The sequence below is a fragment of the Hetaerina americana genome, unplaced genomic scaffold (assembly GCF_022747635.1).
Source record: "Hetaerina americana unplaced genomic scaffold, ioHetAmer1.1.p SCAF_19, whole genome shotgun sequence".
NCBI classification, from domain to species: domain Eukaryota; kingdom Metazoa; phylum Arthropoda; class Insecta; order Odonata; family Calopterygidae; genus Hetaerina; species Hetaerina americana.
The window spans coordinates 8630645-8699290 of record NW_027286752.1 but is presented as its reverse complement, the minus strand read 5'-3'; the positions used below and the strand labels follow the sequence as shown (position 1 = coordinate 8699290).

Below are 68646 nucleotides of genomic sequence, written 5' to 3'. Positions count from 1 at the left end.
ATTTCAGAGTGTAAAAATCATTCGCCTTGACTGGGATTCGAACCCAGATCCCTCAATATCCGGTCGAGTGCTTTAACCACTTAAGCTACCGAGGCGTCCTCTTAAACTCTGAAATTTTGGGGCTTTTAAAGGAACAAGATGTTGTGACGAAATATATGGAATACAATCTGGACATATTTGCCTGTTTCATAGATTTTGAAAAAGCATTTGATAGAGTGAATTGGGAAAAACTCTTGAGTGTATCGCAGAAATAGGAAAATATAGGAGGGACCAGAGGCTAATCCGCAGTGTGTACATATCTCAGGTGTGAGGGAGTAGCAGAGAGTCCGGATGGGTAGTATTAGGAAGAAGTGTAAGGTAGGGTTGCCCATTATCACCGGTGCTGTTCAATGTATATGTAGAGGAAATGATTGAAGAGGCATGGGAAGAACTTTTTAATATAGCTTTTAATTAATTGCTATTTATGTATAATTTAAATTGTAGTATAATCTTCATCATATATGGTACACCAAGAATTAAAGGCAATCAATACAAACATACAATTACAGACAATCTTTATCATATACCATAGTGATATCATAATGTACAATAGTTGTATAAATTAAAAATTAATACATGGAATACTCTAAGCCAGTCAGTTCTGGCCTGACAGTAGGTGCCACATAAACAAAGTGAGAGCTTAGTGCTGCGATTATAAATCTACAAAAATTGTGTCAAGTTTTGTTCCAAACCCTAATCCATTCTGTATAACAGCCAGTCTTTTATTCTCACCTTCATAACATTTACTGATTGTAGTATTCTTAAATCTATAGGTATTTCATTAAAAATTGGAGGTACAGTAACCTCCAATTTTCTTGTTCCTTGATTCTTATGAAATATTTTTGTTATTTTCTTTATATTGTCCCTTAATGGTAATTCCTTTTTATTTCAATCAGCTATTTTATATTTGTCATAAAAATAGTTTCCTATTATGATGGCGTATCTATACAGCCTGTGTACAGGCAGAATTCCTAACTTTTGAAAGATATTTCTTCTTTATTGTTCACAGCTAGTTCAATGGCTTGTGTGGCTCCTTCATTCCTTTGGAAACCTAATTGAAATTTTGATATTTCATTCTTATCCAGGAATGAAGGATCTCAGTTTTTCCCGGCGTATTGTATTCAGGAAGTTCTCTCGGGTTTCCCACCGGGTCAGCGTGGTGTGCACCGACGTTTCGACGGCTAACTCTGCCATCGTCTTCAGGGTGAAGTGCAGAGCAATGAATTCGCCATGTATTTATACCCTGTCGTAGGGTCAGGTGTCCTCCGATTGGTCCGATGTGTTCCCAAGTGCCGAGCCGCCCCGGTGACGTCTCGTACTTTCAATTTTTCTCAGCACAGGTCTCCACGTGCTGCTGATCTGGAAGCCAGTGTCCCTGTTGAAGGTATTCTGTCCTTCCAGTCGGATTTCCACGGCTTCCTTCGCCACTCGGTCCCAGTAGCCGTTCGTGTGACAAAGTCTTTTGGTGCTCCCCCAGTCAATCCGATGACCATGCGTGATGCTGTGTTCGGCGACTGCAGACTTCTCAGGGTAATGGAGTCTGATGCATCGCTCATGCTCCGTTAGTCGCTTTTCAATTGTGCGGCCAGTCTCCCCGATGTATACCTGGCCGCACTCACACGGGATCCGGTATACCCCCGGCGCCTTCAAACCCCGTTCGTCTTTTGCCGTGCCAAGGAAGTTCTTCAATTTTCCTTGTGGCTTGTGGATGGTTTCCACTTTATGTTTCCTTAGTATCCTGGAGATCTTATGGGATACCGTGGAAACAAAGGGGATGCTGACCCTGGCAACGGGTTTTTCTCTTTCCTCTCTCTGACGGTCGTTTCTGGTGAAGGCCCTTTTAAGGGCCAAATTGACCTCCCGGCTTGTGTATCCATTCTGAAGGAAAGTATTTTTCAGGTGATGAACTTCTGCCTCCAAACCTTCCTGGTCTGACACGCATTTTGCCCGGTGGATGAGCGTTGACATAACCCCTCGTTTTTGGGCAGGGTGATGGTGGCTTTTCCCGTTCAAATAGAGATTGGTGTGGGTAGGCTTCCTATACACCTTGTGGCCTAAGCTCCCAATGCCTTGCCAATTTCTGCATGGAGGAGTTCGAGGAGAGGGCACTTAGAACGGCCCCACTAAAACCGAGGCATTTCTTCAGGTATGTGGACGATACCTTCATCATATGGCCGCACGGACCGGACACCATCACCAACTTCCTTGGCCACATGAATAGCATTCATCCCAGCATCCAGTTCACCATGGAGATTGAGAGCAACGGTCGGCTGCCCTTCCTGGATATCCTAATTGAAAGGAAAGCGGACGGGAGCTTAGGCCACAAGGTGTATAGGAAGCCTACCCACACCAATCTCTATTTGAACGGGAAAAGCCACCATCACCCTGCCCAAAAACGAGGGGTTATGTCAACGCTCATCCACCGGGCAAAATGCGTGTCAGACCAGGAAGGTTTGGAGGCAGAAGTTCATCACCTGAAAAATACTTTCCTTCAGAATGGATACACAAGCCGGGAGGTCAATTTGGCCCTTAAAAGGGCCTTCACCAGAAACGACCGTCAGAGAGAGGAAAGAGAAAAACCCGTTGCCAGGGTCAGCATCCCCTTTGTTTCCACGGTATCCCATAAGATCTCCAGGATACTAAGGAAACATAAAGTGGAAACCATCCACAAGCCACAAGGAAAATTGAAGAACTTCCTTGGCACGGCAAAAGACGAACGGGGTTTGAAGGCGCCGGGGGTATACCGGATCCCGTGTGAGTGCGGCCAGGTATACATCGGGGAGACTGGCCGCACAATTGAAAAGCGACTAACGGAGCATGAGCGATGCATCAGACTCCATTACCCTGAGAAGTCTGCAGTCGCCGAACACAGCATCACGCATGGTCATCGGATTGACTGGGGGAGCACCAAAAGACTTTGTCACACGAACGGCTACTGGGACCGAGTGGCGAAGGAAGCCGTGGAAATCCGACTGGAAGGACAGAATACCTTCAACAGGGACACTGGCTTCCAGATCAGCAGCACGTGGAGACCTGTGCTGAGAAAAATTGAAAGTACGAGACGTCACCGGGGCGGCTCGGCACTTGGGAACACATCGGACCAATCGGAGGACACCTGACCCTACGACAGGGTATAAATACATGGCGAATTCATTGCTCTGCACTTCACCCTGAAGACGATGGCAGAGTTAGCCGTCGAAACGTCGGTGCACACCACGCTGACCCGGTGGGAAACCCGAGAGAACTTCCTTATCCAGGAAATTCAGCAATTTGTCCGCCATAAACCTTTCCAAGAGTTTTGAAATGGCAGGTAGTATTGATATTGGGTGATAATTATTCAAGTCTTTATGAGATCCTCCTTTGTAAATAGGTCTTATAACACCTTTTTTTAAACCATTATATTAGGGTACCTTATCAGGTGCACTCTAATACCATCATGACCCATTGGTTTCATATCCATTTTGTTTATAATCTTATGTATGCCATGCTCGGTCACTAAATTTATTACTATGCTATTTACTTGGTTCTTTGTACCCACCCAACTCAAGGAAATCTTGCTGACTGGACTAGGAATGAAAGTCATATGGGAATTCGTAAAATCAGGTTTGCTGATGACCAAGCTCTAATTTGTCAGTCAGTCAAAGGGTTGCAATCATTGCTGAGTGAATTGGAAATTCAGTTCAATAAATATGAAATGAAAATCAATATTAATTAAAATAAACGCTCTAGAAAGAAAAAGGCTAAGCTTAACATTAAAAAAGGAGGGCAAAAACTAGAGCAGGTAGAACAGTTTACGTATCTCGGAAGTGTTCTGAACCAACATGGTCAAATTAGTAGGGACGTAAAGAGAAGAATTGCGCTAGGCAAAGATGAGGGAGTTGATGACAGGAACGTTGAGTAAGGATGTTAAGAACAGACTCCTTACAACTTTGATATGGAGCGTAGTAATGTACGGCGCAGAAACGTGGTCATTGAAGCAGGATGATAGAAGTAGGTTGGAGGTTTTTGAAATGTGGGTGTGGCGAAGGTGAAATGGACCGGAAGGAAAACAAATGAGGAAGTACTTGGTATGGTGGGCAAAGAGAGGGGTTTGTTGGGAGAAATCCGGTGAGGCAGGAAAAATGGATGAAGGGCATATTGATCAGCAGTGGTATGTTGAAGACTGTTATAGAGGGGAGAATGTTAGGCAAACGAGAAAAGGACAGGAACAGGATAGGGATGTTGGACTGGATGAAGGGAAGAAGTACAGAGATGAAGAGGGACTTGATGTTGATTAGGTTGCTGGATTGTGTTTTGTTAGGAGTCACAAAATCTTTATTTGGTAGTGTCCATCATTGCCCTGGGTAAACTCGAGCAAACCGACCTTCGGGGATTGACTACGGTGTTTATGGTTTTCTGAAAAGGGTTTCATTACGTTTATGAGATGAAGAGCTCGATATCTGTTACAAAATTTGATGGGTATTAGAAAACCTACATTTCCAAGTGTTTCCAGTAGGTAATATGAATCCTAACGCAACAATTTGAGGTTTTTTTGAAAACTTCACGCTGCATCGGGTACCAGCGTGCAATAACTGTCGGTCTTAGTAGCTTTGCTCCCATTGCCTGCTCCTTGACGTAACGAAAAATATCTTCTTGGTTACAGGCATTGCTGCCCCAATGTATTCCATCGAAAAAGGTTGAGAAAGTCGTACCATTGGGACATGAATTTTTAAAGGTTCGGGGAAAAAAGATTCTCAATATTTCCGTATCGTGGCTTTAATGGTAGCATTGTTTAAGCACAAAAATGTGCTTAGAAATTAAAAAGCTGCGTACATTTTATTCAATGCATTAATATCGGGGAAGTAGTAGTCAAGGCATGGAGCTACTGACCTGTGAGCCCGGGTTCGACTTTGGGGCAGGCCTCTATGGACTTCCCCCGAGGTGTGTGATTTTTTGGCTACCACAACTTCCTGGGAAGCCATGGGCGACACGGGGAAAGGATCTGGCCCCCATACCCTAATGCGAATAACACGCCGTTGCGCTTAGTATTGGGTGAGCTCTACCGACATACTAACTGACCGAGGTTCATTACTGTGTTTATGATTTTTATGTTAATATCAGCAACAGCACACCGACAAGTCATCCCAGCAGACGATTGCCGGTAAAGCAGAAGCATCTCGGTTCCTTGACTCGTGTGCGAGGCTGTCATACGAGACTCGTACAAGTTGTACCAACCGAGAGAGAGTACGCTGAGCGATGTTAGTTAGGGTTCTAGCTAGTCACAGGTGCTGTTAATCGATAGAGGAATGAGCAATTTCCCTATCTTACTACATCTACGGAAAATTGAAACTGCTATTGAAGTTAACGAAACTAGTCAAAGTCAATATCTCTATGGAACGAGTCAAATCTTCATATTGGGCAAAACCTTTTTCAATTTACCAAAAATAAAAAAGAATTAATACTTCGTACCTTAAATTTTCCGGCCTTGAGATTTTTGGTCCAACCTAATTGACTTCCAACCAATTTTCAATGGGTAGAGCACCCTCGTTGTAACTTGAGCGGTTTTTCTCCACGCGGGATATTACTGAAAAAACTTCGAAAAGGATTGCCATTGCAGATTGATTTGTAATTGCAAGGCCCGCAACTCCACGTTCAAATCTGCCAAGAATGTATGCTGAAAAAAGTCACATCCATATGAAGTGGGCAATGAGGGTATAAGGAAATGAGTGGTTGAGGCAATTTTATTTATATTTTCGCTATCTTCTTGAAATAAAACGCCCAGGTCAATTATAGCGGCAGAGCAATAAGTTTTTTGAAAATATATTCTTCATTAATATTGCTAAAACCAGAATTTTGCTGAGAACTTTGAGGATTACTTAATTATTCCTCGCCGAAGAATCAACGAAACTAATAATTTGAAACCGTAAAAATTCACCTGGTTGCGGAAACAACCACGCTGTTAGTAAAGCTATGAAAATATAATCCACTTAGTCATATTATTCTAGTTCTTATTGTTCTAGTTATAATCCATCTAGTTGTATCACTATCTAGTCCTATTTATAGCGAAGGTTGTAGCTAACACCCTTACATTTTTAATTCCTTTCTTTCGATTGATAGAAGTGAAAAAACTATTCCGCATCTTGTCGCGCCAAGCGACTCCCTTATCAGCGGGCCAACTTCTAAGTCAAAGGGCAATTTTAGTTAGGACATGAGAAGACCGGATTGGCCGCCAATTAAAAATATTGGTTTCATAGTTTACCAAAACTTAAATGTGGAACGGATAGACACAAGTTCTCGCTCATTCACTCAATCACTCGGTTTTGTTCAGTAGCAGGGACCTTTGCGAATAACACGTACTCACACTTGCGGGGTTTACAAGGATTTCTCCTATGCCATTGAAATCCAACCGCCGTCAAACAGAAATAACAAAACGAAACAGAAAAGAAGTAAACGCGTAATCAGTCGAGTGTATTAGACCTTTGTGAATCGCACACTCTCACTCGTTCAGGGTTTGCAAGGATTCCTCCTATGCCAGGAACCCTTCCATCACACAGGAATACAAAACGAAACAGAAAGGACGTTGGCATTAGCCTACTCTTAACGAAAGGCGCCAAGGGGTCCACAATTTAGCGTCCCATCCGACGGACAACCTACTCACTTTTAGTTCTCTCAACTTAGCAATCGAAGTGTGTGTCGGGATACTACAGAGAAATCCGATCACTTCCGGGATTTTAATTTTAATCAAGACTCTATATTCCCACTCAGGGTGGGAATGGAGAGTCTTGATGGGCAGTGTTAAGAAGAGTGAGATAGGCGTGTGAGATTGTCAACTGTGCTGTTCAGCATGTATGTGGAGGAAATGATAAAAGAGGCATGGGAAGAACTGGAGATAGGAATGAAAGGCGGCGGGGAATCCATAACATCAGCTAGGTTTGCTGATGATCAAGCTTACGTTTTTCATTCAACCAAGGTGTTGCAATCATTGGAAAGTCAGTGCGATAGGCATGGAATGAGAACGAATATAAATACAACAAAGATTATGCGATATTCCAGAAAGAGAAAGGCTAATTCCAAAGAAACTGCGGGAGATGCGGCAACAGCAACTTTTAACGGAGTCATCCGCTAGTGAGCATTTCAATGCAACAATTTCAGAGTGTAAAAATCATTCGCCTTGACTGGGATTCGAACCCAGTCAAGGTGAATGATTTTAACACTCTGAAAATGTTGCATTGAAGAGAAAGGCTAAGTAAACTATTAAAATAGGAGTTCATAAACTGGAGCAGAGAGAACAGTTCCCCTAACTTGGAAGTTTTCTGGGCCAAAATTGTTCCCTCATAAGAAGAAGAAGTACTATAAGGCAAAGAAGCTATCTCAGGGATGAGGGAATAAATGACAAGGACGTGGAGGAAAGTTGTTAAGAAAAGGCTCGTTAAAACTTAAAAATGGAGCGTAGTTTCCTACGACTTGAAAATATGCTCATTGAGGTAAGACTATAGGCGTACATTGGAGGCTTTTGAAATATGTGTGTGGATAAGGATAGAAAAGATGATATGCGCAGAAAGGAAAACAAGCGAGAAAGTTCTAAGGTTGATGGAGGAGGTGAAGGAATTATTGGGATAAATCCGAAGGAGGCAGGGAAGATGGACGCAGCGCATTTTGATTGGCAATGAGATGTTGAAGACTGTGGTATAGGCATGTTGGAAAGGAGGAAGGAAGCATGCGGAATTGAAGAGCGGCTTATTGTATTGTCGGGTTGCGTTTTGTTAGGAGAGGCGAAGGAATTAATGTGTAGCTTGTGCCCATCCAAAACCTGCCTGAACCGGTAGAATACCAAATAATAATCACTTTTCCGTTTAAGGCGCACTGTTTTTCCGTTTCTGCCTGCCTTATCCCCTAAAAATGCCCTCGAGGTAAATGACATTCGTTTCTTCGCTGGACCTTAGCCGAATATTTATTTGCGGCTATAATAATGCGATGAATAGTCAATCCGCCAAAAAGTATCGGAGAAAACCCCACAGTGAATCCCTTCGGAAGAAAGAAAGGAAGCAAGAGCGGATTCGTCGATGGTTAGGCCCTAAAAACTTATTCTCAATTGCAAAACCTCATTCCTAAAAAATCCGTCATTCGGGATTGATGGTTTTCTCGTCCCACTTAGATATTCAGCGATATGGAATGTACACCATTTTGATAAATTGATATAGGTATGTACGTACTTTCGTTCATGAACCAAATGCAAAAACATACTTTACCCAGAAACTCAAAAAACTTTGATCAGAAATCATTTAGGTGGTTATGAGAGTACACGCAAACAAGACATTTTTGTACTCGTGCCAAATTGAAACCAGTGATTAACATTATTCCTAACGTTGCTGCGATGTTCTATTCGGCTATGATGCACGAGTACGCATATTTTCGGGGTTCATCGGGCGTATTTTTGAAACAAACTTGAAAACACCTCCACCTTTCTCTCTTCCATGAGTCACATACCACTCCGATGTTAGTTTACAACAGTCGCAATAGCGTGGAAATGAACGCTCTCTCCTGAATTTTGACTTGGAGAAATGCCTGAGGTGAGGTGACTGAAGGAAAATCAGGTCTCACTATAAATTTATAGAGTACATAAATTATATGCAGCTACTTGTGCTTGGATTCTGCGCCTCTTCTCGCCCCGTCCGACCTCTATCGCTGCCCCCCTCCTTCTCCCATAATTCCCACCACATTTAGAGAAGAATCTTTTATCTCTTCGCGCCCATCAAGGCCGATTGCGTCGATCGTTGGGGTTTAAGTCCAACGAGCATCTTCTCGCGGTTGGCGCTGCTCTTTCCACTTCAACCTGGAGTATCGCCTCGCTTTCTATCTCCCCATTGCCTTTCGAGAAGAATGTCACGAGAAGAGGGTCTGGCCACACCGGTGTGCGTCAGGGACGTGGAGCGCCTGGGCACGCAGCTCTTACCCCGGGCGTCCTTGGATTACTACAGGAGCGGCGCCGGAGAGGAACAGACTTTGAGAAATAACAGGGAGGCTTTCAGAAGGTAGTTGTTTTTAGTGGATAATGGCCAAGCCAGACTGATGGGGTCAGGTAAGAATAAGGGAAAAAGTATTACTTCCCTCAACTCCTTCAAAAGTTGAATTTTTCAACTCTCACATTTAATTCACAATATCAATTCATGCTTTTGTATCATTTTAAGGTAGTCAAATTCTTTTTTTTATACTTGATCCTGGCGGCCAACTTTGGAGTTTTTTGCCCCACACACCTATGTTTATACACTTTGAGTTCAGCTTAACTTTTACCAATCATATAAAGCTGCCCTGCGGGTAGATAACTGTGTTTATGGTTTTCTATGGACATTTAAAACCTCCAGAAGAGAATATTGAGAGGAAACTTTTTCATGCTGGCATACATTTTAATGGGAAGCTGGTATTATCTAAGCTTAATAATAAATGATCTTTTCAAAGTAAATAATGTGAGATGTATCCTAGGTTTCCTGAAGTTGTAATTTCCAACACAACATTAAAAAGTCAGATGCACACTAAAGAGTTAATGAGAAAAACTTATGCAGTCCTTTATGGACACCGAATTTGACCTGATATTTTTTCAGTAGCTTAAAAATACTGTTGGGCAGTTTCCCTGACTTTTTCTGATATGGTTCTGGTCAAAGTTGCTGTGAGAGTTTCTTCGATGAAGGACATTGAGAATATAAAATTAAGGAAATATTTGCTGAGCCCAAGATGAATTCCAATATAGCATACATTTATTCCAATGTGATATGACAGGTGAACTGGAATAAAACTGCCAGCTTTATGCCACATATGCTAAACATAATTCAGGCTGTTTTTGTGTTCACTTTATAAACAAATTGAGGACACTCAATTGCAATGAAATGGACGTAGGACTCAATGAGTTACAAAATAAGCATTCACCAGTAATTCAGCAAGGGCCAGGAAAAAACATACATTTTTCTTCACCTTTTGATGACAAATCACATTAAAGCATAGGTTTAATTAGTTTACCATGCATAATATTTCGAATTTATGTGTTTTTTGTTAGTGATTAATTTCAGAATAATAACTTTAACAAATATATATGTAAGGTTACCAATCAAATCTTATCTCATTCCTTTTGACATTTAAGTCAATGTATTCTAATACCAATGGCATACATTCATCACTGCTAAGAGGAAATGTAAAACACACACACTGAATTATAACTGCAGCAATGACTTTTACTTCTCTCCAAGTTGCATTTATTGACTTTCCAAAACTTTTCTTGAGTTGAATTTTGCAAAATACTATAAGTTTCTTATTCATTCTGAGTATTGGATGACTACTCGTATAACCAGATGTGAAGAAAAATATCCAAGTCATATTTGAAGAGATCCTAGAGAGATAGAGCCTTATGGTTGCTGTTCCTAAAGTAACACCTTTTTCTAGCACTGCACCTAATCAATTATTCAGTATACTTCACTTCTTACCCATGTCTAAGATTTTGATCAATACCTGTACAACCAGGCTCCGAATTCGTCCAAGAGTTCTTCGCGATGTGAGCATCAGAGATCTCACCACCACAGCACTAAGAAAGAAAGTGGCAGTTCCATTTGGGATTGCTCCAACAGCAATGCATCGCTTGGCCCACCCAGATGGGGAAGTGGCAGTTGCTAGAGGCAAGTATGTGGCAAATATTTCCCACTCACATGGTACGCTAAAGATGATAATATGGCTATCTCCTTTCACATTATATGAACATTTAGCACCCATCTCACTTCACACTATGATGGCATTAATTGAAGTGATGGAAGATTTTTATTTAACTTTAAACTACATAGATAATTCTTTCTTTCCCCAATTTATTGGTAAATGCATAAAAGCATTTTTCAAAGGTGGATTTTCTATTAGGAGTAACACAAAATTTGGATTTTCTGCAATAAAAAAACATTGAGTTGAAATATTTTTAAGTTTCTGGTTATATCCTTTTGTAATTTGCAATCCTCAAAAATGCCATCTTTTAGTTTCAGATATATAAATGCTATATCATTGGCAAAGTGATATCATCCATAGCCTATCTGAATCACTAGAATAATCAATAAGTTCAGAAAAAATATCGGTAGAAAATAGTAAAAATAATAAACATATGAGCTAATTAAAGATACTTTGAATTAAATCAAATGCCTTTAAAGTGGTGATGATGTATTTCATCATAAACTGTTACCTTGCAAATTGATAGCTATGTTAGTATTTGATTAATCAAATTCATAGTAGGATTCTCTATTTTTTTTCCTAATGAAAAAGGCAACTCTCAGAATTTATTGACTGAAACCCATTTCTCTTTGGTGAATTGGTTAAAATTTATCTGATTGTTGCATTGCACTCTTCAATAACCCCAAAATGTTACTTACCCAATATTCTCCCCCTCTTTCACAGCACCCGCATTACTTTTCAATATTTCCTGCATCCATTCTTTCTGCCATCTTCAAACTTTTGCCAAACTTCTCTCTTCTCCTGACATGATCTGCATATCTATGCTTGTTTCCCTTCCCGTCAGATGCAAGTCATCCATTTAGACTGTAATAATCAGCCCACCGAAAATTTGCAACATTCTAAAAAAAAGTTTAATTTTCAATAATTTTGTCTTTACCCCTCTAAGAGCATGTGTGGACAATATTAATGTTTCTTAAAAATACCTGTCACTCGATTATTATATAGCAAAGGGCTTGCTCTGGTGCAATGGATAGTGTTCTGGGTTCCCACCCCAACAGTCCAGGTTCAAATCTGGTGGTGGAAGAATATGTCAGTAATATTCTGCTCCATATTTGGGTGCACATTAAGCGCCTTTTAAGTGGAACACACTGTCCATCAGATGGGAAGTTAAATTTTGGGCTCCTTGGCACTGTTAAGAGTAGGCCAAGCTTCTCTCCACCCTTTCTCAATTCCCTGAAAATCCTTCCTTTACCAAATTACACACATTTCACAAATGGCATGGCAATTTCACATGGCACAAATTACCTCCAAACTTGGTTGTCTCTCCTAATAAGTACTACTATTTAATAACCAAGTGCATTCTCTGGTTATGGGCAAACCACCCTCACCAGTATTCTCCACCCCCATGTCTCAATTGCTTCCAATCTGGGCTTAATCTCCCCCTCAGTAATCAAGTTTTGAAACCATACCACATTGTGTTCCAAATCCAATTTTTCAGTAATCATTTCTTAATGTCCATGGGTGGCATTTTATTTACAAATAATTATAAATCAAGTAAAAATGCTCCTGTATAAAATTTAAACTCTGTCTGCTAAATGAATATTTCCAAAATTTTACTTAAACGCTTTCCAGTGGGAAAATGAGACAATGTATTTCTGTCTCCATTGGTAACTTAATAACATAGATTGATGAAAGGAAAATGTGTAGGAACATTTCCATTGAAGAGTCCTTTGTTCATGTGATGCAGCAAAAACATCCCATGTTTATTTAGATTTCATACCTGTCTGTTTTTCTATGCGTGTCGTCTGCAAATAGCTGCTGAAAGAATGGGTGCAGTGTTTATCCTAAGCACACTATCCACAAGCAGTCTTGAAGAAATTGCCGAAGGTGCCCCAAGGGCAACCAAGTGGTTTCAGCTGTACATTTATAAAAACAGGTATCTATGTAACATCAATTTTTTCATGCTATTTCAAAGATTCTAAATAAATGTATACCATCCATTCTTAATTTTGGATTAATGTCATTCTTAAGTGCAAAAAATTATAAAAGTGAGAGAGAACTTGACCCAAGTCATACCTTTAAATTACTGGAAGTTGAAATTGCTTTCTACTCTTTGTGTCTTCTAATTGAAATCTGAAAATTTCTTGCTGATATATTTATCTGGAAGTGTAAAAAAATCGTAAATTATTTCATTCATAAAATGTTTTACCTCACCCATATATCATAAAAACAAAACATTTTTAGGAGAACATAAGTACATCGCTAATATGATCAAATTTAAAAGAAGTATTTCTTTTGAAGTGTCTACACAAATATCAGAGATGCACTCTCTATTTTAAACAGGTTTTATGCTAAAACTTTTTAACTATTTGGTGCGTTGATCAGTGCTATATTCCTACATATATTCCAAAAAAGGTAAAGGGTACATCATGTGAGGACTACAGGACAATAAGTTTGATATCCCACGCAGCTAAAGTTGTTCTCAGGATCATAAACAAAAGAATAGAGAGTAGGTCAAATGATTACTTAGGGGATGATCAGTTTGGATTTAGGAAGGGGAGTGATACACGTGATGCCATTGCAGTAATGAGATTATTAATCGAGAGGAATATAGAACACAACCAGGAGGTATTTGCCTGTTTCGTAGATTTTGAAAAAGCGTTTGATAGAGTGAATTGGGAAACACTAATGAGTATATTGCAGAAAATAGGAATAGATTGAAGGGAAAGGAGGCTAATCCGCAACCTGTACATGTCTCAGACTGCTCAGGTGTGGGTGGGAAACGGGGAGTCCGGATGGGCAGCGTTAGGAAGAGGTGTAAGGCAGGGTTGCCCATTATCACCGTTGCTGTTCAACCTGTATGCAGAGGAAATGATCAAAGAGGCATGGGAAGAACTGGAGGTAGGAATGAAAGTGGGTGGAGAATTCGTAAAATCAGTTAGGTTTGCTGACGACCAAGCTTTAGTTTGTCAGTCAGCCAAGGGGTTGCAAGCATTGCTGAGTGAATTGGAAATTCACTCAGCAATAGATATGGGATGAAAATAAATGTAAATAACTCAAAGGTTAAGTGGTTTTCCTGGGGGCAAAAACTAGAGCAGGTAGAACAGTTTATGTATCTTGGAAGTGTTTTGGGTCAAAATGTTCAAAGTAGGTAGTAGGGACTGAAGGAGAAGAATTGCATTAAGTAAAGAAGTTTTAACAAGGAGAAGAGAATTATTGACAGGGATGTTGAGTGAGGATTTTAAGAAAAGACTCGTCAAAACTTATGGAGCATAGTTACGTACGGCGCAGAAACATGGTCACATGATGAAAATTGATGCAGGATGATAGGCATAGATTGGAGGCTTTTGAAATGTGGGTGTGGAGAAGGATGGATAAAGTGAAGTGGGCAGAAAGGAAAACAAATGAGGAAGTGCTAGGTATGGTGGGAGAGGAGAGGGGATTGTTAGGAGAAATCATAAGGAGGCAGGAAAAAATGGATGAAGGGTATTAGTGCGGGATGTTGAAGACTATAATAGAGGGCATATAATAATTGTTAGGCAAACAAGGAAAGGGCAGGAATAGGAGAAGGATGTTGGATGGCATGAAGGGATGAAGGAAATGCATAGAGAATAAGAGGGGCTCATTGTAGAGTAGGACATTGAGTTGTATCCTGTTAGCAGAGACAAGATATTTATTTGGTAGTTGCATCCATCCAAAACCTACCTCAACTGGTAGATTACCTAAAATAATAACTGGGTTTGTTAAAAATCATAATTTCATAGTTAGTAGCAATTTCCACTTAGATTTAGAATGAATTGGCATGATGTAGCAGCTGTAAGATAATTGTATGCAAGTTTCATGAAAATGCTACGTCTAAGTTACATGAAAGGCTGAATATTACATCTCTTATGAATCAGATACATTGAAAGCTTATGCCAAAAGGATAAAGCCTATGTAAAAGGAACTTTTAAAATAAAGATTTACTGTTTAAATATCATTATGCTTTTAACATGCATTTAACAAAACATGATTCATGAAGTCAGAAAACTGTGTGTGGCCTCTTAAAACAAAGTAACATTCATGCAAAACAACATAGTCCCACTAAAATTTACAGGCATAAATGTATCGCTATTGTTTGACAAACAATAGTGGTGCCTAGGAAATGGCAGCTTTCTTCCGTATTTATTGTTACGTACTTCTTTTATTACTGATTACTTGTGCTACTTATGGAAAAAGTGAAACCAGCAAAAGTATAAAAAGAATGGAAATGTTATGGTGGATAGGTATTATGAGTGTGGAATAATTAGAGCCAGCAATTAATGAACAAGTTATCTGATGAGTGAACATGAAAATGTCCAATAATTATTGGATACATTCCAAAGTAATACAGTTAGCTGAAGATCATATTGAGCAGAACTGTGCTAAGGAAAGATTAAAAAAAGATATCAATATAACTTAGAAATTAAAATATAAAAAACAGCAGCCTATGCAGATATTAGCTGATAGCAGGATATATTATGGGTAGAGAGCTGCAAAGATTACTTAAAACAATGCTGTAGATAAAAATAAGGATGTTTACCACTGCTCTATGCAAAGACTCTCTCGCCACACATCCTTGCACAGTTTCATCAAATCAATCATATTTATATTTCATATTTCTTTCAGTTTTTTATTGCTTTTCATTATGACTGCTCCCTTCATGTGGGTAGTTGGCACCCATCAAATACCATCAAACACCTTCCATAACTTAATATTCTACTACTTAATTAAGTTAAAGTTGTCATTTTACAAATGTCCTATCATCACAACCTCTGCATTTCTCCCTCCTCCATTAGATTAAATATTCGACAAAAAAATGTAGAGAGGTGAACCAAAAAAAAACATCTCCACTCTCACCTTTTTCAAAATCACAAAGATATAGAAGTGCATGTATTCATTTGTACCTCATTAATGTAATCAATTCAATTCCTTAGGAGTGTCACCCAAAATCTTGTCATGAGAGCTGAGCGTTTGGGCTATGAGGCATTAGTACTCACAGTAGATGCACCTTTGTTTGGTATACGCTGGGCTGATGCACGGAACAAGTTCCACCTCCCACCTCATTTGAAGTAAGTACTTGCAAATTATTGCGATTCATATCCCATTAAAATTAATGGTTCTTAATATATTAATCATGATTGAAACCAAAAAACATAGAGTTTGACACCAGGAAGTATTATTTCACAACTGAGCATTAAAACCATTATGAATCTGTGAAAAAATCACGAAAGAGATTTTAAAGAGCAAGATAACAATTGTAGGCATTCTAGTGCATGTTGATAGTCAATTAATTCATTGAGATTTGATTATTTAAATTAGAATATATGGTGACTGGTACCGTTGATTAACATTTTTTAATGTAAAGAAAAAACATCCAGGATAAATGTCTTAATTCGTATAAAAACAAAGCTCAGTATCTGTAACTATCAATGAAAATACCCACCATTGCCTATAAGGCTAACTCAATCTCTTTTTTAAGACTCTATATGTTTATTTGAATATCAATCTTCAAAAAGCAATAAGAAAAATTAATTACAGTTAAACTTGGTCCTCAGAAATATTAACTTAATTACCTAAATCACATTATATTTGTCACAGGCTCATCAAACTTAAATAATAATGCTTAACTAGAATGACTTAATGAATGACTGAATGGACTTAATAATAAGATTAATTTGATGTGCTAATGTTTGTTTCACTTTCTTTCACATGCAAGTGTAGAAATGTGTCATAATTATTACTAATTCAATGCAATGTAATGAAAGGTGAATTCTTTGAATGTAGATTTTTTTCTCACTGGAATATGTATCACCTTCATTGGAAATCTGCTTCTTATGAAGATCCAGTGGTCATTTGCTGCTTTCTTCTCCACTGATACCTTTCCTCTGTCATTTCCTTCATTTCACTGTAGTAAATTCCCATGCTCAGGTGATCCAGCATCTCGATTCTTCTCCCCCCCCCCCTCCCTGCATCCATGCCATCCAGAATATTCTTTAATAAATCATCTCCTCTTAGCTCATGGCCTATCCGGTTCACTTTTCTCTTCCTTATGGTCCCTAAAAGTATTCCCTCTAAATTAATCTTTTCCAAAACTTGTTCATTTCTTACCCTATCTTTCCAACTTATCTTCAAAATCTGTCTCCACAACAACATCTTCCTCAGTTTTCTTCAAGTGTCTTTGTCTATGCACCATACAGAAATACACTTGCACTAAATATTTTCCTATTTCTTATATCCAAGTCTAATGGTCTGAATATCTCATTTTCATTCTCAAAAATGTCTCTTTCGCCATCCCTATTCCAATTTTAATCTCTTTCTCAATTTTGTGAACATCTGCTGACTGATATTTTTTTTTAATGTTCAATGATTTGCCAAATTCAACAACCAGATTTTTGCCTTCGGATAAAAATTATTTTAGTACATTGCAGTTTGAAAATCATTTTTTTTTTAAATTGTATTTACTAATGATCACCAGACAGTTAAAAAATGGAATTATATACTTTGATAGCTGCTAAATCAACTTAATTGATCAACTGAAGTTTCAAAAGAGGACTAACAAATAAGTGTCTAACCGAAACATGGGATGCACATATATTTTTTATATCCTAGTAGGCCCAAGCTCACACATATTTCCATAATTTTTCTCAGTTATTTTATACTATTATGTCTTTTTCCAGATGAAAAGTCTTTATATCTACTATCAAGTATTGAAACTATGAGAGGTGCATGGATGTATGGAATCAGTCAAAGTTGCATTTTGCATTACGTTTCTGCATTTTTTTGTACATGTGTTCTAGGTTGGCGAATTTTACAGAACCTGAAGAATCTGATGGAGTTAGAGACAGAAGTGATAAAGGGTCACAGCTGCAAGCTTATGTCACAGATTTATTTGATCAAAGTCTAACATGGGATGGAATTAGCTGGCTCAAGAGGTACATAATGCCAATTTAAATAATTTATGCTGTGCTTATGTCTAACCAAAATGCTGATGGCCAAAAACATTAATTTATTAGTATCACCAAATTGCCAATTATACTGAAGGGGATTCTTACAAAAGAAGATGTGGAAGAAGCTCTTAAGTATGACATATCTGGAATAATAGTTTCTAACCATGGTGCAAGGCAAGTTGATGGATTTCCAGCAACTGTAAGTATTTTTGTGGTATTACTTTTTAATGGAGAATAAATGAAATTAAGAAACAAAAGTGTTTCATTAACTATTGGCAAGGACTGACTATTGAAGTTTTAGGTAAATAAGAAGCCAATTTTGGTAGGGAGGTGCATTATGAGGGATTCTATTTTTAGAATGAAACATATTTTGTAATTGCGAACAGGCTGACAGGAATATGAAGATATAGAAAATGGCTCTTATGTAATCACCTAAATGCAATAGATGTGATCAATAATAAACTAGAAAGACAAATTTTTAAATTCCTTACTGAAACCCAAGCCATTAATGAAACTATTGGCTATTTCTATTGGGAGTGGATCAATTGAGCCCCATTAGTTTAAGAAAGGGCACTATAGTTTAAATGAAAAATTGTTATAATATTTTCCATCACGTAACTAATTTATTAAGTGTAAATGCATAATAGTAAGTGAATGATAAAATAGAATTACAATGAGAATCGGTGAAATTTCACATATGTACTTGATATTAATTCTTTCATATTTCTTGAGGTTCACGTTCTCTCCCGTTTCTTCTTGTACGGCTACAAAATACAGTTTGTACGTACAAAATCATATTTAGGAGTCCTTTATCTATTAGACTGCACTGAGTATGTTTTAAAAGGTTAATTTTATCAGTGCATAATGCCAAATGATATTGGTTGCTATTACATAGCATTTTGTAGTCAATTTCAAGAATTGTATGCCAAAACCCCCACTAAAGGCACTATTTTGGTATAAAAGTTAAATTTTTAGTTTACATCACATATAATATATAGAGTAATAGTGCATGTAAGTTACATAGGTATAGTGCTCAAGACAATGATGTATGAAGTAAATTGTGTGGGAAGGGGGGGCTGCGGATAGAGAGAGGATAAGATGGATAATGAGAGAGGGGGAAGGTGTGTGTCTGGTGTTGATGACTGAGAAAATGAATGTGGTGGAGGGAGTTCAGTGGACTGAAGATGAAGAGATTAGTCCTTGAAGGTTGTTGGAAAGGATAAATTGAGCTTCTTACGACCTCTTTTTAGACTATGTTAAATAATATTTCCTTAAGCCATAAAGGGTTTTTCACACTACTGTAAAAGTAAAAAAGAAGGGGAATATTGAGACTGGCGTGGTTATTTATGAGGAAAGTTAAACCCTCACCAGTGATAAGACACATATTCAAAACAATAAAATATTCATGTTTACACGGGGGGGGGGGGTATTCCCCAATAATTTTACAATTTCACTAACAATTTTTTATATCATACTCGTATTGCCAGGGGCTGTATGCAGGAACTAACAAATACACACCAGTAAGCCCAAATTGGTTTACAGGGAAGTTTTTCCCCCGTTAGGGACAGGCTTTGGGTTACCTTAACCACTAACGTGTCAACTGGGAAGAAACTGAATAAGTTTGCAAAGAAATTAATCCAGATGCCAGGGACCTACATGGGGAAATAATATGCACACACTCTCACTCACTCAGGTATTACAGAAAAGCAATACCAACACTCGGAAATATGAAGTGGACAAAACATTGGTGTTGCCTAATGGTATTGTTAAAACCAAAAATGGTATGGAATTAAGCCCTTCAGTCAAAAGAAAGAAAGAAACGGAGCCTATATGAGGAAGGCAAAATATCATGTTAAAACTAGTTCCCTTTATTTTCCATTTCTTTCTTCTTTTGACTGAGGGGATTAATTTCTTCCCAAACCTTTTCAGTCTCTTCCTAGTTGACATGTAAGTGGTTCAGGTAGACCAGACCCAGTGCCATGGGAGGGAAAAATTCCCTCGTAAACCACTTTGGGCTAACCAGTGTGACTGTGTTTTTATTTGTTTGTTTCCGACTATGGTCCCTTGCAATAGGATTAATCTCCTTGTAAATCTATTCAGGAAACACCACGCCCCATTTAAATGTGAACATCTTAATATTTTGAATTTGCATCTGATCACTGCAGAGGAATTAACTTTCCCATTAAATCACCACACCAATCTCAATATTCCTCTCCTTACTTGATTTTACAGTGATGTAAAAAACCCTTTAGATCTTAAGGAAATATTATTTAATTTAGTCAGTCTTGAGAGCTGGGAATAAATTTCATTGTGACAATTTCATTTCAAAGTTTTCTCACCTGAAGGCATTGTTATCTATGTGAAGCAGCAAGGTTAGATAGACATTGCAGTCATCCTCAATACACTTAACCAAGAAAATCTAATCCTTACAAAAATTAATATTTTTCGTTAGCAGCTTTCATATACATGGGGAGTGGCTTATGTAGCCAAGAAGGCAACTGTGTCCCCCCCCACCTCATGCCACTAGTTGGAAGGTCTTGGGAAATTTTGGGGTTTTCAGAAATTCAGGGAAGAGCCAAAAAATCATTCAGCTGTAGGTTAATAACCATATTTTTGTGTAAATAAAAATGCCCATAAATGGTACCTGCAAATTATTAGTGAATACATTTCTTTTAATACTTCTGGACAATCAATCAATTATATTTGAAAATCAAATTGATTGCAACATGTCACCCACACACATGTCCTGCACTGAATTCAATTCATTGGGAAAAAGCTTCTTCCCTATACCTTGACAGATGCTTCATTTCCTTCTTCATCCATGCATTAACCTGATGAAAAAATGGCGTAATTTCACTTTTCATGAAACATTACTCATTAAGAAAAAGACTATCAGATCTAACCCAAACAACATATAATAATAGGTGCATGAATGTAAAGAAAATATGAACAATAAATGGATCAAATAGTTTTACAATGATTATCTATTTATGGTTAAAAAATATTATCCTTAGATATTAATATTATTACATATATAAATATGACATTTTGATGCAAGGGATGGTCCTTGAGGTAGAGTTAATTCTCTGGAAGCAATGAAAAGTTAATTGCTCATTGTAAAGTTTTACTAACTCATGTTATCAACATTTTCCTGATGATGCAGCTATGCTTCAGTTTTTTAGCATTATTTTATAACCAGATGCATTTACCTAAGGAAAATTTATTCTTACTCAGATCGAAGCTCTTCCTGAAATAGTTCAAGCCGTTGATGGCCGCTGTGAAGTCTATTTGGATGGTGGAGTCACCCAAGGCACAGATGTGTTCAAGGCCTTGGCATTGGGTGCAAGAATGGTAAGAAATACCTCAGAAGGAGGTAGATTGAATGGTAATTTTCTGACAGGAAAAAAATTTAAATTTTTTTGTTGCGGCTTTTTCACATACATTTTTGATGCCATTCAAGAAAAGGGAAATTGGCAGTATGTGAGAACTATAACTTTTGATACCATGTGTGGCAAAGGTATTCCTTAGTATCATCAACAAAATTCAAATAATGCCAAGGGCACGATCATAAATATTGAAAATTTCTGCTGCAACTCTCCATTCTACACTTTTCTTCATTTTTTACACTTGAGGTTTCAGCTTCTGTATTAAGCTGTGTTTTCATTGCAGTCCTTTCTCTTTAACCCTTTCCTATCCATCCTCTGTTATGAACATAGGTAATCATTTATTGTTTTATTTATTTGCAACATAACTGTATTGCCACAAAGGGAGTGCCAAATGAATTCATCTAGTTAAAAATCAATTACTTTTCACAGGTATTCTTTGGGAGGCCAGCACTTTGGGGTTTGGCATACAATGGTGAAGATGGTGTCAAAACCGTACTAGATATTCTTAGAAATGAATTCGATTTAACCTTGGCTTTAACAGGTGAGTGAAGAATGTACTATAACCAACAAAATGACTTCAAAATCCCTCGCAGTTCATGTAGCATTCTTGTAATTGCATGTACTTTTTTATGTAAATGACCATGCCTGTTAGTTATACCATTAAAATGAACTCATAAAGGAAGCGTATTAAAACTTAAAGATACATTGAAACAAGAGAGGCATTCATGCCCATAGTAAAAGAAATAAGAGAAAGGTGACTACCCAAGGGATAAGCAGTCCAAAATAAATATACCTATATTGAGAGTATCCCTCAGCCACCCATGATTACAGCAATGGGACTTTTGCATGCAAATCAAAACAATTTCTAAGTGATGCAACTGGAAAACCTCCAGTTGGAGACATCAAGTGCTTTTACATTGGCAAGAGGTACTAACATCGATTTATGTGAAATGAACATTAAAACTGTGATCAACATAAATTGTAACAAATGGAGAATATCTTTGTTTGAGATAAAAAATATTCATCTTTGCAGAATACTGCATTGGATATCTCATTTCACATACCTGGCAGAGTTTTGATGCATTCGTGGCTGAAGGGTGTCAGCTCTGAGCCCTCACTAATGAGGTTTTACTGTGTACACAATGTTATTTTACCAGTTGATTATATGTAGTTTACTATCTGTTCGGACGTGCATAAAAGATTATTCAAATTTTGATTTTCCTCCAAAAATATTTTTTCAGGTTGTGCATCCATTGGGGACATTAAGAAGGAAATGGTGGTTCCAGCTTCATACTACAGCCTTTTGTGATGGCAGTTATTTTATTGCTCAGAAAGACATAAACATAAAATTAAAATATGATGATTTGTGCCAAGTTAAAGCTACTAGAGATTTGGAGTAGGTCCAAAGAAGGTTCAAATGGAGAAACTAATATTAAATGGCAATGTATGAAGCTATTAAGCAAAGAGATAATTTGGGTAGTTATATGGCAAATTCCTAAAAAATATATCAACATGTAAGTTAATGAAAGCGAAATTGAAAACTAAAGAAATTGATTACGATGAACCTTGCAGTTGCACCATGTTAAAAATTAATTGTTGATATTGAAGTTATTGAAAATAAAAATATATGCAGTGGTTATGTAAAGGCAATAAACAACTCTTCTACTACATTTGCATCTCCAGTAAACTAAATATATATTTTTTTCAAATTAATCATAATTTTTAATCATTCATTTGTTGTTGCTTCTATTATCTATCTACCAAAAAAAAGTTGTAATGGGAGAGATTTCATAGGCCAACTTAAATTTTCAATGCCATTACTAACAAAATTTAAACATTTAATGCAAGGAAATATTTAATTTATACAACACACTACTGATTATCAATGTATAAATTACGTGCACTGTGGTTTAGGATATTAATAGCAGGGAGGAGACAAAGAGAAGAACTGTTTACTCATGGTTTAGAAGCCTAGAATTTTGCTGCATCAATGGATGTCTTCATGTGAAAGAGGATAAACTTTTCTGCTGATGTTATTACATATTCTAAACTCAGATTTAGCAAAAAATTATACAGTATTATAGTGCTACTAAGCCATAATGGAGGGATATCAGCTGGTACACCCCACTCCCATGTAGCCCAGCTCTGAACAGTACTTTTGTACAAGTGCTGATAACAGGAGAATAGTTTCTTACTATCTCTTCACTCATTTTGTGAATTCCAAAGAAACTGTTGGAGATGCCGCAACAGTCAATTTTAACGGAGTCATCCGCTAATGTGCATTTCAATGCAACAATTTCAGAGTGTAAAAATCATTTGCCTGTTTTAGCCAGTTAAGCTATAACTGGCTAAAGCACTTGATGTATGTACGGCAATTCATCACAACATCTTGTTCCAATAAAGCTCCCAAAATTCCAGAGTTTAAGAGGACGCCTCGGTAGCTTAATTGGCTAAAGCACTCGACCGGATATTGAGGGATCCAGGTTTGAATCCCAGTCAAGGCGAATGATTTTGACACTCTGAAATTATTGCATTGACTCATTTTGTGTTTACAGATATTATTTTCATGAGCAAATATATTCACTTGGGTCTTGTGTTGTCAGATTGACATTTTTCTATGGTTATTAACCAGTGCAAAGTGAAAATATCCACAGAGGTGTTGGCTATTGACAAATTCAAGACCAATGTTATTAATCAATTAGAAAAGGGTGAAACAGTGAAAACAACAGTTGGAGAATCCAGTATTCCAGTACAAACTGGTTTTAATATTAATTTTAAAAGTTAAAATTCTTGAGTTCATTCAGATCATGATGGCATCATTGGTGCTATGGAAAGACAGTTGATGGTGAAATTTACTTACAAAACTCATGAAACCATATAATTTGAGTCAACCAAAAGAAGCCAAAGGTATTTCTGTTTCAGGACCAACTTTGGCGAGCACTTTCATGATTCTTTTAATATTCTTTGGCAGCCAAATGATGGACACAGACTGGGCACCACTGCATTTATAAGCCTCAATGAACAAGACACAATCTGAAGCCCTACACTAGAGATAACCCTTTGAATCTGCATGTTTCCCAACTCCCTTCATTCTATCCAAAATGCCTTCTCCTTGACAATGTTCCCCCCTCAATCGCTGTCTTAAACATTTCAAATTAATAATTTTTACTTTCAATATTATGAGGTCATTAATAATTTAAATTATTTTATCTCATTTTTCCAAATTTCTTCAAGTAATGATTAGGTTTTAAAAATTACACTTACAGAAGTAAAACAAAGCCAATTCAAAAGAACAATGTTAAATATTAACAGATAATAATTTAACCTGGCTCACTTGGTTTCATCAAAAGAAACAGCCATGCATCTCCATTTAATCTATTTATCTTTAACCTTTAATGCAAGTCCAGCTAAAATTAAAAAAAAAAAAAACAAATTTTTGTATTGCTGAAGATTACAAGTGAACATTAAATATAATTCTTTTAAATGACAAAAAAGACTATAAATCAATTCAAGTTTCTATATTTGAATCTCTGCATCAAAACTATAACTTATTCAATAAATTTTAACAGTGATGAATGATTGCTTGGAAAAAATAGTAAACAGTTACATGTGCAATATCTTGATGCTACAATGGATATGAGTTAACAATTACATAGTTTCATTTTGAATTGAAGTGAAAATTTATTTATACATGAGGTGTGAATATGTGAACAAGCACTTCCAAATTAACATCTTAATAGATTCCTTCACTAAGAGTAATAAAGTGAAAAAACTACGATTTGGTAATAAATACATGGTATCAACAATCTGAGATAATTAATTTCAGCACATGAAATTGCTCAGTGCTTAGGAATAGATCAGTATTGTCCGGATACAGTCATTCATTCATCAGTCACTTGTCATTCTACAGTTCATTAAAATGTCAACAGACAAATGAAATATTAGGCAAAATATACAGTCAGAAACTTCACAGAGTCGGAATCTCACAACTTCATAACTGCTCAAGGAGAGCATTTTGTACTGAAGTAGCAATCAATGTTTGATTCACCCCAACTTGCCCTCACAGAAACTTCTGTCGCCCTCGAGAAAATCTGTCGTCCAGCAACTGGGCTTTCTTCAAGATGGCTGCCTTCTGGGCTTCATCAAAGCGGTTCGCCTGGAGGTCCACATCTCGATCAAATGGTCTCCTCTCCGCTCTCTCACTCCTGCCACTCTCCTGCAGAAGCAAAAGAGCAGCAGTGGTCAGTACGGGACACTCATCACAGTTGCTATCCCTTGCGTTAATACGAATAGTCAATCATTTGAATATATTGCACAAATAACATGAGGAGAATGGTGGAGGAACAAGATATGCACCTACTCCAATTGAAAGCACCAAAATTCCAGGTAAATTCACAGCAGTCTCCCATGAAATACCCAGTTTTCCAAATGGACCCTTGCACATAAAACTATTCCTAGGGAGTTTCACTGATAATGGAATTTATGATTTTGTGCCATTTCGGAAAAAAAGGTAGCTTAATTCTGTGGGTGCTGCAATTCAGAGTAAAAATCCCTCAAAAAGAAAAAATAAAAAAAAATGTTTTTTCAAAGTGATAAGACAAGTTTCTTTTACCAACCCCACAGACCACATGGCACACACTGATACTTCTAACCACCAAGCATATCTTATAAGGGAAAATAATTTCCTTGATTTTTAAAAATAATTTTTCAAAGAAAAGTCTCTACTTCCTGAAGTTACAATTAAATAAATATTATGATCGGTTCATGCAATTAAACTTTACACTTTCAAGCTTCCCTTCGTGGAATTGTTTGATGCACAAAAAATAAGTTTACAATTTTCCACAGACTTTTAAGTCTGTCAATTTTTCTGCATAAAGTCTGTGGAAAATTACACACTCATTTAATGTGAACAGTTCATGGAAAGTAAAAGGGCCATGCTCCAAAAATTACTTTCCCAGAAATGTTAAAATTTCTGGCTCTTACCATCCTGATGGGACATGATTGCCGAGATGCTCCAAAGGACTACTGGTCAATGAATTCCATGAATTCCCTTTTTACACAAAAATATTAACATAAATTAAAATATTTTAAATGCAACATTTTAGAAAGATAGGCCACGGGTAAAGTGATTTTTGTTTCAATATAGTACAGAGAATAGTTTTTTGCTGCACTTATTTACCTAAAATCTGTATTTTACCAAATAAGCATTTAAAAAATCTTGCCGAGAAGACAAAACAGCCTGAAAAACCTAGTAAGATAAAGGTCAAAGCAAGGAATGGTATGCCAACCTTTCTCTTTTTCTTTTCCTTTTTCTTCTTCTTCTTGGCTTCTTTCTTCTGCTTCTTCAAATGCATGTCCAGGAGCGATTCCTTCCTCTTGAGAGAGTTATGCTCCTCTGTGATCTGCTCCATTTTCTTATCCCGCTGCATCACAGCCTCCCTTTCCAAGAAATCATTGTCCTCATCCTCATCGTCATCATCATCATCATCATCACCTTTTTTGGCATCATCTATGTCCCCTTCTCCATCCCTTTTCTGAACAAAGCACAGCATAAACATATGTTGTTGAAAACAGGGAAGTGGTTCATTTACTACATCCATATTCTCATACAGGTAAGTAGACAGGCAGGTAGGAAGAACATTCCAAACAGTCCAATTGGGTCCATGCATTAGGGTTCAAATTCAGAACGCAAGAGCAGCGCAATCATCAAGCAACTCACCTGTGCTTTCTTCCTTTCCCTATCCGCTGGCGTGTCCGTCCAGGCACTCCTCCCGGCAGCATTCAACTTGGGTGCCGGCCGAGTTTGGAATGATCTCGGGGCCAGGTTCATGCCCAGCATGGCCTGGCGAGTTCTCCCCTCAGGTAGCTCAAGCATCCACTCCTCCCTCTTCTTTACCACATCACCACCACCCTGCACAAAATGGAGCGCAATTAACAAAATCACGAGACCTTAATGAACTTTGAACTTCTCAAGAATTTGTCAATGAGTTAAAACCATTCACTATATACAACTTCAGAAATACAATTTCAACAACAGAGTTGTTGCTGTCTGAAATGAATACATTTCTTAAATTTGATAGTATTTTGATAATTTCATCTTTATGCCGACATTACATTCACTTTTATAGATCCCTAAATTTTCAACTAACATAAAATGCGACCCAAAAATTAGAGTACCCATATAAAACTTAAAAGTAAGTCATATATGATGATATTATGTAAGTAATAACTTCATAGATTAAGAGAAAAGAGTCAAATTGCATATTTGGGGGTTAGAGAGTGAATACATCATAAGTTACATGGAAAGATGAATTCCCTCATCTCTCCATGCACCAGGACCTCTGCTTACATTATCTATTCTAATTCCTCCAATTCCTCGTGGTCAGCTCCTTTTATTGTCTCACCAGGGTGCAAGTGTTGGTTACTTGAGCATTTACCACCCATGTGCTCCATCGTGAAAGTTCAAGAAGCACACATATCACCAGGGATTGAAGGTTCCCACATGCGAGGCAGTTGCAAAAAGTAAAGCATAAGAGAGTTCACACCATCACATTTGGTGTCCACATATCATGTCCAGCATGTGCCAGTGTGAACAGCATTACCTACTCCAGTTTATTTCTTTTAACTTATTTTTCATTTAACCTTCCAACTTCTTAAAGATCTCATAACTTTGGTACTCTTGCGATTAATCTCCATGGAATATTTCTCACATGGATCCTGTCAGCACTCAAAAATAAACGTAATCCCTTGGCTGCCTCACTAACTATTGCTTGATGATCCGCAAACCTAACGGCTTAATCATCCAACTTCCCATTTTTATAGCCAGTTCAAGCCATTCCCATGCCAACCTTAACATAGAGACAAATAGATGGTAAAGAGCACCAATAATAACAAGAAACCTTTTTCACTCCTCTCCTCATCACCTTCCACCCTGATTCTCCCTCCTCGTCCCATGGGGATGGGGATGGTGCAGTGGCTAATGTACTGGCTTCCCGCGCAGAGGGCCCAGGTTCAAATCCAGGTGGCTGCAGATATTTTTCAGCAGCATCCTGATTCCTACTTGAGGTGATTTGTGGAGAGCACTTTGAGTGAATATGCTGTCTGTCGGATGGGACTTTAAGCTGCACACAGGAGGCAAATACCAACAACAGGTTTCTCCCCACCCTTCATCCTTTCCTGTCCATCCCTAATGGCGCAAATGACCTCAGCTGTCGATCGCCTCCCATAAAAACTACTACCACTACTCAACCCCTACTTGTACTGTCTGATTCACGCCCAAGTTTCTAATAAGTCACCTATCGCTCCAGATACTCCCCTAATATTTCACAATCCTTACATCAACTTTGTCCACTCAACTCAGTGGAATGCCTTCTTGAAATCCATATTGCATTTAATGAAATCCCATTGTGTTCTATATTCCTTTCTAATAACATCATTAAAGCTGCAATGCCACCATGCATTCCCCTATCCTTTCTAAAACAAACAAAATCTTTGAACAGATAGTAGTTTGCCCTATTATGTAACCTAACTCTGATTCTTATCACTGTGGAATTGAACTCATAGTCTTAAGTTAACCATTACAGACCAGCAAAGCAACAATGAACATCCTAATGTGATTTTCTGATTATATTACGCACTCATGTTTTTATGAGTGAGATGCAGATATAGTCTCACAAATAACCACTTCTCAATTAAAAAATATTTTTCAATACTTCTCCACTAACCTACTCTATTTTTTGGCAGCATCATGATTTTACACAGCAGGTACTTTTTTCCGTAAAAAAAGATACAATACAGATCCCTCACCACGTGAATCCAAAGTAAGCAGTAAAAACCATGATATACTCGTATTTATGTCATTTATTCCAGGAAACATTTAAATTTTTCTTATTCTGACTATAAGGTGAAATTGAAAAATATAATATCTCGGATGTTTCTAGAACCAATTAGCAGGTATCTTCGGGGAAAATCTTTGGGTGGCATACAGGATGATGTATGCTTTGGTTATCACTTTGAAGAGCTAAGGGAACACCTGAAACCATGATGCTTCCGGTGACAATATAGCATTTCATAAATTACGACATTCATTATTCTTGTGAACTTTCCTGCACTTCCCAGGAGGAAAGGGAAAGGTTAAAGAAATAACTCTTTACTGCACCTATTTGTTATGTGGAATTTTGGTGGGTACTTGAATATTATTAGCTATGAATGCATAATTTATTGAAGTCACTTGAATGTCTCTATACCTAGAGGGTACATGATATAAATAATGAGTTGTGTTTTTGCAAAAAAATCTTTTCATTATCTCAGTGCTCAGATTCCTGTGTTCAAGATGAATTCACAATCTTTTACTGTAAATAGCAAAAATCCACCCAGTTCTTCTATTTGATATACTGATTAACGAACACACAGAAACATAATTAGGTGCTTCTTATGCTTTAGTACCATGTACATGAAACATAAAAAATGCCAACAACTGTAAGGAAGTCCAATGGACAGGATAATGATTAAGTATACGTAGGTAGCATCAGTTTGAATTGAAACTATGACACGTTGAAAGCGGTGTATTTCAGAGCCAATATCAACTAAGGGAACAAAAAGCTCTTATGTCAATACTCAAGTCATCAAATGTGTCATCATCAAATCAATGGAAATATATAAACAGAGAGTTTGACCAAATGAAAAGGTAAGCACTCTCCAGGGTGGCCAGAAAAACACAATCTTATGGCTTTTCCAGGTTAAATTGAAAAGTTCCTGAATTCATAAAACCAAAGTTAGACATTCAAGATCTACGGGTGCTGTGTATTTGCCTACTCAAAAGGCCATGGACAATTACTGGAATAAAACAAGAGATCTAGGATGAGCATTGAATTAATATTATTACTCCGTATTTGCTCCATTTAAAATCATTTGAATTTTATAAAAAAAAAACATTTATAATGGGCAAGTGAACACGAAGTTCACAACAAGACATACATGCCGTGACAGCTGATTTACCTTTCATTTATAGGAAAGTATAAAAGTCACATGAATGGTTCCAAGAGGCACGAATTCATTGGCTTAAAAAGATCACCACCACACAACTTACCTTCCCCAAGAGTTTCTGCTGCATTCTATGCGATCGTTCCTCAATTAATCTAGCAGCATAACTAGTTTCACCCTCTGATGGCATTGGCATTGGCCCAACCACATCATCATCTTCAGATTCACTTCCTACATTTCCAGTTGCATCTTCATCAGTCTCCGGCTTTGATAGCCTTTCCCGGAGGCCAGGTGGCAATGCTGGTCCTATTGATGATACCTTCTGTAAGCCTGGAGGCAATGCTGGGCCATAGATGTCACAATCATCATCCTTCTCTTTTGAAACTTCCTTTGATTCTATTTCATCGGTAATACCACACCCAGTAGGTACTTTGTCATCAACATCATCATCCTTATTTTTCAGTAGATGTGGGGGTAATGCTGGCCCAATGAAAGACATTATCTGGAAGAAAACAATTTATGATTTAACCATGGCTTCGAAGTTTACCCTCAAAGCACATCAATTACATGATTGTTACTAGGATTCATAGGATGTTTGCTATCACAATAATTTTTTCATGTAACCTCTCAGCATTAGTTAGAAATAGATTTCTGCTGGCTAAAAAATTATTTTCAATGCTACCACTAAACATACACTAAAATTTTTAGGGAAAAAGTATTTAGTTCGTCAGATGTTTCAGAAGATCTGATTTTTACAATGGATGTACTTTACATTCCTTCACTTCATTGGTTTCCTGGCTCGTTCATCGAATTGAATAATTTTTGGTCGTCAACTTCCATCATTAATAGACATTTTAGGTCGAATATTTTCTCATGAATTACTCTCTCATTGGCTCCAGATGCATAATTGATATTGGCAGACTTAATTCAAAAGTCTCCTGCTTCATTTAGAGGTTCTTGTTCAATGACTTGAACGCTTTTAATAAAATAGAATTGGACAATTGAAATCGTCATATAGAATGTTAATTGATGATAATTTTTGTTGAAAAATTATCCAATTCCTTTCAAATGAGACAAGGATGATTAACATTTCCTGTATCATGGCATAATGTGGCTTTAAATACAATATTCTTAACTTTTGCATCTACAGATGAATTCATACATAGGTAAATAAAGAAAGAAAATATTTTATGCTGAGATATGTTATATAATATCTGTGTTTTATATCATACATTACAAATAATTGAACTAAGCTTCAAATGACTGATATTTTAACAGTGCCTTTTATCCTTTAAATGCATGGTCATATGAAAAATAGTCACCTTGCATTTTATATACTGATATTATAGAGATACTTTGAATTCAGCAAGCATTAAGGGCAATTAGCAATACATATTCCCAAAAACTTCAATATACGACATCATTCATTTCTGGAAAATTTATTAAGTTGTTACTTGAGCGCTATGACTAAGAATGGTACTTGTATAAATAATGCATAACTGACACAGCATGCATACCTAGAACATATGACTACTTTTCATACAAGAGCCTTGTTCCCAAAAATATTTCACTGACCACGTTATATTTAAAATAAAAGCAAATGCAAAGGAATCTTACTGTGGGATTCAAGTACTCTCCAGGAACATTGAGTTGTTAATACTCTCAGCAATAAAAATTATAATGTCCAAAGATGTACAGTGAATTTTCTTAAAAGCAAATGTACACTGAGATAGTATTTTTTTCAAAACTCACTCCACCAAAAAATTCACAATCATTCATGGCCAATATCATGTAAATTATAAAACGCACATGATTGCAAAGGCACAATAAACAGTTAACAAAAAGTAAGTCAGTCCAGATGCACAAGTTACATTGAACGAAACATTTTAATGACTTTTTTCGCACTATATCGCAGTGATTTTAGGAAACCAGCGGTCAAAATTCCTTTAAGGCTCTGAGTTATACTGGAGCGTCGCACAATGTCCCTTAGAACAGACTCCACCATCGCTCCGCTGTCTGGATCGAATGACATTGCTCTTAGTGCATCTTCAGCGTCGTACCTCCTCCTTATGCTCTTCCTGCCCACTAAGACTATGTCGCTAAAGTACCCCTTGATTGCACCCCCTCTTATTCCTCTGTTCCAATTGCGAACTAGCCGAACTTGAGGCACACGAGGCAATTGCATTAAATGGAACAAACGAGCTTCTGGTGAAACATCTTGCTCTATTCGAAGATCACTACAAACAGAATCTCCATCCGGCCACACGTGCAAATAGTTTCGCATTGATCGCAGGGAGTTCGAATACAAGTCTCTTAGTGCCCCCAACTGTGCTCCAACAATATTTCCCACTTTATTTTTATCTTCACCAAAAGTTGTACGAAAATCTCCACCATATGATAAACCGGCCAGAGCTGTGTACAAGTCTTTCTCCGTGAAAGTCTCAGGAAGACAAAGAAGTGCAGCATGTAAAGCACCGTACAGATTAAGCTGTAATGCAGTTCGTAATTTCGTATCCGATGGTTGTTTCAGTATCATCACAGGTTTGTGCAATCGGCCAGCCAGGTACAACTGATCCCAGTCCAGTAAATCAGTTACAATAGCATTTCGCGACACAATGCCATACTTAATCAAACCTCCCTCAAATGGAATGAGAGTGTTAAAATAAACCTTTGCACCCCAATTTTCTTGTAACTGAGAAACAAACTGTTCCCCTAGATATCGTAGCACAGAGTAATGATGGGGATGGCGAGATATATTTTCCTTGTGCCACTCTACGGGGTCTTCCACTACAAAAATCATGTCAATCATTTTCTTTTCTTTCGTATCATCCCCAAGTTGCTTGTAAACACCTGATCCATACGCAAAACAAAAACTAAATCTTTCAGGAAACATGGACAAAATCCTTCCATAAAGATTAGGAAGAGCCACCACAGCTTTACTGGTAGCCATACCTCAAAATCAAATGAAAACTTTTCCTTTATTATTACTCTTTAATTTAAGATAGGTAGGTCAATGCCTATTTTTACAAATTTTAACGCCGGATGAGGCATACTAAAATATCCACATGCGGAAATGCTCCAAAAGCTTTAATTGATGAAGTTACAGTTACAACAGAATTTAAAAATAAATGCTGACCGCTACATTGCAGGAACACCAGCCCTCGTTAAACTGTTTTCACGGTTTTAATTTTCAATATCCACTAAAACCAAATAACAAATGACTATCTTGTAATGACTGAAAATAGTGAAAAATGAACAGAACTCATGCGTAATGTCTACGTGGTAGGATACAAATCATTTAAAAACTTTAGTAAAATTACTCTATTACTTTTCATCAATGGGACTGAAAATTCAATTTTAAAATATTGATATACGAATACCCCGTATGAGATATAATCATCGTAATTACTTACGCATGCGTCGTAAAACTCAGAATTATTAGAACATTCTGAATTAATCAGCCAATGCGAGAGTTTCATATCTTTTGCTTTGAAATTTAAAAGTCTGAAGATAATTTCATGGACAACATTTCAATATTGCAAAGTATTAAAAACCATCCAAAAGTTAAGAATTTAAATAAACTGTCTTCCATATTTCTATTGCAATTGCTCCGAGTATCTCAAGATTAACTCCAACTTGCACCACATTTATCCGTATTTCTTTTGCATGTCCCAGCATGGACCCAATGACATTGTTCGACCGCATTAGGGTCATGTTCGGGTAAAATTATTCTGATGTGTATTCGCCCCTTGCCGCACACCCCGGCGGTGGCTTTCAGGGAATATACAAAGAAATAAAAATCATTAGTAAAATTTCAGAGGTATTTGATTTCAGTTCACTGATTTTCATGAATTATTTTATGGTTAGCACATTGTGAATAATATTAAAGTGTAGGTATAATGCCTCCATAAAACCTTACGTGGGTTATTACGAATAATTTAACCCATTAAAACATGTGAATATGTTTCCCACACAGATATGACCGTAGATCTCAAATTAATTTAAATGTTACAGATTTTTCGGAATGCACTGCTTGCTATCAGTTATATTCGGCCGGCTTGTAAGACGTAATTTAACACAATAGTTATCCCTATCTCCTATGATTATAAACTGCTTAGATGATATTATCGATGATTTTCCGTGGCCCTACTACCTTGTAGCAGGTACTAATGAATAAATAACCCCGAATTAGGTTTTCAAGAGGAGATTTAACTCTGAAAAAGTATTAAATATTAATTATAACAAAGAACGTAAATCATGTCATTGAAAGATGCCGGTCGTACCCCTCTAGTGATGATAACACTCCCCTTATGAGCAAGGAATAGTTTTCGAAGGGTACTTTCATTCTTAAATTTCAAATTATGGTTTTTGCAATAATGAATTAATTCGCAAAAGCTAAAGCGAGTTCTCTAGTCAATGGCTACATTGATTGAGATAAAAATTTTGAGTCATATTTCTATTGTAAATTAAATCTATGTTAACTTTACGCACTCTAAGAATAAATTCGACAAGAATGCAGATTTTTCGTCTGGAACTACTTTCTACCGCGAAAGGCTTCCTTTGGCCGCGTTTCGAGTTCTATGAAATGGCGGCTGATTCGTTGCTATGTACGAGGTTGCTATGTACGAGGTTGCGATGTTAACATCGTGTGCTGTTATCTATCAAACGACGGTTAAATAAACTTCAGACTGATTTAAAGGCTAGTTTCGATTTGGCAGCCAATCGAGTAAGACATGTCTCGTGATTTTCACTAAGATGGAAAAAGAGCAGTATCGTTCGGTAATTCGCTTTTTGTTTTTGGATGGGAAGAAATGCGAGGAGATAAAACAAAGTTGGATGCTGTTTATAGGGAAACGTCGCCATCTATAACCACAGTTAGATATTGGTTCAACCAATTTAAACGTGGGCGTACATCTGTTTTTGCTGAGGAGCGACCAGGACACCCGGCAGACGTGGTTAACGAGGAAATCATTTTAAAAGTCCGCGCCATGATTCTCGCTGATCGACGAGCTAAAGTGAGAATTCGTAAAATCAGTTAGGTTTGTTGATGACCAGCTCTTGTTTTACAGTCAGCCAAGGGGTTACAAGCATTGATTAGAGAATTGGAAATTCAGTGCGATAGATATGGGATGAGAATCAATGAAAATAAAATAAAGGTTATGCGATTTTACAGACAGAGCTTAACATTAAAATAGGAGGGAAAAAAACTGGAGCAGGTGATAAAGATTACTCATCCTGGAAATTTTTTGAAACAAAATGGTCAAAGTAGTAGAGACGTTAAGAGAAGAATTGCGCTGGGCAAAGAAGCTTTCACAAGGAGGGTATTGTTGACTGGGACGTTGGGTATGGATGTTTCGTCTTGTCAAAACTTTGAAGGAGGTAGGAAAAATGAATAAGGGGCGTATTGATCGGCAGTGGGATGTTTGTAGACTGTGATAGAGGGGAGAATGTTAGGCAGGAGTAGACAAGGGATGTTGGATGGTATGAAAGGAGAACACAGAGATGAAGAGGGGTTGATTGTAGAGTAGGATAATGTGTTGTCTTTTTAAGGAGATATTTATCTGGTTGTTGTGTCCATCGAAAACCTACCTTAGCCGGTAGATTACTTAATAATAATGGCATTACAATAGGTATATGAAAAACAGGTAAGCTCATTCTACTTTCCCAACTTTATCTTGTTTTCAATTAGTCGCAAATTTCCCCAAGGGAAATCTCCCTCTGTAATGTGGTCATCCTCGATTGGCACATTACAGTCCTTTGAGGGATGCCCTGTCATTATTAACTGAAATTGTTGCAATTGATATGAAGAGAGCCAATGCAATAGTTTAATTATAATTTTGTAGACATGGCCAACTAGAATTTTTACTATTGCTGAACATTGTCGTTAACTTATAAATTTTCACTACTTCAGAAGAGTTTAATTACTCATTTGAATTTTTGAAAGTACCGGAAATGGACACTCCTGATTTTTACAAATGTCACACTGCAGTAATGGTGTTTGATGTGTGCATCAATTTTATTTTATTCCACCAAAACATTGATCAATTGACTGTAATTAGCAAAGTGAATACTTAACAAATCGATAAATTTTGGGGTAATTAAATTCTTTTTCCTGTTTCATGGACATCATCATCATCAATTTTCAAAATATAGTCCCTCTTCTTCCACCACTGACCATCATTAAATGAATTAAACATGCAGGCGAAGACAAATAGAAATTGAAAATTAAAATTAGCATCAAAATTAAACTATTCCAATAATCATAATTAAAATCAAAAATTCTACCTTTAAAGACTTTCAAAGTCATACTCCCGACACAAACTTAGAAGAAATGCCCTAACCCTATATTTATGCTAGGACTGTAATGATTCACAATGTACATGAATAACAAAGTTAATTTTATTCTGGTGGGTAACTTACTCACCCACCAACCATAAGGTTGAGCGTTTTGATTCCCATCTTGGACATGGGTGTCTTGTTATCTCTAGTGGTTCCACTCCTGGGAAACCTGGTGGCAAACTAAGATTTATCTGTATCTTAAGGGGTACATGGACTCCCAGAGCCATCGATAGAGCAACATAAATGTACCTACTGGTTATTATCTGGTCATCAGCACTCGGAGATAGCAATCTAGGGGGTAATGATCTTAAGTCAGGTAGGTCCTCACTATTGTTGGACTTGAACTCCACTATAATCCACTTCTTCTTTTAGCCTACCTTAACATCCTAACTTTTTTCACTTTCTTCAGGTTAACAGTGAAGGATACAAGCTATTTTAACATATTCATTATTTTCTATGTTTTAAAAGGTGTGGATTTTCTATGCACCTTGGGCGAAGTTTGTTTTCATACTAATGAGTGAGGAATGAAACTGAAAAAAATAGAAACTTTACTCAGAAACATGAATAAAACCAAATGAAATAACTAATTGTGAAGGATCTTAACAATGCAACCTCAGTCAGGTGGTTCAGAAGAGAGAAAAATAGTTCTAAAGGGATTTCAGTCAATATTTGCTGAGAGACCATGACGTATTGTTTGAAAATGTACTCGCTGAGTAAATTACGGTTTCGGAAGACCCACAAGGACTTAGGTAAAAATTTGGTACTTGAGTGAACTTCTGTCCACCTGTAATGACCATATATTTTGATGTTGCAATGTTATCAACAAGAGCAATACTTTTATCATTTATGAACACACATTTATATGGGAAATCTGTTGCAATTTTCTCACAGGGAAGAATAATATCAAATACGAATATGGAGGGGTTACAAACTTTTGAAGACTTTCAGATTTTTTATTGATAAGTTTTTCCCCACAGTGCAGAATGCTGAATTAATTTATAATGTTAAGCAACCTTTCCTCCAAATTTCTATAAACACTGTGTTGCAGTAAGTTATTTTATTTGAGCACAATCTTATTTATAACTTCCCAATAATTTTCATAACTTGAACTCAATAAGGCTTTAAAATACATATTCCATAATTATTGGTATCACCAGCCAAGTGAGAATTGTAGCATACAGTTTCTTTGCTGTAGAGTTGGCTGAAATTTATCTCAAAATGTTTTGTCCGATCATTAGCACACCCTTGCATATTTGTGTGGGAATAGTATTTCATTGTGAAATAAAGAACCAGGAAATGTTTTAGCCCATCATCATGCATAACTTTAGTGATAATTTAAGGACCTTTGTATGGCCAAAGCCATCTGATTTTAATTGCCTTCATCTCCATATATCTTTGACTGACTGGGACTTTAGTGTGAAGTGAACAAACTTTCTCTGATCATGGATTATTATTATTATTAGGTAATCTACCGGTTAGGGTAGGTTTTTGGATGGACAAAATTATTAATTCAACAATTTGTGACCCCCAGCAAAACACAACATCCCACTCTACATCAGGTCCCTCTTCATCTCGGAGTACTTCCTTCCTATCTTCATCCCGTCCAACATCCCTATCCTCTTCCTTCCCTTTTCTCTTTTGCCTAACATTCTACCCTCTATCACATTCTTCAACATCCCACTGCGGTCAACACCCCCTTCATCCACTTTTCCTGCCTCCATAGGATTGCTCCCAACAAACCCCTCTCTTCGCCCACCATACCAAGTACTTCCTCATTTGTTTTCTTCTCTGTCCATTTCACCTTCTCCATTCTTCTCCACACCCACATTCCAAATGCCTCCAATCTACTTCTATCCTCCTGCTTCTATGACCACGTTCCCGTGCCTTAAATAGCTATGCTCCATATCAGAGTTTTTACGAGTCTTTTCTTAACATCCTTACTCAACGTCCCCATCATCAACTCCCTCCTCCTTGTGAAAGCCTCTTTGCCTAGCGCAATTCATCTCCTTACGTCCCTACTACTTTGACCGTGTTGGTCCAAAACACTACCGAGATACGTAAACTGTTCTACCTGCTCTAGTTTTTGCCCTCCTATTCTAATGTTTAGCTTAGCCTTTTTCTTTCTACAAAATCTTATACCCCTTGTTTTATTAATATTGATTCTCATCCCATACCTGTCGCACTGAATTTCCAATTCACTCAGCAATGCTTGCAACCCCTTGGCTGACTGGCATACTATAGCTTGGTCATCAGCGCACCTAACTGATTTTACAAATTCCCCACCAACTTTCATTCCTACCTCCAGTTCTTCCCATGCCTCTTTGATCATTTCCTCTGCATACAGGTTGAACAGCAACGGTGATAATGGGGATCATGGATTGATGATCCAAAATTATCTTTTAGAAAAGTACGCAGGATTTTTCTTATGTCTCCCAAACAAACAAGATGTATCTCCTTCAAGGGTAATTGTAGCTCCATATGTTCCAGGTATCTTCTAGAAGACGGAGAAGATAAGAGGTATTTCTTTCTTATTCTTTCAGCTGAGATATTGAATATGTGATGTGCTACTTAAATTTTAACAGTGAAGTCAGCATTGGTTTTTTTGGTTGAATCTACCTCATCTAAACAATTCTAATTGGTACATACTTTCCCTCAATCGCACATTTATGACTACCAAAACAATTTCTGTTATCCTTAATTTGACCAATTTGGAAGTAATCCCTTTTTGTTTTGGTTGAACCATTTTATCCACAAATTTTGACAGAAATTCTCCAAAAGAAAGACATTTCTCATAGCCATGGTTCATTTCCACCATGAAAGGACTGAGGTTTTGAGAAAGAGACATTTAAATTGCCAATGTTTGCTTTCTTGAGCTTTTAGCTTAAGGAATACAGTTAACATTGCATTGTATGGCCAACCACGGCATTGATTTGGTTCATTAAATGAAAAACAATGTATATTTCCACTGTTCTTTATTTACATACAACTAGTTTCAATGCTTAGGCATCATCATCAGGTGCATTAAGAACAGTGGAAATATACATTGTGTTCTTCATCGAATGAACATGAACAGCCACAAAGTTGAGCCTGGAACAATTGAATACATTAAAACTCTTGATACCAGACAGACTCAGCTTCCTCATAATTATTAGACTGTGCATCAGATAGGGGAGCATTTTTTTAATATTCTTCACATCAAGATTGCTTACACCCAAGTTACTGAGATCATTATCATAAGTATACAAATTTCCACTGCACTGCTTTTAACTAAAATTCATTAGTTATTTGCTCAAGTTCAGAAAATCTAACTGCTTCAGATTCACTGCAGCTATGAGAGTGAATAGGACTTCGTCATCACCCTGATACTAAATACTATATGTCACAGTTTAGCATAATCGTTCCCCAGTTGCATTTGACAGTCATCACTTTAAGGTGCACATTTATCTTGACCTATCCATGAATGTTAAAATACAAACAGAAAAGTGTTGCTAGGGTCTGAAAAGGAGTAATTTTGGTCCTGCTTCCTTAATTTTGATCTGTATCAAGGGTGAACTTACCCTTAAGTGATGATTGACAATATGGCTCTTAGAGTTGGGTGGATCATATCTCCTCAGTCTGTACTCATACCTCATTCTCATGTTCCCCGAGGTAATACTTCCCAGAGTCACTTATAAATTATCTAAAATCTTAAAAAATTTAAAACCTCAAAGTAGAAACATATTTGGCTTTTCGCAGAATCTCTTGAATAGGAATGTACCTACTAACTAAAATTATTGTATAATTACTAACATTTTTTGAATTGTTGCTTATGCTAAAATTTTCAGCCACTTGGTCAGTCTAAAGTTACGATACATATGCTGACGATATATACCCTGACAGTTTGTCTTCTGCTCAAGAAATGCATGACACAAGCTGTTGACTATATTCCCTATCAAGCATATTATCAAGGCAAATGAAGATAAGCAATGTTTTATCACTCACTTTATGCAATTTGACTTACCCAACTATTATATTTATCATATTATTCTCGAACTAAAGCTAACTAAGGATTATGGTTTGCAAGTGGCTAAGTTAAAATTTATGGCTTCATATTTGTCTGATCACAATTAAAGTTAATGATAAAAATATAAAGATCTTTGTGAAGATTGAATTTGAATGCAATTTTTATGCATGAATTTTCTTTGGACACATTCAATTTTACGAATATAGAATTTGTAGTAAGGAGACCAGACAGTAGAGCAGTATTCACAGAGTGACCTAACTAATGACATGAACAGAACTGTAATGGCTCTATATGTTCAAAGTTTTTCACAGAATCGGAAGATAAATCCAATGGATTTGTTTTCTTTAAATTGAACATAGTTATAATGTTGATGGAATATCAACCGTGAGTCAAATATTCCTCTGAGGCCTTTTATATTTGTTAATTGGCCTATAGTCTATATTCATAATGCTCTGGACTCCTTTTCTGGCTAAACATTTCAGAATAGAATTTTTTTTAATTGAAAGTTAGATAGTTTTGCTCACAACAGTTTTTAAGCCTATAAAGGCAGTTTTGCAGAGTTAGAAGATTGAAATGCTAAAAAAATTTGTAAGTCATCGGAAAACAAAAGAAATTGGGTCTAATGCCATTTTAATATCATTTATAAATAAGTTAATAATTGTGAACCCAGATGGGATCCTTAGGGCCTGATGATGGATAGAAACATTTACTATTAGATGCATTAATTTGTACTACAATTTGATTTGAAGATGCATTGATGTTTTTTCTTGTGATGATTGTGATGCCTTTCTAGTAAGTTTTTTATATAGATAGTACAGCTAATGCTGGTGGTATAATAGAACAGGTGTGGGTTGCATAACTGAGCTAGTGTGGGTAGTGTAACAGAACAATTGACACTTTGACACGGAATACAATTTCATGCTTAACTGTATATAATGAAAATTGTTTATTACTGTTATTGCCATTATGAAAATTAATACAACAGGAAAACTATGCTTCTTTTTAAAATGTGTTAAAGGAAATTAATGTTCACAGGAGAAATGAAAAAATTTCCAATATTTTATATCTGTTAATATGAATGTTTAACTAAATACATATGGAGATGGGAACATATGTCTCATTGGCTATTTAAGGGGTAGGTGATTAAAAGTATCACATAGTAGCTGGCAAACATAAGATAGCAGTTTAATGAGATATATTTTTAAGAGAGGTGAAAGATGTTTTTGCCAAAGATGCTGGTAAACTAAAATATATATTACTGGCTGCTGAGAACACTTTTGCTTTTCATGTTTTCAAGCATCATAGAAGCTACAGATCAATGGACTGCACATTTTTCATGCCAAAATAACTGCATTTTTGATTCTGATAGTGAAAATATTTTCTTATACTAAAAATAAGATGGGAACAATTATGGATTCTGCATGCTCGCGAAAACATTCTTAATGAGAATAATTCTCTCTTTTTCTGAATTCCTTTTTTCAGATATGTTGTGTGCCAATAATTATCAATTTGTCTTCCATCCACTTTTTTCTGTTTTCTTTGTGTTTCATGCTACATATTCAACTTTATTCCATTATAAAATTCTGTTATTAGTCTTCTTCTCTTTCCTCCTTATTTTATCCTTTCTTCTCCATACTTCTGAATAGTTGACAAGCCATGCTTAACTTTTCTTTGATTATCAATTTTTGGCACCATACCACCCTATGCCTAATGCCAACATTTTCAGCTGCAGAACATGTAGAACCAAATAATTAATGTTATTCCTGTTTGTGAAGAATAAGTGTAAGATATAGCAAAGCTTACTTTTGAGCATAAACACCCTGAACAAAGCTCTACATTGTAATTAGTTATTGAGAAATTATCTCCACTCAGAATTGGATCATTGGGGGTGTGGATGTAACTAGATATCCATACATTTTACTCTGCAATGAAAACAACTCTCTTTTCAGTGTCTAATTTATACTTATGTATTTGTACTTTGAGATCTTTCCCTAAACTGCAATAGAATCATAAAATTCTTCAATAATTACCACAAATGATGCAAGATGCCATTGAATAGGTAGGTGCCTGAAAGGGCTGCCTTTAAAGTCTCACATTTGTGGTTTTCCCTTCTCATTTTGGTCTTCTGCCAATCTATTTTAAGGCTGTTTAGTATGTCCAAACTAATTTTCAACCATTTTAAAGCATGACCTTGAATAATGATGCCAATGATACTTGATGGCCATGAAACATTCTTCAGGGTGGGGAGTCCATGATATGAAAGCATTGTGAAGAAAACTTAAACTTAAAAACAAATCAAAATTAAAAAAAAAAAAATCAAAAGTGATTTGATGAAGAAATATTATCAATGGAAACTATTAAATGCATGTCAGAATGAAGTTGTTCCTTGATTGCTGCAGCAAATTGGCACTAATTAAAGGATTCATGAAAAGTAATACATGAGAGGGAAGTCAGAAATTAATTCTGTGAAAGAGGTAAATAAAAGTAGAACTGAAGCATTTAATGAAGATAAGAGATGAAGAACATCAATCCTTGATAGCTAAGATATATTGGTGATGAAAGTCCATCTTTTACCCTCGATGTATCAGGCTTCACTTCATGAAAATTCATTTTCGAATTAAAGATAAATACTAGGTATTTTCCCAAAAACTTTAGCCTAAGTGTGCGGAAAAGTTATTGTGGAAACTCCCTATTATTTTTCTTTCATCATCCTCTAAACCACTCAACTATACCTTTGCTTTCCATTCACATTGCATTTTCCCAAAGGAGTGTTTTGCATGTATATGGATCCCATATGGATATCCTATTTAATATGAATTTTAGAATAGGAATCTGCAAATCTTAATGCACCAAGAAATATTTTAAAATTCATTGAGAATATGTTCATTTATAGAAATGCACAGGTGGTACAGAGAAAGGAACTGGCCCTCCTACCCTGATTATTGTGATTATTCATTACCAATTCTTACCAATTGTTTTAAGCTTTGCTTAATATCCATAGTTGACTGTTGGAGTTGCCAGCCTCCCTCCTTAAACAGATGGGTGCCATGTGCTTGACTGTACCCATGTAAAGTGCCCTCATGATGGCTTGCAGGACATGGTCTAAATGTAAATAGAAAATCAATGCTTTGAATAATATCTTGTGACTAAGAGGGTGTCCTTGGAGGATTTATTTAGTGTGATTAAGAACATATTCAATTTCATGCTGGTCCTGAATTCCACCATGATAAATTTAGGGTAGTGAAGTATACTGTGATGGTACCTATGAAGGTAAGAAATGATAACTATGAATTGTAGCAATAGGTATAGGTTGGAAAGGTTATTTATGGGGAAGAAGCACTGCTTGAGGTTGCACCTTTAAATCTAAACCCAGATAAGTTTGTTGCATCATAGAGTAATGATTTTTTGAATTGTGCCACAGTAGAATGTGTTCTCACATGATTATAAATATTATCTGCATATGAAGTTATAAACCCTATCATTGGGGAAAGACTGTAGCTCCCCATATGTTTACATTGCACATTTCTCTAAACAAAAACCTTTGCAAAGATATTTTTCACTATACTATCTGGTGTGTGTGTATGTGGTTAAATATTTAGTTATAGATACCATATGTTGATTATTATCTACTAAACTAATGTTTCTTTGCATTATATAATGGATCTTCTCACTGTTTGCAGTCAAAAGTTCTTCTCTAATGAATCTCATATTTTGACTGAACTCTAATAATTAGCAGATCATTCAGGGACTCTGCTTTAGATTCCCAATTCCTCCTTTAAATATGATGTTTAATTCCAGATTTGCATTCTTATTATCATTGAGGGGTGTAATCCATACTGGGATCTTGAAAAAAGTGATAAGAATTCAGATCGAAAAAGTACTTTACTTTATAACTAATAGATTTTCAAACCCAGTGAATTGAGAGTGTGTTTTTACCGTAGTTCGCCCGTAAAGTGAGCGATCGTGCAGGCCAGTCGGCGTCCACGTCAAGGAGTGGTAGAGCATGTCCACCCCTCCCCTAAGATATTCGGTGACCTCATGAATTGCTTATATCGGCATGACGATTTATTTTTCCTGTGTCAAACCGCTCAAATCCAACAAGAGATACGTGTTTGAGAAAATGGCAATGTCTCGACGTGAAAGTTGAGGAGGTGGAGGAGGAAGGGATGGTTATGAATAGTAAGGGAGCGGTCTTCTCGCCCTCCTCATCTAGGTGCCATAGTGCCAGGCCATTCATTTGCAGACCGGAATCATGATCACCATCATCCCCAAATCCATTCTGCCCATCGCCCACTTTTCGGGGGCTGCAGAGGGAGGACGACCCATACTGTTTTGGGGGAAGTCAACAGATGTCTCCGGTGCCCAATGGGTTACGCCGCCCCTCGCCGCGGGCCCAATGGACTTGCCTGCGCGAGACTGTTTCGGATGAGGACGGAATGAGCGGAATATGAGCGCGATGAGCAGGAACGATGATACGCGAGAGGACGATCAGCTGAGTTCCTCCTCCGTGGCATCACATCCCCCGACCGCCGCAGAGGAAGCAGTGTGGAGGGAGCGAGGGGCCTCGCCTACATATCGATGAGTTCCGTCGCCCTCTCCCCCTCCTCCACCGAGCACTCCCGCCCCGCCCTCCTCCGCCCCTCTCCGCCTACACCGCAATCCTACTCCACGCGCATCCTCCTCCTCCGCCCCTCCCTTCAGGTTTCTCCGCCGGGTTCCCCGCTCCTCCGCTGAGGGCGCCAGCGTCAGTTGCCAGGGGCTACAGACCGGTCGGTCTCTCTCCCTCTCACACCCTTCGCCCCTCCTGCCCCTGACGGCAACCCATCCCCCTCCGCCCCTCGCAGCTCTTTTTTTCCGAGGGAGGCGACCCCTCCCTCCGCGCCTCTCCTCATCTCATACCGAAGGGAGGGAGGAGAGAGAGAGAGAGAGGGGAATGGCTAGGCGCTCGTGTGTTGGTCGCAGAGGCGGCTGCTGTTCCTGCTGCCAGTAGTGATCACAACCGCGTGAGGTCTGGGTCCCCCCTGCCCGCTGGAGCCGTGCCCTGTGAGCACGTGCATTTCTGTGCGAACCCCCGTGTTTGTGTGTGTGTGCGTCTGTGCTAGCTCCCCCGGGACCCCCGTCGCATTGTTGTGGTCAAGGGACCGACCACCGAAAAGGTCCAGAGGAGAAAACTCTACGGAGAGCTTCTTCTCCACCGAGGAGGACGAAGGCGATTGGATTCGTTTAATGACCTGACATAAACAAGTACGGTTCGTGAGGGTGAGTTACGTGATCGGGAAGGATATTTGTTTGGTGGGCGTTCCTCGTAGCAACGCCATCGCTGTTTTCTCTCTCCCTCTCTCTCACTCACTCTGCGCTGTCTCCCTCCCGCCAATAACTCGACGACAGTGCTTCGAAGGCGAGAGGAGTGCGGGACTTGATCGGTGGAGTGAATCCACCGTGGGCCTCTCTTCTTGCGAAAAGGCCCCCTCATCTATCTCACTGGCGAATCCCGTCCGCGTTTACCCATGGACCCGCGTGTCTTTCGCTAAGGGATGAACGAACAAAGGATCAGGCCTATTTTTGATTCGGTCTAAATTCCTCATCTCCTGCCATCTTCATCAGGGAAGGAGAGAGTTAGTTGCCTGGTGCTCGTGGTGCGACTTGGGACCAAATCGTCCTCTCTTGAGAGGAACTAGAAGAAGAAAGATAGATACCCGGAGCACTTGTCCTGGGCACTGTGGTGTTCCGTCCTCGCCGGGACGAAGGCAGTCGGAGGGAGAGTGAGGATGGTGAACGCTTGAGTCCCGAGTGCGGGCCAGCCTGAGCGAGCGGGTTGAGTCGAGGGGGAGGGGAAGAGGCGGCGCCCATTTGCGTGCTGGAATGTTTTCGTGTGGGAAGTGAACATTCGGGAGGGAGGCCGATCCGCAGGCGAGCCCCAATCCTTTTCTTCCCTGGCAGATCTGGAGGTCCCGGGTTCCGGTGGTGAATCTCGATTAAGGTAGGTCAGCTGCACGTTTTTCCTTCACTCCTTCCGCACTGAGGGATTAAATGATATACGTTTACGTGCCCTTCAACGGCATGGTGCTTGATAAAAATAATAGACTGCTGTGGTTTTAGAAATACCCGGCGTATTGTACGCACGGCCGTGGCAATCCTCTGGGTGGAAACGTCTGCCTTTAATATCGTAACCATGACAACCGGCGACGGTGATCGTCCTCGGTCACGCGTGTTAGTTACTTCTGTCAATTCTCTCGTTCTCACTCCGTGCATTCAGACTGCTGCATTCGGAAAGGGAAGGCTGTGATTCCGGCGTGCCCAAGGCGTTTTTCGTAATTTGACTGAGAATTGTCCTACGGGTTATTCCTCGCACATTGCACGTTCTTCTGCAAAACCACATACATATATGTGTGGCGCCCTTGTATTTGTGACCATTGAAGTCATAAATAACGTGAACGCGATTGGATGTCATTAGTAACCCCAATCGAAAATTTACGTGCATGCCGTGTCATGTCACAGAAGAAAATGGTGAATTCCATCGAGGTGAAGTTTGTGGGGTTTCGTTGTTAATCTTAACCCACTGACTGCCTGCGTTCATTTGCAAGGCGCTCTTCGGACAATGGTCGAGTTCACTTTGCTCTCGTAGCTTGACCATCTCCGTGGATGGACCCGTTGGTCGAGTTCTAAGGAAGATTCAGCATCCGTGCTTAGCTCCGTTTAACTCTTCAGGCAAAATTTTCCATACCACGTATTAAATATCATCGTAATTTAATCAAAATGTTAGCTCTTGAGCAATGGGCAAGCTGTAGTTCATTGTGATCTCATCGATTGCTTGTTGACACTCTCCTGGGAGGAGTGACAATTTAACGTTGCCATTTGCCACGAAGCGAAAACTTGTTAGTTTGTACACTAATGTTGGCGGCGACAGCTTCAATGACTTCGTCAGTTTTTTCTAGATATTTACATTCCGTCGATGAGCCTTTATTTATATGGTAGTTAACTGGCAATTAAATGTGTTCTCAGGTAGCAAGCGTTGTGGGTATGTCACGAAGGGCTATGCCCTCATCGAACATGCACTTGGTAGAACGTTGCCAATTAGTGATGAAAATTACATGTAGAGTCGGATTTTTGTTTTGGGATGCATGCCCTTGATCAAGAATGTACGTGATGTTACTCGTGGAGAAAGCCATAAATGGCGGGGCTATAAAAGGCTGAGGAGCACAATTGTATCTATCTATATTACGTTGATGGGTGATGCTCCCTCTGATAGTGCATCGAGATATGAGAAAATCTTACAGGGTCACGACATTCCTCCCTTAATCTTTCTTTCTCATATGTTGGGGTGACGCTCCAAGTTCAACTCGGAAAAACAAATAAGTATTGTGCGATCTAGAATAAGCTACAGTATTACCCTTTTTTATGAAACCAGGCCGAAGCCCCATTGGATGTTATCGCCGTTTTTATTTCCTGTCCATTGGTAAGGAGAAGACGTTTTCGATTCTAAATGTTCGTTTTCGCTCTATTCTTTTATCAACTGCTTTGAAATATAAATTCGGACGATTTTACTTCACAGATTCCGTTTATTCTTTATGTATTCGGACCTTAAAACGATTGGTCGTGCTTTGTGCTCGGTTCAAGTTTAGACCCCTTATGGTATTTGTTACTTTGCTCCTCGCATTCGTGAGGGAGGTTGTTGGAAACACATTGAATTTTAATAGCAGTTTAAATATTAATGGACTCTTGGAAGAAATTTAAATTAATTTGATCCTGTGCAAAAATAAATTCTTGATATGTTTGTAAAATAAAGCACTCCTTTACCATATGTAAGCAAATATTTGCACTTGTCATTATTTTACTAGCACACCTCTAGGATGTCATCAGAAAAATCCGGGGTTCCTACAGCACTGAAAGGTTGCATGTAGTCCATATGGAGGGCATTCTCGTAAATCGTCAACGTATAAATTTTCATTTTGCCCATCATTTCTGTGATTATTGATAGAAATATTTGTAATTTTATTTCACTGAGCTTTCTATAGCTCCTTCGAAGGAGTTACAGTGGCAAAGGTATCTCGTATAATTTACTTTTTCTTTGGTTATAATGATGACAGAATGTTATTATGTAAGAATATATGTTGAAATATCATTTGTTCAACATGTTTTTAGAAACAAGTCAGACATCCCATTTCATTATTATGAAAAATAAGCAAGACTCTTTTAGACCGCTGGGTCCTTGAAATGTCGTGCCGTGTACTCCCACTAGGAAACGTCAATTCTGGGTGCACTGGTCGACCTTTCACCCGAGGCATAGCGTAGCCATTACCACCCGATCCATAAAATAAGGAGTTGGTTCCTAATGAGGAAACTTTTAGCACGTCACGCCTAGAGAATGTTCCCCGATCAATGGACCCTGCTCGTGGGGTAATTAATTCGAGCTGTTGTTTTTATAAGCCTTTACACTCATCTTAAAGACACCCACCCCCCACCCCCCAACAATCACTACGAGGGAGGCGATTAGTTAGTTAGTCCACGCATTCCTCGTTTTCTCAGCACCATAAAAAGCTCGGGAAAAATTTTATGTATTAAGGGTTTAATTTCGAAAATGGTTAGAATGCGGGACGCCGTGTACAACAGTTGTTGATAAATGCACATGAAAAGTTCATGGTTTCTGTGAATTAAAAAAAAGTCGTATCGCTGTAATATCCATTACCTGAACTCGTCGATTGTGTGGTCGGTTTCGTATCCTGCTGTAACCTTCATAAATTACGTTTAATTTCCGAATTTATGGACATTCCTCACTTGACCGCGATATTTCATTTCTCGGGAAGGTATATTGTAGTGCCGTGCAGACTCTGACCGTTTTCATCTCCGTGTGGACTTAATCAACCAACTCAGCGAGGTTAAATTTTACATCGAGTTATTGGCTAGGCAATGTTATGATACCGATCATTATTCCGAGCAAGAGTTATTGTTATGTTTTTAACAGACGATTTTGTGAATTATTATCACCTTTCTCGGCCATGTACTGTTGGTATTCTGTTACAAAGAGGCTGGTAGTGAGCATGGTACCGCATTAAACGCGCATTCCTTGGCGTCTGCATATTCCTCGCGAGCCATCACTGGGACGCGAGGGAGTGTTGTGCATTTCTCTCCAAGGACGAATCGGTAAAATACCGGTATGCCAATCTGAGTTGGTGTTTATAGTCAATGATTTGCGTTGAAAATCATTCGTAGGGAGCAAAAAATCACGTCACGTCATTGATTTGGAAAAGTTGTTCAATACTACTAATTAATTTTAGTGTCCTCGTGTTTGTGATTGTTTTTTTTTAAATACTCTATGAGCCTTTCAAAACGTTCAGCTCAGTCTTCAATTCAGACACCGTTTCAACTGATTAATAAATCAATCAGGTGGACCACTTGTGTTAACAGGAAAGTAATGAAAGCGACGGAATGAAATATGGCGAAATGGGAAAGCCTGAAGGTCTCACGTCAGAACCGAAAGGAAAATCGAACTGCTCGCGTAGATGAACGTTGATATTGTCGGGATCACGAATCGTTCGCGAAAATAAGTACCCTTTTAATCATTCGAAGGGGAGTAATTAATTCCAGGGTCGGAGATATATTTGTTATCGCCTAGCCATTCACTCTTGGGAAGTTCCCCATCGCTTTTAAATAGATCGCCTGCGGAATTGTTGCTTTCCCGGGAGTATAGTGTTATTTATTATTATTTCAACAATACTCCAGGAGACTCACCCCAATGTGGCCTATTACATTGGGGTAAAAATTATAAGGACGGCCACAAATAACCAAGATCTTGATGGAGGGACACCCACACAGGCGGGAATCGAACCCACGACGTCTGGAACGCAAGAAAGTTAACCAGACGTCAGTGAGGCCCGACACTTAAATCGTTTACTCCAGCGAATCCTACTGTTTAATCCACTTTTCCTACCTGCCATGAATGTCTCCCAGCAATCTTCCCACTTCCTCCACCATACCGTTCTAAACAATTTTGATTATTATAGTCATATTTAGCCTTCCTTTTTAAGAAAAGACTAGTAAAAACTTTGATATGGAGCGTAGCTATGTACGGCGCGGAAACGTGGTCATTGAAGCAGGAGGATAGACGTAGACTGGAGGCTTTTGAAATGTGGGTGGGTAGAAGAATGGAGAAGGTGAAATGGACAGAGAAGAAAACAAATGAGGAAGTACTTGGTATGGTGGGTGAAGAGAGGGGTTTGTTGGGAGAAATCCTATGGAGGCAGGAAAAGTGGATGAAGGGGGTATTGATCGGTGGTGGGATGTTGAAGACAGTAATAGAGGGGTGAATGTAAGGCAAACGAGGAAAGGGAAGGAAGAGGATAGGGATGTTGGACGGGATGAAGGTAGGAAGGAAGTACTCAGAGATGAAGAGGGACCTGATGTAGAGTTGGATGCTGGATTTTGTGTTTTGTTAGGAGTAATAAAATATTTATTTGGTAGTTAAGTCCATCCAAAAAACCTACCTTAACCGGTAGATTACCTTAAAAATATTAACCTTTCATTTGTACTATGTATGGTTAATGTGTTGCTCTAATGAGAGCTTCTTATTGGTTATGTTTCTTCGCGGTGTTGTTTCGTGGACATTTTTGCGTGGTCTGTGGAGATTGACAGGTGGGCGTGCCGTGTTAGGGGTAATTAACGCCAGGATCCAAATCCGTTCCTCGCCCCCGAGGAGAGTTAACCGATCGACGGCGCTTTCCTCCGAGTGTGTGAGTCCCATTGCGAATGCACGACCATGAATGGGACCATCGAATGGCACTGAAGAGGAGCCTCTTTTCATTTTGGGGACAATGTCTTCTGTGTCGTGACGTCTGCAGTGACAGGCGTCACCGCTCCGCAATCGAATGAACGGACGCGCGGGCTCGATTTCCGGGGAAGAAAATCGAAGAGGCGTAAAAAAAATACTGAGAAAGTTTAATTTTTTTATCTCCGTCCCAATTAAGCCTCGGCTGTCGTTCGTGTCATTTTTAGTGCGATTTTGGGTTTGACGAATGCCCAGTAGAAATTTCTCGTCAAGTATTTGGGGTTGCAGGAGCTTTGACGATTTTCCGGTTCATTTTTTAAGACCTTTTTCGGTCAGAAGCGCTTTGGTTTCTCAGTTGTGAATTGTTTGTTTTTTTCCGAATCCCGCAATGGTATGACCTTCGCTCAAAGCTGGTGATTTTTTACTAATGTTATTTTGTGCGTATTGTATATATTATAATTTTTCGTACTCCCTTGGATAGATGTCCGACCTATCGGCATCGTAGCCTTTGATTATGCTATTAATATTATACCCGTTATTAAATTTTTACCATTCATCTTTTATAATTCTCTTCCCTATTTATTTTATTTTAATTTTCAGAGATTTCTGGAAAGTTTTGTGAGGAGTGAGTGTTTTAAATCACCAGTTAATCATTTTGAGATTTAATGATTCTGAGTATCCTTGATTTGAAGGGAGCTTTAGCGTGTGGGGTAAACAAAAGACGGCCAGCTCAGATCGTGAATGTATTGAGCATGTCATAAACTCCACAGGATTATTTTAATGATGTGGTTGAGGTTATGTCTGCCCCAGTAACACAATGCGTAAATTTTTTTTTCAGTCCTCGGTCTCGTGGAAATTTTGCGAGCAAGAAATGGGATTCAGTCAGAATCGCAAAGCGTTTGGAACAGAAGATTGAAGTGTTGCCCCACAAAAAAACTTCGCTTGTGCCCTTGAATTGGTTCTGTTTTCCGGTCAACAGATGTTCTGAATAACTAAGCATACATTTCCTGACTACCTAGAGAAATACTAGAGCTCCAAATTTAATGCTAAAAGGTTTTGGTAATTATTCGCTGCCAAAGACCCATGACGTATTTTTTACAGTTTAAAAGTGAAAAATGTCAGGTTTTAGGGCTGAATTTCTGGGCATATTAATAAAATATAATGTGCGTTAGTTTTCAAATCAATGATTATTACTTTTTTCCCAAAAACTTCCTTACTGACGACGACGAAAGTTTCACATTATGACCCTTACTATTTTACTAGTTATATTGAAGCAATTAAAGTGCTTTAGTCAATCATTATCATTATGAACATGTTAGAGTAACCTCTATTTATTCAAGATAAATAAACTTTAATTCGATATGCATAAATATAATGGAAAAGTTATTAAATCCTCAGCCTAGAGTCTCAGGCATTCAAGCCCGAATTGCCCTTAGTAATTAAGTGTTGCTGCTTTATTGAGTATTTGTTGGCGATTTGAATAGGTTTTATTTTTTTCATCATTATGTTCCTATCTGTGGGCTCTGGGTTCGATTGTTAATTTTCTAAGATTTATTTTTGATATCTAAGATTTATTTTCTCTCTTGAGCCGAAATTGGTTTCAAATTACAACAGGTCGACAATATAAACGATGACGTTACATGCTATTACTTTAGTTTCATCTCGTGATTTATTTGTCGTAAGGAGATACGTATCTGAAATTAAATGAGGAAACTGATGCTTAATGCTCGTAGAAGTTAACCTGCTCCACGGCAGCACGTTAACTTCTTGGGTTGCACGCGATAGCGACGACGCTCTTGGGTTACTCCTGCGCCTTCAATTATGCCTTAGCGAGAGAAAGGCCCTGACTTTCACGTTGGAAGTAAAATTGGACCTCTTATTGCCGTTCGGTTCTACTCTTTCAATTACGAAACTTCCTGTGACGTTATCCTCCAGTGCTATAATCAACATACGCCAAAGTTAGTTTAAATTCCACACTTTTACGATTGACACGACATCTGTGGACTGCGTGAGCTCAACAACGTGACTGATTTGTGACTCCTTGCACGTAATCACTAATGCCCCCGTAAACCTTGAGTTTCGTGGCACCCTGCATTTTTCTGGTTCGCTTCCTGCATATTAGCATGGGTGGAATTTGCAAAGACGTGTGCGCCGAGAACAAAGAAGGAGGAATTTGGACGCTTCATTAGCGTGGCTGTTTATCTAGTTGTGAAAGTTTAAGTAACCTTCGGTAATAATACGCAGGGGTCTGCGATGAGTCGGATCGTAATGTCACGTAATTCCCGCGGCACTGGGAACTTTCGTCTCAACCCATGTTCCAACGACGTGGGCGTTGCGGTAGCCTTATATTATACAGTTTTATTGAATAGCCGTGAGTGTGCGTTGTCGTCGATGTGTGAAAAGTCTTTCTGTTGCGGAGAAGGCGAGGGCAATTGTTCGTTCGTGTTGGCAATTCCATATTTCACAAAGTACACTCGTGCATGCATATTTGCATTCTTCCGATCCAAAGGGCTTTAAGCCATTTTGAAAAAAAACGCACGTAGGAGATTCGAAACGAAGCAATGAAAAATGAAGGCGGACATTCGGTAGCTAACACAAAAAGCTGGCTAAAAGGACGTGCAGTGGAATTGCAGCGCAAGAAGTTTGGATTTGTTTCGTTTAATGCAATGATATGATCGGGCTGCAATGGCAGATGTGATAACCACAGTTGCCATCACTAAAAACCAGGACCGGTGTTCTCTCCTCTAAGGAAACTGAATTTTGCAGGGATTGACGGAGATCGAGCGGTATCAACAAATTTTTTGTCGCCAGATTTTCCTCATGACTCTGCTCTTATTCTCCCTCAATGCTTTACCCTCGTGGTCCCTTTTTGAAAAGCCTTGACTTACGCTGCCGACATCGCACCGTGTTTTCCGCACTCATTTGATGGAATTAGTATGTAATTTTCATTGATTCGATTACCTAAATAATTTATATATGCGTGCACTTGAAGAGACCGTTGCGTTGAAGCGTTAAGAAGAAATTCATCCTTTTGAGCTCGAGTGTTAGCTTGCTACAATACATATTTGCGTACTTATTTTCACCCTAATGCATTGTAAATGGACTGAGGTTAAGAAAGTAAAATTTATTCTCTGTATTGAACCTAAGACCCTACGATCAAAAAATTGAATTTTTCCCTAACCTTTAAAGAAGGCTTTAAACAACATTTTCCTTTTAAATTTCAAAACTATGCAATGTATTTCAAATTTTAAACGTCAACAAGTAGGTCACTTGAATACCACAGCTAATTACATTTAAAAACGTTGAAATAAATCCTGCGAGTTTTCATATCATTACAGGTCTATCTCCCGAGCAAAGGCAAAGTTTCGGAAGCCTTCCCAGGTTATGGGTTAATTACGAGGGCAATAGCTAGAAATGGCATTTGAAAGGGATATTGCCAAAGGCAGCGTAAATAAGGATGGCCACAAAAGAAATGTCTCCGGAGCTTGTGTATTGAAAAAATCCCCCCCCCCCCAACGATCACCAGATGGGCCAATAGGTAGCACAGTAATATCACAAAAAAATACCGAGCTCTTCCAAGACATAATTAAAAACATAATTAAACCCATATTTCAGAATAAATGTTTGATGGGATACTAGTGGGGCCTGCAGAAATGGTATGAAAAATAAACAACATATGTAGCAGAAGGTTCAATAACCGGGCATTCGAAAATAGTTCAAATCACTCCCATCTGCCAATAATAATAATAAAAGTTACAAAGAATATTTGTAAATAAATTTGGATTTTATTATTCGTGATAATCCAAATTGAAGTGTATTGAAATAGACAGGTTGGTACGGAACATTGATGTCCCAAGAGAGCCTTCGAAAAGGTCCTTCACTACGACACTTGAAGACAGTGACCTCGGTCACCTTCTTTAACTCTCTCGTAGAGTAAATGAGACTAAGGGTTTAACAGGATCAAGGGCTTACTTACGCATACAAAAAGTAGCCGTTGATGGGATCAACTGAACAAGAGTTTAACCGGCGTGTCCCGAAGAAGTGTGATGGGACCTCTTCTATTTCTTATCAATTGACCCCATCAGGCCCACATGCAACCGGAAACTATCGTATATGGCGGAGACACAATTGTGCCCACAGAAATAATGAGCCTGGAAGGATTAATATTACTTTCATACGACGGGGACTGAATTTCGGGTTTGCGCAGAGACTGAGGGTTGAAATTAAACATGAACAACTTCCCTCTGATCAATTCGTGGAGTAATTGAAACGGAATAACTATCATGACTGAATTAAGCACCGCGGAGCTCGCCAATTACTGAATTAGCCACACTCGTAATCGACGTTTGATGGGAAGCACACGTAGAAGAATGTCCGCCTCAAAGAAAATTGGCTCCATCGGGTAGGTGGTGGGTAATCGTGGTGAAAAAATCATTATTTCATACTTAACAGGGCACATTTATAATATGGGCCAAGCATCGTGATCCATCAGAAAAAGTGCTACTTAGTTCAAGTTCACAGAAGATCCACATGTTTGTGAAAACGTGTTTCAAGGAGATTGCACATGCTTGAGACGTTTTAGAGTAGTGGCGAGGGACGTACGCGAGATGCACGGGTGCGATGAAAGGGAGGAGATTGCTTCTGACTGTAAGGAAGAAATGCATTATTTGAGACTTCACACCACGTGGGCGGATTAAGCCGTTCATTTAAAAAGAAAGAAATCAACTTCGTCGCCAAAAGATTTAAATGCTCGTTTTCAACTTCCGCGACCACAGAAGAACCAAGGTCAAACGGCGTAGCATTATTTGCGATGCCTGACCTTGTTTTCGTGCGAGGTTTTATTTCTGCGGACAGTTGATGGCGTAAATTCTCGACGCCCACTAACACTGAACGCGCTCAAATGCGGGTGTCCAGACACCCGTGGATCTCAGTGAGATGGTGCGACTTGGTTGGGCCTCCACACACCCCCGCCTTGAGTCTTCCCCTTCATGAAACTTTCCTTGTTTACGCGACGAGGCAGCCAGGAGTAAGAGGAAGTCTTGCTAACAGACCCGAACACACCTTCCTTCCCCGTGTATTATTTAGCCCTCCCTCATTCCCGGGGCCCATTCCGGCAGCAGCTCTGAGCCGGCTGGCTTTCATTAAAACGGCAGTCCCTTCGGTCGATTCACCTTCGGAGTCCACTGGCCACTTCTTCCCATCTCGCCCTCCCCGCTTCGAAATTCTCTTTCCTCGTCCGGTCGCTCGTCTTCCTCCTCCCTCCCCCGCCCACGTCCATTCAGGGCTCTAGCCCGAAGCCCCACGCCTGCCCCATCCCCTGCCTTAACGACCCTCCCACCCGCATACCAGCCCACCTCCCTCTCCCTTCGCCCCTCCATTCGCCCCTATCACAGAGGGAAGCGGGGGTGCCGGCCAGTGTGCCGCGACCACCGTCCACGAGTGTAGTTTAAGCGAAGGGAGCATTCCGTGGCGATTGGGAGGCTGTGGCGTGGTTCTCTCTTTCCCGGGAACATGGATGAGATTGTGGGAATCAGGATGCACATATATCGTATGTAGAAATTTTCCGTTGATATGTATAATGCATATCAAGTGAGCACTAGCGAACAAAAACACAGAAACACTCAAGAAAAAAAAGAATCTTACACGTTTTCAATTTTCCGATGGCCAAGCCACCTTTCTCAAGGAAGACAAGAAAGGAACTGAAGAAGGAAGTTCCTTACATCTCTTCCTTGAGAAAGGTGGCTTGACCGCCAGAAATTTAAAAACGTGCGAGTTTCTTTTTTTGTGTGTTTCTGTGCTTTTGTTCGCTAGTAATAAGTTTATATGCCATATTTATCACATCCGTGAGACTTCCACCTAAGTTATAAACCATAAACACAGTAACCCGATCGTCTTGGTAGGTGGTGTTCACACCCAGCCTAACGAAGTGTGAAATTCAGGGTCAGGGGGCCATTTCCTTTCCCTATGTCGGTTATGGTTTCTCAGGAAGGGAAACTGGTACCCGAAAAATCCTTGGGTGAAGCTGAGGGTGCCCAGAGAGGCTTGCCCGGGACTGAAAACGGGGCCTCCGGTCAGTAGTCCAACGCTCTACCCCTGGACCACCGCGACTCGCAATTCGTATCCTTAGTGTCGTACGAAATCAGATAACTTTGGGAGACTCTAAATCGTGTTTCCTTGCACGCGTGCATTTCAGATCTCTCGTTCAGAATCAGCTGTACACCCTGACTGCTGTGTTCTCTCTCGTCAGGTTATGATCCTAATGCTAATACACTGCCATTAATTTCAATAACATCGCATCTGTTGCGATTTGTTTCACATACGCATAGAGCATCCATTAATATTGCCATCATGCACTTCGCCAACTCTTGTTCCTTTTAATTAACTCTCTTCGCAAACACATGCTTGGCACAGTCCAAGTGCCAATGACCTCATGTAATATTACTATGTCCGTCTCTTGATGGGCCCATCTTTTATGACCCCCACCGCCAATCATGACTTTGGTCGTTCTACGTGTTAATTTAACTTTTATGACCGAGGAAGTCCAGTCAGTCCAGGTTGTGCCCAGGCTTTGCTGCGCCAGCTCCGTATGCTTAATTTCCGGATAGCGTTACAGCTATCTACCGATGAGTTTTGTCACATTTTCGTCGTTAGATCACAAGAGAAATCAAAGCCCTTCCTTCATCTTTTTAAACAAGTTAAAATCCTGCCTAAAGGAACTAACTTGATAGCCAGGATACTATTACCGGCGCGTCATTGCTACTATGTGAAGTGTACTGACGCAGCGAGATGACGATTCCGTTTTTGTGGGTATAAATCCATAGTAACTCTCATAATGCCAATTATCACATGTATTTCGCTTTGAAGATGACTTTCGCAACTAGATAGTGTTAGTTGACAAAAGCAGTAAGTTAAAGCTTGTGAATAATCAGTTGTTGAATGTTGAAGTGAAATGGTAGAGATTTTAATGTAAAAAATGATTATTTTCTGGATTGTTCCGATCTTCTTGCGATGTAACTTGGTGTGCATTGACCAAGTGTAAGGTTCGAAGTAAACTTCTATTAGTTCCTCAGTTTCAAAGGACCACAAAAAAACAGAATATAAACGGTTTCGAGTGAGTAATCTATCAAAATTTTCGTTCTCATTTAGTTTGTCCCTATTTATCTTAATTATCACGTGGTGCTAAGCGTAAAAAGTACGAAATTGTTCAGTTGGATGGTACGACTTCCTTTGAAACGCCAGCCTACATTGGCGTTAGCAGCTGTGGGCGATATGGTTGTTTTTAGATACTTTCGAGTTGACAGTTGTCTGTATTTAATCAGGGCTTTTTGTGGATCCTTGTCCTAACGAATTGAGCAGCAGAATGAATACATATAGTATAGCAATCAACTGTGAATAAATCCACCTAACCTGGGGATCGATCCCATTGAAGTGGTTGAGTTGGTCCCTCTCATTCGGAGGTCGCACGCGTTCTGGTGGAATGGCTGGCTCCTCCCTCCACAAACCCTACTCGCAACCCCTCCCAATCGACCCTTCGCACCCTTTCGCAATCTGCGACTTTCCGCTTCGCCATTCAGGGTTGCCACAATACACAGCTCCGCCTTTCCAAGACGGAAGACTAGCGCGTTGTTCTACCCAGAGGAGATTCGTTATCTCTGGTACGTGCATTAGGGTACTCGGGACAAGAGGAGAGCGCCTGAAGAGAGCGCGAGAATGGACATCCCTATTTCTGCGGAAATTTCATCCACGAAGAAATTACCACGAGTAAATTTCCATATTGCCTAGAAAGTATTTTGATGATTAAAAAAAATTGCAACGAAATTGTTTTTAAATGTTTTTTTATACAATGGCATCGGTGAGGAATCTACGAATATATTAAGTTTACTTACTTTAGACAGCTTGTGAAAGTTTTCCGGAAGGAGTGGAAAATATTAATTAAGAACCAATTAATAATTAGCCACAGTATGCTATAACATATTAATGGGGAAATAAAAAAATCCGATAGTACGGAGCATAACCGTGGCGAGATACTGACGGAGTGTCGTATTACTATGTAACGAATGCATATATGCTGATGGTGCTATGTGTAATTTCATGGAGCTGCTCCAAAACGACAGGAAAGAGATTGAAAATTATTCCAATATTATCAATTGAATGCCTAATCAAGTAAATGCGCAAAATAATTCAACGAACCTATCATAAAAAAAACATAGTAATGACGAGAAAGTCTGCGATCGTGGCTCTTGCTATTATTGCATTAATTAGTGGTGCCATGGAGGAACGTTCTCTTCAGAATGTCGCAGAGCCGGATGGGGGGGGGGCACGAGAGGGAAGGAGAGGGGAAGGGGGGTGGTTTCAAGCTGGGGAGCGGGGATCGATACCCGAATGCCTGTGGGGTGTCCGCCCCGCTTCGTGGCGCGGAGCGATTGTTTCCTTCTCCCGGGGGGGGGGGGGGTGAGCGGTCAAGGGACAAGAGGGCCCCCAAGGAAGACAAAGGGCCCTTCTTTTATTCCGCCTTAATTGGGTATTGGTTTACTGGTGCTCACGTTGGGGGGGGGACTCGATTGAGTAGGCGTGATAATTGAATTTCAATTATGCAAAGCGGGGATGCGAGTGGCAGGTGGGCTCGGGAGGGAAATATTACCCTTCCCCATTTCGCTTTAGCTTCGTAGCAACGCTGATCCGCGATTGCGGGGAATTCTGAAGACGGCGCATGGTCGTAGCTTAACATGGAAACCATGCATGTCACTTGTATCCCGATGAGACTGCATTTGAGGGGGACGCGAATGTTGGCTGCGGGAGAAAGATGGAGGAAAATATTAAGCATGCTGGACGGAAGGAAGGGAAGTAGAAGCTATCTGAAGTTGAAGAATTGTTTATTTCATTCCACGGTTTTGGGGCATTTTGTGTGGTGTTTGGTGCCACCAATAATTTTTAAATGTTGCAGAAGGTGGACAAAGTAGCAAGGGCATTAGAAGAAGAATTGCGTTGGGTAAATAGAATTTTACCTAGAGGAGGGAATTGACAGGGAGCTAATTAAATGTTTCGAGTTGAAATTAGTGAAAATCCTTGAGTTGGAGCGTACGAGTTTGAAACATGATCGTCTCGTCAATAGAATGGGTGTTCATTGGAAGCTTTTGTTGTGTGGGTTGGGAGAAGGGTGGAAAAAATTAAATGATTCACCCGGGAGAAAGGTATACCAGCGTAGAAGTGCCAGACATTATAGGGGCGGAGAGGGGCTAGTTGGGAGAAATTCAAAAGGTGCAAGGAGAGTTTATGCAGGGTAGTGGCAGTGGAATGTTGAAGACAGCTGCGATAGAGGGGAGAATTGGGCATTTCGGCAAGGGTCGAGGGAGACTGTATGCATAAGAATTGGTTGGTTTAATAAAATATGTTAGAGCATTTATTTATCGTTTTGTTAGGCGAGATTAAATAGTTAAGCAGTGCTTAGTTCGTGAAGAAATCATACATTTAACTTATTCCGTAGAACACCGTGAATGAACAAAAAAGAAGTTTCGTATCAGGTGTAGTAGACACAAACTATGCATGTACTGACGTAACATTTTTTAGCCTTCGAGTCAATCAAAAATCTACCTTGACTAATTTTCTACTTTTACTAATTTTCCTCACATCCGGAAACAGTCCGGCCTGTTAACCGATCTCACCATTAACATCAACCATCAACATTATCTGTCATTTGTATTATCCTAAAACAGATATACGAACCGAAGGCATTCATAACCAACGCCGGCGTTTACTGCATTCATGCCGGAGGTGAGAAAAAGGCCTTCCAGACAAGATTCAGACGAGCGTCCTCTTGGAAAGGCGAATAGGCTCTCTCACTGATGCCAGCTTGTCTATCGTTTGTGATATTGCCATGGGTTATCAGTGAGAAAACGTCGACATTATCAATATTTCCAAACGCTTGCCTGAGATTGCATAGATCAATGACCTCGGTATTATTTTTGGAAACTGTGTGTATAAAAGCATTCCTCAACGTTGTTAAATGGCAATGATTTACGATTTGTTCGGGCGAAAGCAAAAGCTGAATGTAGCGCTGCATGTTGCCTTCATAGTCGCAGTAGGCGAACTGACTATGTTTCAAATTACGAAGTTAGCTGATGACGCAAAACTAGAGTCAAATGAATGTTAAATGTACCACATATAATACATTACGCATTAATTGAACAATATAATTTAAAATTAAATATTTGCATTAATAAATGTGCGGATAAAAAAATTATGATCAGCTCTTCATTGAACAACCCTTTTATGCCTACGTTTAATGCGTTTGTATCACACCCATGCTACCAAGTAAGTTCGCATGACTTCCCGAAGTGTAATAATTTTGGGAAGGTAGGCAGGCACGCACGAGGGTCAGGGTTGGGCGCATATTTATATTCTCGCAACGCGGTGGGAGTTGTGGGGTGGTCGAGGTGTGGGTGGGGCCTTCAAGCACGTGCCCCGGTGCGTGGTGCTCACGCGACGGACGGGGAGAGTCCGTCGGCGCGTGCAACCCTCATCCGCGAAGGGGAACGCATTTTATCCAGGCATCCTTACATCATTGGTTGCACTTCATTCGCTCATGTCGTAACTTCAGACTTTAAACATTCCGATACCTCACAGCATTTCCGCTACTCACTTTTTCATCTTTCGACCGAATGTGCGTGTAAAGGAGCTTCATCTGTTCTCCCACCATATTTAAAGCTTCGCCGTTGGTCTTCCTCCTTTGTCAACTGATTTTCTCCATTCTTTTCTCTACCCATATCCCAGGAGAATCCTCTCTAATCCTTTGGTAATCCTCTTTCTTAATTAATCAAATTCGGAATATGTACAATGCTCCATATTAAAACCCATACTATTCATCTTTTACGAATCAAGAAATCATAGTACATCGCGTCGGTATTTTTTTAAATCGATCAGGTCGATATGGATAATTTAAAGGAAATGAATTTCGTTTAATTATTTCAATGATTGTCACAAGCACGTCAGCCATCGAGAGGAAAATGAGCCTATGTAATGCCGAATGACTTCCGGGGAACATTGATGTCTTCATAAAACAAGGGCGATGAGGAATCATTCATACCATTCGCATTGTGGGGGATATATCATCGTAAATTATATAATAAATGTAAGTGGTTTGAAAATGGCGGACAAGGAAACGTGATTCACATGAGATAGATCGTTAAATTAGCGTAAAATTTAATTTCCATCCTCTTCTAATTCGATTAAAAGGCTCGACCAATCATTTAGAGGCCGCCAATGATTTTCGTCGAGTGAAACTGGGTGATTGGTTGATTCAAGTGCGTCTCCCAACTTTCCGACTCCCCTATAAGGATTTGAAAAGAGCGGGGAGACGTTGAATTTTCGTCTGCCCTGAAAACACTATCGTCCTCGTTTAAGTGGTCGGGAAAATGAGGAAATTGCGAATCTTTCAAAGTGCGACGAGGGTTGTCCATTCATAACCATACGATGGAAGAATTAAGAGTTGATTTAATCCGTAGAGGAGTGAAAGAAGCTAAGGGAAAGTTTAGATAAGAAAGGAAAAGCTGGCTACAATCTCAAGGAAAATAATAGCAATTATATCCTTAAAGATTCGATCTGCAGGGGACGCGAAATTTACATGCCGACCATCCCTACGAAATAAGTTTCCAAAAGTTATCAGCCGGACATCTCGTAGCGTCTTGTTATTTTGAAGGAAACGAGACAGAAAATACTTTAGGCATTGCACTAATTGAAATTTGCAGATTCGACACGCAGAATCCCACAAAGAAATAATGCATCGCAAAAATAGTAATTACATTTCATTTCGAAAAACATTCCTTGAAATAAATTGGATACATTGTTGCGCGTAGAAAGTTTTCTATGATAAGGAACGACTAAAAACGAAATTTTCTACGGCTGTTAGACTTGAACGATAGGAGCAGCGGGGGTAATAATATTAGAAGCAATGCGGTGCTAGAGAATTATGATGAAATCAAAAGTATAGAGTTACTAATGAAGAATCACTTCGAATAGAGAAATATTTAGAAGGTACAGAAAGTAGATGGGTATCGGCTCGTCCTAAGGCACGAAAGATGACTGAAGGCGGTAATTGAAAACGCTTAGAGGAAGGATTACAGAGAAAAGGATAAATTACGAAGATCGGGTGATTGAAGACGCCACTGCGTGGGAGTAGAGATACGGGCTGGTCCGAAGAGCTATTAAAAGACACTGATAAATTAATTACGATGATTACAGTCGTTTCCAAGAAAGAGAAAGGGAGGAACCTCGCGTAAAATCGCTGCCTCCACAATTTTATCTTTGTAAGGTCTTGAGGCGTTTTTAATATCAATTAGACCGACGATTGCGTCTGGAAGGAAATACCCCGACCGCGAGTGTTCCTGCTCTGAGGCTCCCAATTAGTAGAAAACTGATATTTTCCCCCTTGTGAGATAACGGCATTTATCATTGCGAACCGATGATATGAAAATTACGCCCTTCGAGAACTGCCGTCTCGAAGCAACGCTCAGGCCTATAAATATGCCGATGTAAAGCCTCCCGGATTGTACCAAGGAACTTTCGCATTGTGGACGAATTCTTGGGCCGCGCCCTCGAGTAACCCACGTCTTCCTCGGAAAATGCTCTCGGTCGTACGTGACGTCAGAATCTCGGATGGAATCTCGTACAACGTGAGATTTCAAGGGAGTAAACCGAGAATGCGGGAATGTTCTCTTCTTTGTTCTACCAACCTTCGCCAATTGTGGAAAGGAACTTTGGGAATTTTGAAATGAAGACTTTTGAAAGACATGAATGTAGCGTTGCAGTTCATTGATCAATAAATTAATTAAAAAATATGAAAAAGACTTAAGAGGTAAACTTTTCTCTGAAAGCACTACTGAACTAGAATGTGCAAGATTTTTATGGGATTTTATGATAGAAATTTAATTATAAAGAAAAATGTTGCATACCAAAACATTTACGTGATTAAAGTCACTTGTTCTTGTTGAAGTTGACAATTAAAGAGGCGAAGCAGCTGTAATCCGATTGGAGTGATTGTGAAAGCTTATCAGTCTCCCACAAGGCATTCGGAAGAGTGAGGATGATGGAAATGGTACCGTGGCTAACCTACTGGCTTCCCACCGAGAGGGCCTGGGTTAGAATTCCGGCGGCGTTAGATATTTTTCAGTAGTATCCCGATCCCCACTTGAGGTGCTTTGTGGAGAGCACTTTGTGAGTACGTTGTCATTTGGATCGGACTTTAAGCTGCGGACCCCTTGGCGCCATTCCTCAAGAGTCGGCTGACGCCAGGTTTCTCTCCACCCTTCATCCTCTCCTGTCCATCCCTAGTGGCCCAAATGACCTCAGCTGTCGGTCGCCTCCCATAAAAAGTACTCGTAAGAGAGATCCAATGGGAGCTCGGGTTGGGGGCATTAGGGACCCGCTTCAAGTTATCACTTCCTTGAGATTCGGTACAAATCAATCGCATTGAGCGATAAATGGAAGCTTCAATCCAACGAAACGTTTAATTAATAACTGAGCGTATTTTTCTTGGAAGTAATAAGCTCTTGGTTCAATCGTGTACCACCCCGGATGACCGCTCTCTGTGAAATTCAATTAGCATGATAGCATCATTCTTGGCGCTGACGTCAATTTTCGCTGTGCCGATGAATAGCAGAGACTCAATTAAGTCCGGATTCACTTTTTGGAGCTACCCAGCGTTGAGTAAAAACACTTGTAATACTCTACACTATAGTTTTATCATCCAAATCGCGGTGTAAGCGTCGTTGTCTCGGTTGAAAACAACACAACAGGTTCCTCTTAACGAGCCTTTAAAGGACTCCGAAGAAGTGACAGCGGGCGAAAGGGGGTGGGAGTGGGAGGAGGCGGTCGTGGAGGACTTTTGCCAAAGTGAGAGAGAGAGACCACCTTGGAAGAAATGACGGAAGAGGAGACAGCAACGACGGGAGATAAGGAAGAAGTTCACGCTCAAGAGGGCGAACAAGTGCATGGATATGCCAATAGGATGGACAGGAAGGGATTTCAAAGGAGTGGTTTCGCTAGTATATCAAGGCGTGTACGTAAGTCGAGTAGGTGTTGTGTCCTAACTTTCGTGAAATCACCGAGAAGATCGATGCTGTCCTTCATCTCACCGGAGCCAGTGTAAATTAATGAAGCAAATACCCAAGCGTATCGAAAATTTGCCACAAATAACATCGTAAGATGTAGGAGAAGACCCGCTGTAATTCCTGCATTCATTAGGAATTTTCGTGCGTTATGGAAATCTCCTGCTGTTTCCCGTTTGTCCGTTTTGTACCATACATATCTGTCCGCGTGCAGTAAAACTTGGAATCCGTATAAGATAGAGTACAGGAGATTAATTTGTTTTGGAATATTTACAGCCTTCTGGTTGATATAATGGATACATTGTTGTATTTTTAAGATCATGTAAAAATGTAAAAAAATCTAGCATCTTTAGTGGAGTAAGGTGCAATATCCAAAATTCGTTTATTGTGCTTCGTAGAAATATCGACCATGTAAATGGAAATTTTCAAATCGATAAAATTGGATTAATTTTCCCGCACGGAAATCAACATTTTCAAAAGGTTTTAAGCTATATATTGAAAGAAAAAAGTATATTTTTTTGAGAAATAACTTCATGGTAATTCCAAGAAACTGCGGAAGATTCCGCAGCAGTAACTTTTAACGGGGTCATACGCTAATATGCATTTCAACGCAACAGTTTCACAGTAAAGGTGAATCCTGGTCAAGGCGAATGATTTTTACACTCTGAAATTGTGGCTTTGAAGTTCTCGATAGTTGTTTTTTTTTGCCTGTTCAATTGAAGAGTATAAGTATAACAATATTTCTCATTACTTAGCTTTTTACCGTCTGTATTTTTCTACTTTTATTAATTTTTCACCGCACTAGGCAGATTGTTATGCTTGATTTGAATCAAGGTGGTCAGTTCGCTCCGGGCTGTGTAATATTGCTCGAAATTTCTAATTTGAATTTCCATTTTCGCGAGTAGAAAAATATTCAATCGTCGTTTAATTGAATCCTCCACTTTGGACAATTCATGTCTCCATTAACGAAGGGAATACACGATGTGTTTGTTCATTATGTCATTCATCCAGTTGCGCCTACATTGGACAAACAGAATGCGGACTACAGAGTAAGTAGCAAATGCATGATCTCAGAAGTAATAAACCTCCTCCTGATTCCTCGACCATGTCGCACGTATCTATTATGGAGATCAGTCTCGTCCACGTCAATTTTCGGCTTCTGCATTTGGGCCATGAGCTTCAAACGTGACTATACTTCATCTCATCGCTGCTCGTGGATCAGGCGATCTATTGTACGTTAACACAAGAATACTATCTTGGATTGGAGGCCCTTTCCTTCTTCCTAGAATAAGCGCCGTGAAGAGACGCGTTGTGGGCAACGAAAAGCTCACTTGGCTGAATTTTAAGGACGACGGTGAAGCTGTGGTCAAAGGCGTCGGTTTATGGCGAAGTTCACGCTATCTCACGGCAATAGTCTATGCCGCACTTTAACCGCGCGCACGGCTCGCACAGGAAATTATGCGGCCCGAAAAGAGAGCAAATGGTGGTAGATCAGACCACAGAGATAAAATAAGGGAGATAGATTCCATTACAGATAGATACAAATACTCATTCTTTCCCCGAACAATCAGAAATCATAATAGCAAGAAACCGAAGTCCCTTTAGAAATATTGAAAACATTGAATTTACCAGTCGAAACAAAATTAGACATATGCAAAGATATAAGGTGTATTTGTAGGTGCATGTGTATGTTAGTTGGTGGTTTAAGTGTTTGCATGTGTATGGGGTGTAAATGTTCTTGCATGAATTTATACCATGTTTCATTTGTGGATGGTATACATTTGTGGCTTTTGCATGCGGTTTTTTTTCTTTCTTAAATACGGGTGATGTCCTAACACCCCCCCGCCACACGCCCTTGCGGCGACTTGCGGGGTATTAAGTAGATGTAGAAATGGAAAAGGGTAATGACGTGGAAACCCTGAAAGTTGATTGGAAGAAATTAGTCCTGGACCCTCGATCTCTGTTTTCCCTGTGACTCACACACTCGGTTTGGCCTCAGTGTATTAATTACTGTAACACTGCAAAAGCCTTATACTTATTTATATTTTTATCACAATTGAATAGTGCGGTTGATGGTGGTTTGAGTTAGCAATTTTATGTCGAAAACCTTTCGCACGATACCATCACACGGACATCTCGCGTGCGATTTTCAGTTTTAGAGGGAGGCCTCGTTATTAACCGAGGATCCCGCACTCCAACCTGCGGAGGTGGTGGGAGCCAGCAGCCACCTCATGAAACATTCAAAAACAAGGGCAGAGACAACCGATCCGTTCGACAGGAAAACACTCGTGGGCCGTCACATACGATAGTGAAGGAAGTATGTAGTGGATAAAATGTTGCATGTCGTGACACCGATAAGCAGACTTCTGCTATTGGCTTATGATCCTTACGATTCCTCGTGGAAATTCCACAACAATTGACAAAGGATATAGGCAATTTTAGGCAATGAAAAACATAACAAAAAGATTATATCGCACTATATCTAAATGATGGGATATATCTCTATCGTTGGTCTTGATGTACTCCGATATCAAACGGTTAACTGATGTACAGCTGTGTGATTTATATTCCTTTGAATAGTGATAGATGAGGCGAAATTACCGCGAAGAAGATTTTAACGTCAGAATCTTAAAATTCAAGAGTCAATAATTTGAGCCCATGAAGGTTTGTCTCTTCTTGGAGAAATGACGGTTTTTTTATATGCAGAGGTTAATCTATGAATTTAGCGATTACGATGTATTGTAGCAAAGTCGATACACATTATTATATAAGCAAACTATATGAGGAAACTTGATTTTTCTGTCTCCAGTCCAGCTCTTGGGGATCTTTCGAGAAAAACGAATGCTGGCATAGTCTTTTTCTTAACTTGGTGGAAAAATTGTATATAGCTCATGGATACATTGGATGTAACTCATAGATACTTCCGGATGATATTTCATTTCTGATGGAAATATAATGGTAAAATGTCAATTCATCCGATTGATCGTACAAGAGTTTAATATCTATTTTATTTACTGCTGCTACAGACGAAACTCATAAGCCAATAATCACGGTATGCGATGCCTCCTAGCGGCGAAATGTTTATTAGGAATACTCGGTATTATTTCGGTCAACGATTGACCACCTTCAAAGCTGGCGGGGTGAGTTGTAAATGGGCGTTAAAGAGGCATGGCATTGTTGAAAAAAATATTCACATGTTGAAGGCTCTTTTATTTTTACTGATCCGTAATTCTTGCATGGTCTTTTAACACTTTTGCAAATGTATGTGTGGGCTAACTACAGATGCTTTTTTTTCTACCAATATACTGATATTAAATTATTTATTCTAAAGCAACCACCTTGTTTATCCTAATTGCTACCCTTTCGACATTAGATCTCTCACCTCATCCTA

The 68646-nt window shown here is 39.0% G+C and overlaps 3 protein-coding genes and 1 long non-coding RNA gene across 5 annotated transcripts in view; 2 read left to right on the top strand and 2 right to left on the bottom strand.

Moving 5' to 3' along the window:
- Positions 1-8857: 8857 nt before the first annotated feature.
- Hao (Hydroxyacid oxidase) lies at positions 8858-22712 on the top strand. The gene is made up of 9 exons (XM_071584502.1): positions 8858-9050; positions 10528-10679; positions 12529-12649; positions 15669-15803; positions 17532-17666; positions 17748-17880; positions 20916-21032; positions 21497-21608; positions 22309-22712. The coding sequence occupies exons 1-9, from the start codon at positions 8899-8901 to the stop codon at positions 22374-22376; spliced, it is 1125 nt and encodes a 374-aa protein (XP_071440603.1). The 5' UTR covers positions 8858-8898; the 3' UTR covers positions 22377-22712.
- Positions 22713-24570: 1858 nt separating this feature from the next.
- LOC139687337 (GPALPP motifs-containing protein 1) lies at positions 24571-33277 on the bottom strand. Of its 2 annotated transcripts, none has more exons than XM_071584504.1 (5): positions 33186-33277; positions 30156-30551; positions 26787-26978; positions 26356-26601; positions 24571-25283 (listed from the first exon to the last, which is right to left on the bottom strand). In XM_071584504.1, exons 2-5 carry the CDS (start codon positions 30546-30548, stop codon positions 25128-25130), a joined length of 987 nt encoding a protein of 328 aa, XP_071440605.1. In that variant the 5' UTR covers positions 30549-30551; positions 33186-33277; the 3' UTR covers positions 24571-25127. The 2 variants fall into 2 exon arrangements, with proteins under 2 accessions (XP_071440605.1, XP_071440606.1); XM_071584505.1 differs by lacking the exon at positions 33186-33277 and adding an exon at positions 31667-31745.
- LOC139687336 (phosphatidate cytidylyltransferase, mitochondrial) lies at positions 31910-33177 on the bottom strand. The gene has a single exon (XM_071584503.1). It carries the CDS (start codon positions 32997-32999, stop codon positions 31917-31919), a length of 1083 nt encoding a protein of 360 aa, XP_071440604.1. The 5' UTR covers positions 33000-33177; the 3' UTR covers positions 31910-31916.
- A 12120-nt stretch (positions 33278-45397) lies between the features above and the next one.
- LOC139687278 (uncharacterized) overlaps positions 45398-68646 on the top strand; it is a 355024-nt gene continuing 331775 nt past the window's right edge. Inside the window, exon 1 of the long non-coding RNA XR_011700630.1 lies at positions 45398-46371. This is a non-coding gene — a long non-coding RNA (uncharacterized lncRNA). The remainder of the gene's footprint in view (positions 46372-68646) is intronic.

Coding starts and splice junctions, on each gene's coding strand:
- Hao (XM_071584502.1), top strand. CDS start 8,899: ATGTCACGAGAAGAGGGTCTGGCCACACCGGTGTGCGTCAGGGACGTG. Junction 9,051..10,527: donor AACAGGGAGGCTTTCAGAAG/GTAGTTGTTTTT, acceptor CTGTACAACCAG/GCTCCGAATTCGTCCAAGAG. Junction 21,033..21,496: donor TGGCATTGGGTGCAAGAATG/GTAAGAAATACC, acceptor TACTTTTCACAG/GTATTCTTTGGGAGGCCAGC.
- LOC139687337 (XM_071584504.1), bottom strand. CDS start 30,548: ATGTCTTTCATTGGGCCAGCATTACCCCCACATCTACTGAAAAATAAG. Junction 26,979..30,155: donor AGCAGAAACTCTTGGGGAAG/GTAAGTTGTGTG, acceptor CATTTTGTGCAG/GGTGGTGGTGATGTGGTAAA. Junction 26,602..26,786: donor GGGAAAGGAAGAAAGCACAG/GTGAGTTGCTTG, acceptor TGCTTTGTTCAG/AAAAGGGATGGAGAAGGGGA.
- LOC139687336 (XM_071584503.1), bottom strand. CDS start 32,999: ATGGCTACCAGTAAAGCTGTGGTGGCTCTTCCTAATCTTTATGGAAGG.